General features: G+C 33.2%; 8 protein-coding genes and 1 long non-coding RNA gene across 17 annotated transcripts; 6 read left to right on the top strand and 3 right to left on the bottom strand.

Annotated features, from left to right (window-relative positions):
* Nucleotides 1-4105: 4105 nt before the first annotated feature.
* LOC148771484 (uncharacterized) lies at nt 4106-6005 on the bottom strand. Of its 9 annotated transcripts, none has more exons than XR_016030203.1 (7): nt 5896-5973; nt 5587-5639; nt 5424-5493; nt 5176-5345; nt 4799-4887; nt 4539-4650; nt 4106-4433 (listed from the first exon to the last, which is right to left on the bottom strand). It is a non-coding gene; the product is annotated as an uncharacterized LOC148771484 (long non-coding RNA). The 9 variants fall into 9 exon arrangements; XR_016030201.1 differs by having other exon boundaries at nt 5176-5311; nt 5896-5971; XR_016030202.1 differs by lacking the exon at nt 5587-5639 and having other exon boundaries at nt 5176-5311; nt 5896-5997.
* Nucleotides 6006-11749: 5744 nt separating this feature from the next.
* LOC105951004 (laccase-15) lies at nt 11750-15933 on the top strand. The gene is made up of 6 exons (XM_012974397.2): nt 11750-11927; nt 12059-12210; nt 12812-13056; nt 13583-13711; nt 14483-15433; nt 15545-15933. Exons 1-6 carry the CDS (start codon nt 11832-11834, stop codon nt 15673-15675), a joined length of 1704 nt encoding a protein of 567 aa, XP_012829851.2. The 5' UTR covers nt 11750-11831; the 3' UTR covers nt 15676-15933.
* A 7232-nt stretch (nt 15934-23165) lies between these two features.
* On the top strand, nt 23166-28632 carry LOC105972582 (laccase-15). Its single transcript, XM_012997546.2, has 6 exons — nt 23166-23414; nt 24108-24259; nt 24366-24613; nt 25476-25604; nt 27192-28133; nt 28217-28632. Exons 1-6 carry the CDS (start codon nt 23319-23321, stop codon nt 28345-28347), a joined length of 1698 nt encoding a protein of 565 aa, XP_012853000.2. The 5' UTR covers nt 23166-23318; the 3' UTR covers nt 28348-28632.
* A 491-nt stretch (nt 28633-29123) lies between these two features.
* Nucleotides 29124-30977, bottom strand: LOC105948945 (uncharacterized). The gene is made up of 3 exons (XM_088815377.1): nt 30227-30977; nt 29728-30127; nt 29124-29639 (listed from the first exon to the last, which is right to left on the bottom strand). Exons 1-3 carry the CDS (start codon nt 30841-30843, stop codon nt 29544-29546), a joined length of 1113 nt encoding a protein of 370 aa, XP_088671503.1. The 5' UTR covers nt 30844-30977; the 3' UTR covers nt 29124-29543.
* Nucleotides 30978-36683: 5706 nt separating this feature from the next.
* LOC105972482 (laccase-14) lies at nt 36684-40101 on the top strand. Its single transcript, XM_088815376.1, has 6 exons — nt 36684-36779; nt 36893-37044; nt 37904-38148; nt 38318-38446; nt 38889-39827; nt 39929-40101. The coding sequence occupies exons 1-6, from the start codon at nt 36690-36692 to the stop codon at nt 40057-40059; spliced, it is 1686 nt and encodes a 561-aa protein (XP_088671502.1). The 5' UTR covers nt 36684-36689; the 3' UTR covers nt 40060-40101.
* Nucleotides 40102-40539: 438 nt separating this feature from the next.
* Nucleotides 40540-43969, bottom strand: LOC105972602 (putative oxidoreductase At4g09670). Its single transcript, XM_012997567.2, has 2 exons — nt 43376-43969; nt 40540-41495 (listed from the first exon to the last, which is right to left on the bottom strand). Exons 1-2 carry the CDS (start codon nt 43805-43807, stop codon nt 40872-40874), a joined length of 1056 nt encoding a protein of 351 aa, XP_012853021.2. The 5' UTR covers nt 43808-43969; the 3' UTR covers nt 40540-40871.
* A 3989-nt stretch (nt 43970-47958) lies between these two features.
* LOC148771483 (uncharacterized) lies at nt 47959-48629 on the top strand. The gene is made up of 2 exons (XM_088816005.1): nt 47959-48324; nt 48429-48629. The coding sequence occupies exons 1-2, from the start codon at nt 47959-47961 to the stop codon at nt 48627-48629; spliced, it is 567 nt and encodes a 188-aa protein (XP_088672131.1).
* Nucleotides 48630-56066: 7437 nt separating this feature from the next.
* CPB (Subunits of heterodimeric actin filament capping protein Capz superfamily) lies at nt 56067-59089 on the top strand. The gene is made up of 8 exons (XM_012984808.2): nt 56067-56312; nt 57432-57502; nt 57780-57893; nt 58086-58168; nt 58265-58338; nt 58427-58546; nt 58642-58737; nt 58831-59089. Exons 1-8 carry the CDS (start codon nt 56184-56186, stop codon nt 58921-58923), a joined length of 780 nt encoding a protein of 259 aa, XP_012840262.1. The 5' UTR covers nt 56067-56183; the 3' UTR covers nt 58924-59089.
* Nucleotides 59090-60352: 1263 nt separating this feature from the next.
* Nucleotides 60353-65910, top strand: LOC105972592 (GPCR-type G protein COLD1). Its single transcript, XM_012997556.2, has 13 exons — nt 60353-60928; nt 61167-61267; nt 61481-61588; nt 61797-61917; nt 62423-62552; nt 63271-63349; nt 64180-64268; nt 64417-64509; nt 64641-64667; nt 64768-64854; nt 65063-65134; nt 65248-65378; nt 65612-65910. Exons 1-13 carry the CDS (start codon nt 60714-60716, stop codon nt 65763-65765), a joined length of 1407 nt encoding a protein of 468 aa, XP_012853010.1. The 5' UTR covers nt 60353-60713; the 3' UTR covers nt 65766-65910.
* The last annotated feature ends 5267 nt before the right edge of the window (nt 65911-71177 follow it).

Genomic DNA, 71177 nt, shown 5'->3' with positions numbered 1-71177 from the left:
TAATTGCACAAGGAAACTGTCTTCTTCCCCAAGTTTTTCACCCTATATAAGACCAAGCCAAGCACACAATTGGGGATCCATCTTTTACGCAATTTCAAGAGCAACAAAGCAATAACGAAGACGAAGAATTCGAAGACTCCAAGCAAAGATTTATCGTTTATGATTCATTTTATTTGCGTTTTTACTTTATTTACGAGTAGCTAATTTTCTTATTTCTAGGATTTTATTTGGAACCCTGTGGGATTTATGAACCATTTTCTATGATTTTATGCAAGTTTTAATTCCGCATTATTCCTTCTACTTGTTTTATTAAGTTCATGAAACTGGCCACTTTATGCGCTTTTATGTTATTGTTAATCGCATGAATCGGAAGATCGGATTAATAATTAAAACTGTGGTAGAAGAGCTTCTGTGGTATTAACATAGGAATATAGTTAATCTCTCAGGTAGCCATTATTGAGATTTGTGTTTAATGCTATGTTCTAGAATTAATTGCGTAGGAATACAATAATTGAATCTAGGATATTAGAATCGTAATACACGCGGAAACGGGTTATGATTAATTTAGCATCTCAGGTTAATAATACGGATTAATTACTTGCATAATTGAAGGAATTGGGGGAGTAATAATCACATAGGGGGGAAAATAAAATCCTAGGCTTGCTTACCTTGATTAAATCTTCGTTTTAAATTGCTTTCTTGTTTTTGCTTGCCTTTTAATTTAGTTAATTCTATCTAAAGTCGACTGTGTAGGGTGAGCTTGATAATAATTGCTAGAATTTAGCGTCTAGGATTAAGTAATTATATATTCCCTCTGGGTTTGATATCCGGACTTAACTGTCCACTATATTACTTGTACGATACGTGCACTTGTGTGTAGGTATTACAACCAACAAGTTTTTGGCGCCGTTGTCGGGGAATATTTTAATTATTTATTTTATTCTAGCTCTAAATTTAAACAATTTTCACGATTCACCCATTTAATTTTTGTTTTATTTTATTTTTCTTTTTAGGTACTGTGTATGCGCAGGAGACTCGATCTTGCTAGAGAACCGTTAGATCCCGAAATCGAACGTACTTTTCGAGCCGCTAGGAGACGTCAACGCGCAAACAATATATTGGAGGACGAAGAACGCAGACTCGCAGAGGATAATTTACTCGAGGCCAATGGAAACCAAGTCCAAGACCCACCCCCTCAACTTCCATTACAGCCAGCAGTTCGGCCACGGGCACTTCAAGACTACATAATCCCTACTCTCGACGGGTTCCGGCCGAGCATCCAATATCCACCTATTGAGGCGCACAATTTTGAGATCAAGCAAGGCCTCTTGACGATGCTCCAAAATAACGGGCTATTTAGTGGATTGGCTGGTGAAGATCCCCATCTTCACACTGTCAATTTTCTAGATACCTATAAACCCCACCGTCAAAACGGCGTTTCTCAAGAGGCGCTTTAATTAATTCTCTTCAAGCACTCATTACAAGGAAGAGCTCGCCAGTGGTTGATGTCCCAAGCCCCCTACTCTATCTCGTCGTGGCCTCAACTCCTCAACCTTTTCATGAAAGTTTACACCTCGCCCGAGAAGGACGAGAGAATCCGACGAGAAATTCATAATTTTGTCCAAGAGCAATGCGAGCAATTATACGAGGCATGGGAGAGATTTAAAACCCTTTTGAGGCAGTGTCCAACACATGGAGTAGAACAATGGCGGCAAATCCACATCTTCTACCAATGGATTAACGAAAATGCACGAACCGTCTTGGATGCATCAACCGGGGGTAATTTTATGAATCAATCAATACCGGATGCATTTATTATGTTGGATCAAATTGCACAAAATCGGTTTGCCAAGTCAAGCGAGAGGACGGTTAGTGGAGCCAAGAAAGTTCCCGGAGTGTTGGAGTTAGATGCAATTACAGCCCTTCAAGCTCAAGTGACCCAAATTGCACAAAGGACAATTGGTGTGATTCTGCAAATCCCGTCTTTGGTTATTTCCAAGGAATCGCAAATCAAAGTGGTCGCAGCCGTTTATTGTCCAAGAAATTCTTCCTTTCGGAGCTCGTGTTCTACTAAGCTAAGCATGGCTGCTTCAATGCGCTTGGCCCGAGCTCGCGTAATCGGTCCTCTTTACACATGCAGCTCGTCCAAGTCATCAACTCCTTCATCCAGCTCGGCACTACCTCGCGTAATTGGCTGGATCGTATCACCATCACTCGAAAGTGCACAAGAGTGTGGGCAAGTGTTTACTAAAGAACACAAGTGTTGGAAAATAGTAAGAATACTTTATTGAATGAATTCTTCAATGATTACAAATGAATGAAGCTGCCCGTATTTATACAACTCATGAACATTTTGAATGGATGGTGGTGATCATCTTGATCTGAAGGTTAATATTAACTCCTACAATCTGGTGCCAAATATATACGAAAGGAAGGTCCTCTAAAGCCCTTTACATTAATGGGAAGATTCTAGAAGATCTTTTACAATATTAAGATTAACTCCTACGATCTGTTGTTGGACCTAATTGGGCTCCTTTCGTCTTGGGCTCACTTGATGGGTCATCTGTAACCCCTTGGTTCGAAAGCAAAATGGGCGACCTGTGACTATGACACAGAGCTGTATCATGTCAAAAACGAAAAAGAAAAAAAAAACAGTACAAGAAAACTCAAACAACAACAACAAAAATAAAGCCAAAAAAATAAATAAAATAGATAGTGTACCATTATGAGTATGCGGTCTCCGTTACAATTTTGATAAGGCTATTTAATAGGAAGCACATTAGATCCTCTTCACTGAGATAATATCCATTAGCAACATTTCGAACAATCGGGACTACGGGAGGATTACCACTAACGAACCAAAACAAATTGTTGTCAAACGTGACCACAATAACATGCGCACAACTCATTCTTTGCACCGAAGTTTCTCTTATACGGTGAAAATGAGGAATCAATGCAACCATGCCTTCGGGTTCCCGATCATATCTAATCAGCGACCAATAGCTGAACAATCGCAAAGAAGCAAAATTCGTTTGAACATATCGGATTACACATCAATCCTTCGCCGAGAGGATCTTCTGGTTCAAAACATTGCGATATCCCGAAAAAAGTGATGAGTGAATATCGTGATTGAGATCGTGCTAATGCAGTTATGGAAAATTTCAAAAACATGAATTGTCATATATGTATTATATAAAAAAAATTTCTATTTTCAAAAGGTAAAAACGTGATTAATATTGATTTTGAGGATAATTTACCAGAAAAATCGGTTTTGTGTGATTATTTAAAATGGATTAAAAAATAAATAATAAATAAATAATCATAAATTTGTTTGATAATTGTTTTTTGATACTTGTGATTGGAGTTCACTAGTTGTATAGATTATCAAATTAATGCCACCAGGCCTTCGGGTCCCTGATCATATCTAATCAGCGACATAACGACACCATAGCGTAAAAATAATGATAAAAAGTAAACAATAGACAAAGGTATTTATAGCTCTTATGAAGAAAAAATGAGACATGGAAAGAATTATTACCAATGAAATAAATAACATAATATATCATGAGGTAATGAACAACTGATTGCCCTCTAAACTCCATCGTTCGGTAGTATATGTCGTCGATGCCACGAACGTAAACCTCGATGAAGTAGCATGCGGTACTTAGCCATGAATTAATGTCATTCGCGATTATTTCACTACAACAAAAAGTCCCTATCGAGACACAGGAAAGTGTCCCAATATGGTGTTTATTGGGACATTTAGAGTTTTTGGGGCAATTATTATAAGTGTCGCATGTATGTGTGTCGCATTAAGTTGGGGACACTTAAAATGTCCCTATATCATACCTTATTGGGTCACTTAAATACGTCTTATTGACCTGCTTACAAGATACAAATAAGTGTCCCAAAATCTAAATTACGTATATACTAATTAACTTCTTGGGGACACTTATTTGTGCCTTCAAACATATATGCGATATTTACATGCGTCTCAAAAATTTATATTAGGACACTTATAAATGTCAATCTAAAACTAATGATAAAATCAAGTGTCCTATAAAATATTATATTAGGACATTTATAAACAAAAATAAAATGACAATTATTGATCCAACAACCTTATAATCAAAGCACAAATCCACCAATATTACATATATAGTGATAGTAGAACATAATTCATGTTCTCAAATAAAATCATTAAAATTCCCAGTCAATTACATTTAGTCTGATGAGATGGCAACAAAATCACAACTAATATTCAGTTGCAACCTACAACATATACAAGAGTCATGTGGATAACTCGCTCACAACTAATACAAGAGTCGTCCGGATAACTACTCGCACATTGCCAAGTTGTTTTCTTCCTTTCAAGGTTTGCTCTTCCCTCGTGAGTCTAGCTTTTTCTCCATATTCTAATCTTTAAAATCAGTCTGTTACAATATCACACAGAGGACAATTAGAAAGTACAATACACTAAACTTGTTAAAAGACAAAAAGTTTCCGTAAGGTATACATTTAATATCACTTGTACTTACTTTCATATTTTGCCATCATTCCAAGAATCCTATATCCTTGTTGTAAGAAGATGCATTCAATTTCATCTTTCTTAACCATTTTCGTAATATGACGCCAACACCAAACACAAATCTGCAGAAGTTGGAAAAAAATCACACTTTGAATGATTAGAAAATTAAGTATGTAAAAGAAAGAAAAACAGTTAACATAGAAAAAAAATTAAACTAGAAGAGGCAAAATATTACTCTAGAAGAATTTTTGGAGAAAAATGAGCAATTACCAAAGTTTGTTTTCTTCCCACAGTGTGCTAAATCAACACCCTCTGTTTCGTCCCTTCATTCGACTCCTTCAAGTAAATTCGTTGGAAAGCTGGAAATAGATGTTATGATGTAACAACTAAATATGAAGAACTATAAATATAACAATATACATGAATACTAAATGCAAGTTTATTACTTCGTGCTAGATGCAAGTAGATCCGTTAGGTACTAAGAAGAAACAAAGTTAATATTAAATTAGGTAAAACGTAGAAAGTCCTTAAATTTCTCTATAAGATTATGTGATTTGCTAATAATTTTAGTTTGCCATGAATATTCTCAAATCTCACATAGTAATACTATTATCATAAGCAAAGGGATTAAAGGAAAAAAAAAATACCAGTAATGGAACTCTTGAAAATGACTTTCCAATTTGTTTTGTTTGCTTATTTTACTGGTGGTGGCTGGAATTGTACTTAGGCTTGACAAACAAAATGAAAAGAGAGATAAATCTGCCCCTATTTCCCATCATGGCCCTGTTTGAATGATGAAAGCCATAAAAGTCTCTGCCTATAACAATTTGTATTCATCATTGATTATCTTAAACTGTAATGTAATATATAATTCATCATTTAAAAATTAAGTTACCACTCCATAAGTAGATAACTCTCCCTCGAGCCTTCCCCTTTATGAACAGTCATAGGACTTCAATTTTCATCTGTTATAAAAGAAATGCAGAGAGCCCACATAAGATAACAGTTGAAACAAAGCTACCAACTAAACCCTTGACTACGCAAAATTGAAACATTACCATTGGAAACTACAAGAAATTGAAAGCAGACACAATTTCAAGCGGCACACACACTACAACAAAATTTTCGTAATGATTAGGAATAATTAAAATTGAAAAAAAATTGATATGCCTAAATTGATTAAATCGCAGACGCTTCGTTTCTGATTTAGAATTAGGATCCAAATAACTGAATTAAGAGTAAAAATTGAAATGGAAGAGGAGAGGGACGAGAGAGCGAGCGAGAGAGAGCGAGAGAGAGAGAGAGAGAGAGAGAGAGAGAGAGAGAGAGAGAGAGAGAGAGAGAGAGAGAGAGAGAGAGAGATTTACCTCAGATCACGGAATGCCGTCGAAGAGAAGTTGAGTTTGGCTGATAATTTGTGAAGTTAGAGAAGACCCAAACGGGTTTAGGGTAAGAACTCAAACTGTGTGAATATAAGTTTTTAATATTTATTATTTTTTTTTCTCAAAAAAAAATGTATTTTATTTTGAAGTGTCCCTTTAACTTTCATTTTCGGGATACATCATAGGGAATGTCCTAACATCTATTTTATGGGACATTTACTAAATAATATCCCAAAAAAAGTGTCCTAACATGTACTTTTTGTTGTAGTGTTTGATCTTCGCCCCTCGCGAGTATGCTAAGTCACCATCACTCGAAAGTGCACAAGAGTGTGGACAAGTGTTTACTAAAGAACACAAGTGTTGGAGAGAATACTAAGAATACTCTATTGAATGAATTCTTGAATGATTACAAATGAATGAACCTACCCTTATTTATACAACTCAACATTTTCAAAGAATGGTGGTGATCATCTTGATCTGAAGGTTAATATTAATTCCTACGATCTGCTATTAAATATATAAAAAGGAGGTCTTCTAAGCCCCTTTTACATTAATGGGAGCATTCTAGTATATATGTTAGAATGTTAAAATTAACTCCTATGATCTGCTATTGGGCTTAATTGGGCTCCCTTCGTCTTGGGCTCACTCGAATCAACTGTAATCCATTGATTCCAAATCAAAATAGGCGACCCGTGACACCGAGTTGTATCCTGTCAAAAACGAAAAAGAAAAAAAAACGGTACAAGGAAACTCAAACAAAAACAATAACAAAAAAAAAGCAAAACAAAAAATAAACAAAATCTATAGTGTACCACGGGGAATACGATGCTACACCTGGTGATTTTCACCGGGTGGCTCTTTTCTTGACATGTGTCCTTTTTTTATTTATTTTATAATTATATTCTAAAAACCCATTGGGCCATAACTGAACCCGTAGTAGGAATCTTATTAATTAGGGTGCCTGGTTATATTCACCAGGTGTAGCATAGAATTTCCCGTGTACCACTATGAGCTTGGGTATGCGTTGAAATTTTGATGAGGCTATTTAATAGGAACATTACCACTTAAGTGAGATAATATACATGAGCAATATTTCGAACAATCGAGACTACATGAGCATTACCACTAACGAACCAAAACAAATTGTGGTCAAACATGATCAGAATAACATGCACACAACTCATTCTTTGCATCGAAGTTTCTCTTATACGGTGAAAACGAGGAATTAATGCCACCATGCCTTCGGGTTCTCGATCATATCTAATCAGCGGCCAATAGCTGGACAATCAAAAAGAACCAAAATCCGTTTGAACATATCGGGTTACACATTAAACCTTCGCCGAGAGGACCTTCTGGTTCAAAACATTACGATATCCCGAAAAAAGTGTTGAATGAATATCGTGACTAATATCATGCTAATGCGGTTATGGAAATTTTCAAACGCGTGAATTGTCATATATGTCTTATAAAGGTATAATAGGAATATCAATACCATTAGAATTTAAGATAATTATAAAAGTCTAACAGGGGATGTTGCTAAAGGGCAAAAAAAATTGAATCCATACTCTAAGTAAATGTGTTTTGAGGGGTTTTCCCTGATTAACCAATAATAAAAAATGAGTAAACTGTAAAAAGTACCCCTGTGCAATTTCTAAATAGCGAAAACCCCCCTCTATGATAAATAAACTAGCAAAAACCCCCCTGTGAAATTATTTAAATAGCACACTCGACCCTTTTATCATTTGAAGGTTGATTTCATATAAAAAGACACAAATACCCCTGAAATTTTGCAATTAATAAATTCTTATATTTTTTAAATATTTTAATTATTTTATTTGTGTTATATCATAATTATAAAGGTATAATGGGTCTTTAATTTATTTTTATTTTTATTATCACATAATTTTTGCATATATTTTAAATTTTTGTTACATCAAAAGAAAACTTAAGTTCCGTTATTATGTATTTAAAAAAAATCTATACTTAATTTGATTAAATTTTTTTTAATAATTTTTAAATTTAATTATTTACTATTTTTTAACAATATTTTAATTTCTAAACAATCAAATTAAAAGGAAAATATATATACATATTATATATATACATATAAATACATTTTTAGGGTCAATTTTGTCATTTCACGTCCAAAACCAACTACCAGTTGCGCAACCCGCGAATGAGCCACACTTAAGTCAACCGGGGGGTTTTTGCCTTTGACTAAATTTCACAGGAGGTTTTTGCTAGTTTATTTATCACATGGGGTTTTTTGCTATTTAGAGATTACACATGGGTACTTTTTGCAGTTTACTCAATAAAAAAGTAAACAATCAAACATTAATACCCTTTGTAAAACAAATATAAATTCAAAATATCATAAATATTTATAGATGTAAATTAACTATATCTTTCTTAATTTCTTTTCATTGTCGCTAAAAGGCAATGAAATATGTAATAAATGCAATTTGACCCACAAAATAAATATGTACGTGTAACGTGTTAACATACCTGGAAACTAAGTCGGTTCAGCAAGAAAGACATGAAAATTGCACTTTGATTTTCTTTTGGAAGCTTTTACCAAATTAATTAATTAAATGCTTCTAGACAACAACCTCAAAGTGTACCAAATGTGAGACTTTGAACAAATAAGAGAAAATGTATCAATTGGAACACAAAAAAAAAAAAAAAAAATTGAATTCTCATCGTGCACGAAACACATTTCCCAGAAGTTACTATATTATTATATCCAAAGAAATTAATTTTATTTTAATTATCTATTGCTAATAAATCATTATTCGTAATGATTTAACAACACAACTAAAATACATTCTTCCACTTTCCACCCGTTTCTAGCCAATTTCACCCAATGTGTAAGCTCTAACGAGTCATGATGATCAATGACGAGTCCAAGAATTAATTATAGGGTAGGTTAAATGTTTCAGAAGTTCGGGGACAACCCTCGGTAAAAAAAAATTAAGATTCTTTTTTTTTAGATAAAGTAGAACAAAATTAGAAAATATAAGGGAACAAAAGAAAGAATAGAAAAAAATTAGGATTGTTTTTTGCATAGAGTATGACAAAACAAGAGAAAAGAAATAGAGAAAAAAGAAAAATAAAATTAATATTCTTTTTGCATTAATTTGATTTTTGGGTAAGTTAAATAATTAAAATTGGATTGGCTAAATAAAAATGTGTATATATAATATAAACGAAAATTTTGTATTTGAGGGTGTGCTTGAGTCCAACTTAGCATAGGGTGAACACGCCCCTGATTACAATACATGATATTTGGTGGCAAAATTGGACCAATCTTAACTAATAATTTATGTATGGTCTAAAATAAATTTTTTTTTATTTTTTTTATTAATATATTATTTTTCTTGGCATTACTAAACTAGTGCCTACTCTATATAAACCAGTTTATGTCTTTGAAGAAGAAGAAGAAATTTACAAGGAACAATTATCTTATTCAAACAAGATCTAATAAATTTTCCCATGAAAAATTATTTAAATGTAACTACAATTTCATGAAATAAAATATTACATAATTTATAATCTTTTACACTTTTATGCAGTTGATGCAAAAAACCAAATTATTACCACAATTACACCTTTATAAATTAATATAACTGCCCCCAAACCCGTACTGAAAAAATATAAATTAAATTAAATTATTAATTTATCGAGATTATGCTGTAATATAATGATAAAAAGTGGTTTGTCCTATGTTTTCATATCAAACAAAAAAAAAGTTTATTAATTGTTAATATCCTGGTTCTCCAACGCAATCAGAACTTTAATTATCAATACAATTTTTTTTGTGTGTCCGTGTCCAAGTACATCTGCTTTTATGTATTTATTATGGGTGCAAATTTAGACCGAAATGGCCTGTTTTAATAGGAAAATTGGATGCCACGAGATGATTGAAACGTGGATAGTTTAAATAAAAATATAATTAGGATTCTAATAATTGAAAAAAAAAAAGAAAAAAAGAAAAGGGAAAAAAACAACATAATCCGTAACCCCTCTAACCCTAATTATAGCGTGATTTATTAAGAGTTATGACTTAAGAGTGTCACATGTCAAAAAATTAGTGGAATCCAATTTATATTAAATATCGGCTGAACCGTTCAGAGTTTAATCTCATTTATTATTAGAACTCTGAGTCTGAAAATCTAAACACAAGAAAAAGATTTCTAGACATTTGTGGCTATGTTACATGGTGGCATGTAAAGAAATAAAATTGATGGTACGCATGTAATTTAAATTTGTAAATATATACTTCCTGGTTATTTAATTAATTTCACACAATCTTATATGTAAAAGAATGGTTATTTAATTAATTTCACACAACCTTGTATGTAAAAGAAAGGAACACCGGTAAATTAATCTTACGCAACCCTACTCCATGTTTTAAATGTTATCCAGACGTATTGAATAGAGTTAAATACTTGTTAATTATAAAGGCAAAATCTAAAGTGAACATTGATTTAAAAAAAAATCTCCATAACACAAAAATAAGTACAATCATTCACTAAACATAATGCCACATTTCCAATAAAATATGATATATATTTCTTCTATTCCACGATATCTCTTACTTTTAAGAAATTTTTTTTTCTTTCTATATTACAATTTACTTTGTATTTTTAATACTGCATTAGTTGCATAATTATCAATTTTACCCGTTATCAACTCTTGTCAACACTCTCTCACATTAATTAGTATAAAGAGTTAAATACACTTTGCACCCTTGAAGTATATCATATGTAATACTTACCCCTTAAAATATTATTTGTAACACTTACCTCCTCAACATCAATTATTTTATATTTTATAATTTAAAACATAATAAACATAACAATATTATAATTATTAGATTATATAAAATTGAAAAGTAACTAAAATTATTAGAAAATAATTAAAAAGTATAATATATATTGTATAATAATGAATGAATAATGAATTAAAATAAATTTAAATACTTAAGATTACTATTAGTTATGTATTGATTTATTAAAACTTATCAATTTGAATATAATCAATCAATTAGTCCAACAACAATTAGATGTTATTTATTAAATATATATTCAGTGCATGATAATATTTTTAAATTTTAAAATACCGCATTTTTCAATAGATATTTTTATTCGTATAATTTAATTATTATTCTAGTTATTTCTTTCAACAAAAAAGAAAATTCTAAGCTATTCAAATTTAAAATACAAATTAAATTGTGCTCGGGGGTAAGTGTTATAAATGATATTTTAAGGGGTAAGTGTTACATATGGTATACATTAAGGGTGTAAATTGTATTTAACCCTAGTATAAAAAACATACATTTTCCTAAAATTAAGCAACATTTATTGAGATTATTAATCCTCGTGTAAAGCTGAAAACAACAATTATAAAGGAAGGAGATATCATATACATATGAGTAATAGATATCATATACATATGATTATATAAGTTGGAAACGAAAGAAAAAAGCAAAAACGCCGAAAGTACAGTGCAATTAATAAATTTACCCCGGTGTAATTAATAATGTGAAACTATTATTAACTGAGCAATGCAAAAGTTATAAATTAATTCATTGAACTTCACCAAAAAAATTCTTCAAAAACACTTTTTTCTAATTAAAAAAAAAAAGAAAAAAGAAAAAAAAAAGAAAAGCATTATTATATATTACAGACTATCACCCGTGTCAACACTCAACATGCTGTAAAAAGGCCTCAGTATTTTTACCACACAAGATTAAATATATAGCCTTATATAATTCTCTGTAAATTTTAATTCTTCAGATCTCTATAAATTCCTGAATTATAGCATTTCAGAAAGAAGCATTACGAGAGAGAGAGAGAGAGAGAGAGAGAGAGAGAGAGAGAGAGAGAGAGAGAGAGAGAGAGAGAGAGAGAGAGAGAGAGATGTTGTTTCTTAAATACATGCACATTTTACTGGTCACATTATTTGCCAACTCCCTCTGCCTGGAGGCGAATAATTTTCGACGTTATCGCTTCGTCGTGAGTGATTATTACTTAATTACCCTTTGATCTTCTTTCTCTTCTTCTTGTGTGTATTATATGATTTTTTTTTAATTAAATGAAGGATTTTAATTTTTTGTCATAATGAAATTTGCAAATATTAATTGCAGGTGAAGGAAGCTTCATACAAGAGACTTTGCGAGACGAAGACCATCTTGACGGTCAACGGCAAATTTCCGGGGCCGACTCTAAAAGTTTACAATGACGAAACCATAATCGTCGACGTTTTCAACAAAGGAAAATACAACATTACCATCCACTGGTAATATATATTTTGATCGATATAAAATTTAATTCCAATTTTTTGTGTATATAAAATTATGCGGGTTTATATTGCATCCACCACCCCTGTGTTATATTGAATTGCTAAACGAGTCCCCGTGTTACTATTATTACCAAAACCCCCCTTATAGTGCAATTTTTTGGGTAAATTACGAAAACACCCTGAACTTAGGCTAAATAACGAAAAACACCCCCTCGTATCCGTAATAACTAAAATCCCCCTCTGATTAACTGTTGATCGAGATGTTAAACAGAAAATGTGTACAGTCAGTTATACCTTATGTTAAATAGGTGAAAAATAAAAGAAAATATCTGAAATTGTATAAATTATATTCCCTGGAATCAAAAATAAATCCGTGAAAAGTTGCATTGTAAGGGGTTGGTGTAAGACGGAGACAAACCTCAGGGTTTTTTTTGGTAATTACGAATAGGTGGAGGTGTTTTTTGTAATTTAATCAAAGTTCAGGGGGTTTCGTAATTTACCCAAAAAAATTAACAAATTTATAGGGGCCGGGGTAACTATATTTATATAGAGAATTAAAAAATAATATATCGAGATTAAATAATGAAATAAATAACAGGCATGGAGTGAAGCAGCCAAGGAATCCATGGACAGATGGACCAGAATATGTAACACAGTGTCCAATTAAACCAGGAAATAAATTCAGCCAAAAAGTAATATTTTCTAAAGAAGAAGGTACACTGTGGTGGCATGCACACAGTGATTGGTCCAGGGCTACGGTGCATGGAGCAATTATCGTCTACCCCAAACCCGGATCCGATTACCCGTTTCCTAAGCCCCATGCGGAAGTCCCCATTATTCTAGGTGATTTAATTTAAAGGTTTTTTTTTCTTTCTATTTTTTTTAAAACTACCCCTATGTAATTTCTAATTGATAAAAAAGCAACTGTGTTAAAAAAAAATTATATGTAATTTCTAATTGCTAAAAAAATCACTGTGTTAAAAAAAAATTAGCAAGAAATCCCCTTGTGAAAAAAATAACAGCTTATTGCGTAATGCACGCGCGGATTGTGAGAATAGAAGCGTGTATTTTTTTTACTTGAAAAGTCAAAAATACCCTCTGAAATTCCCTTTTGTTTCCTTTTATGTTCCTTTTTTACTATTTCTTTTGTGAGGGTAATTTGGTCATTTAACACGAGTCAACAATAAATTTCTAAATAATGACCGGTGTACTTTGAAAACACAAGATAGGGGAGTTCTTGCTAAATTTTTTTAACACAAAGAGGGTTTGTGCTATTAGCCCTTAATTTAGGGTTATATTAAATTTAATTAAAATTGGTTTTTGTGTATTAATTAATTAATTTTTAATTTTGTTATGGTAATTTAATTAGGAGAGTGGTGGAAAGAAGATATAATGACAGTGTTGGAGGACTTTGTTGCTTCTGGTGGGCAACCAATTGATTCTGATGCTTATACTATAAATGGTCAGCCTGGTGACCTTTATCCATGCTCAAATAATGGTAATTCCAACTTTTTTTTTATTTTTTTTTTTACCAACCAAAATGGTCCTAATTAAATTTTCTTAAATCGGAAAAAAATGAAAATATCATTCGATTTTTATTTTATATTTATTTATGAATAAACTATTGCAATTCTTAAAAGGGAAAAAAATATTGTTTAGTTTGTGACGTCGTCGATTGTGTTTGGTTTCATTTTTGGTCGGTCGGAAATTAAATATCATGATTATTCGTTACGTAATTAAAAAAAATATATGGTCCAACACGAAAAGTTTTGCTTTTATTAGCCCTTAATTGTGTTTATTGAGGAATAATAATATATTTGACTTATGTTTCATATACTTTAGGGATTTCGTCTGTTGGTACAAGTAACATCTATTAAATAATTTTGAATTTTTTTATATATTATGGGTTATTTTATGTTCATACTTCTCAAAAAATATTTAAGAGGCATTAATTCCATTCGAATCCCCATTTTTAGTCTATCTTTTTTCAATAAAGTATTTTCTATATATTTTTATTATATTTAAATTCAAACATTTTAGTAAATTTCTGGTTTCGTCACTATCAGCTGAATAAAGTTAAAAATATATTTGAAGTCACTTCTTCTTATAAATAACAATTATTTCCCTAGAAGAAAAATAAAATTCAGTTTGACTTAGCTTTCATACTTCAAATAACATCAACCAATTTAGGGCATAGCTTCTTTGCATAGAACTAAACCTAAATTTCACCATTTTCCCTAATTACATTAATGAATTTCCATCACCGCAGATACATTCAAGATGAAAGTGAAATACGGCAAAACGTATCTACTACGCCTCGTAAACGCCGACATGAACGAAATCCTCTTTTTCGGGATCGCCAAACACAACCTAACTGTCGTGGGAGTCGACGCAACCTACACGAAACAACTCACGAGGGACTATATCGTAATTAGCCCCGGCCAAACAATGGACTGCCTCCTCCACGCGGACCAAGACCAAAACCAATACTATTACATGGCGGCGAAACCCTACGTGAACGGAGTCGGAGTCGACTTCGACAACACCACCACCACCGCAATAGTCCAATACAACGGAACTCAACAAATCCCATCTTCGATCGAATTACCTATTTTACCCCCGTTCAATGACACCGCTTCCGCGACAAACTTTTCTTTTAGTATCCGAAGCCTCAACACGAAGCTCCACCCGTCGTCCGTACCTTTGAATATCACCAAACGGATCGTGTCGACTATCTCGGTCAACGTCTTCCCGTGCCCGCCCGGTCAAACGTGCGCGGGCCCCAACGGGACGCGCTTGGCCGCAAGCATGAACAACATAAGCTTCGTGAATCCTCCGATCGACATTCTGGAGGCCTACTTCTACCAAATCAACGGTGTGTTTGGGAAGAATTTCCCGATTTTCCCGCCGTTGGTTTTCAACTACACGGCGGATTTTATCCCGTTGGAGCTCGAGATTCCGAAACGCGGGACCCAAGTTAGGGTTATCAAGTACAACTCCGAGATAGAGGTCGTTTTCCAAGGTACGAACGTGGTTGCGGGGATCGATCACCCCATGCATCTGCATGGATTCAACTTCTACGTTGTTGGTTGGGGTTTCGGAAACTTCGACGAAGAAAACGACCCGTTGAACTATAATCTTATCGACCCGCAGATTCGTAACACAATTATCGTCCCGAAAAATGGGTGGGTTGCTATCCGGTTCAAAGCAGACAACCCTGGTAATTAATAAATTAAAACAAATTAAACTACTACTACACATATAAATATATATAATCATATATGATTAAAATTTATTTTACGTGGATATATAATTGCATGCATGCATGCAGGGGTGTGGTTTTTGCATTGCCATTTTGAACGTCACTTGACATGGGGAATGGAAACCGTGTTCATCGTTCGAAGCGGAAGAGGGCCGACCGAGCGTGTTCTTCCACCGCCTGCCGATATGCCACCGTGTTAATTAATTATATATATATTTTGTGTTATATATATAATATATATATATTGTTTGCATTGATTGATCAACATTGTTATACTTTGAATTTAAAATCTACCCTAATATTGTATTGGTTTGTAATTAATTATGTATGGAAGTGTTGTGAATTGCGATGTGTATAATTGGGCTTATTGATCGCTTCAACGGGCCGATTTCGGGCCTTTTCGGGTTGAAGTTCAATTGTACACATCGTTTTGGAATACTCGAATGTAACCGTTGAGTGAATATATTGTTTGCATTACGATATCATGAAATAAAACGAAAATGATGTTTTTTTAATTTGTTTAAAGTACTTAGTGTGCTTATTTTGGTGTTCGATATAAGAACACCACCGTCAATTTTTTGTTAAAAACTTAAAATACTTAATTTCAGAAGTTGATTGTTGATTTTAATAAGTTTACTATTAGATTTCTCTAGTTAGTTTATACTGTATTATTAAAACTGAAAATCTTAATTAATTATTAAATTATAGAAATACGAAAATAATATATATCATGAATGACAAAAAAAACATAGTTAAAGCCTAATTATTCCATCTGAACAATTCAGGGAACTGAAATTCGACTTTCCTACCGAAAGTTATTACAATTTCAAATATTACACGAAACATGTATATATTAAGAAAAAAACGTCTTTGGATGCCTAAAAATAATATCGTATAACAAAACAACATACAAGTTATTATCCATGTTCGATAAATACATACGGACTTGGTAATTTAAAACGAAAATACATACATATTCAAAGCATTAATTAGAACTATACCACGTGAAACTCGGTTTTATTGTGTTAGCTGGAAAAGAAAAATTTGTTCACCTAAGGTTGATCGAAGAGGAAGCATTTGGTAGCCAATCTTCACATTCATTCCTTGTGGGACCATGCTTCCCTTAGTTCTGTATACGATGCCAACACGTTATGTAAAAAATATATAGAACGTCTAGTTATTTTTGAACAACACTTACGCCGGTGGAGATTTTTCCATATGCGAAATATATTGATGAACTAGGTAGAAAACCTAATCTTAAACCGAACTTGAACTCGCGCGAGCTTATAATAATAAATTTTACGAGAGCTTGAGTTTGATCCATTTACATAAATTGATTTTGACTTGAGTGTAAATAAATCGAGCTCAAGTCAAATTCAGTTTATGTACATCCCTAGGTTCTTTTTAATTTTTTTTTTACTTATTTCTATTTTATTTAATTTGTATACATTAAATCAAATAATTTGTGGTATTATTATTGTGTAAATTAAATTGTGCATTTCTTTAGTTTAATGAGTCAAAAAACAAAATTAATCTAGTCGCACTTATTAAAATAAACAATGCGTAACATATTTATATATATAAAATATTTTGAAAAAAAAAAATGGAATTATGGGGATATTTCCGAATATCAAAATTGGATATGAAATCAGAATTTCCGAAACTATGTATACAATTCCAATATTCTCAATCTAAAGAATCTCGAAAAAAATCAAAATTTCAAATATCGGAATGAACATATATGTTCCAAAGTCGAAAATAATTTCGAATCAGAATCAGCGGAATTCGAAAATTCAGTTTCAAATTGCACCACTAACCCGGGGGGCTGTAGGTGAGATTGTGTTTGGCAAAAAAATTGTCGTTTCTCTTCATTTTGTTTGTATTATGTATTATTTGATTTGATATTTTCCGGAAAAGGGGTCTTAAATTAGAGGGGCATTTTAGTCAATTCACACGACGGCTATAGTTCAATCATTTTCATTTCAAAGTATTTGTCTGGAAAAGTACATTATTCATAGGGGGAATATTTATCAATGGACATGGTGGCGGCTATGCTTCAATCATTTTCACTTGCACTAATTTGCTACAATAACCTTCTTTCATTTTTCGGAGTTTCTGTAAGGGATGATGTAGTGGTTGGAGCAAGAGAGTCGTGTCAATTGACCCAAGTTTGAATCCGCTTACTGACTGTCAATTGGGTGGAGTTTGTCATACATGGTTAGCCTAGTATAGTTTACGTCTTTCGTATCGTTTGCAAACTAATATACAAGAGTGTAGATTTACTCAATACACCTATTTATGGTCTTTTGCAGTTTTGCCATAATGTTCTTTCGCTTTGGATTGTGGTAGAAAAATCACATTAACTTAATTTTACCATCTCATTTTAGGATTTTTAACATTTTGCATCCTCAAATTACATGTTTTTGACACTTTATACCCTTAAATTACGAAATTGGCATATTGTACCTTTCAAACATAAATTTCTTGGCGCGTTGCACCCTAAATTACTTTTGACTTAAAAAACTTACCGGCAACTTGTTAGGAAGCATGAAAGGTGGTTTACCATAATGTTCTTTCGATTTGGATTGTGGTCAAAAAATTGCATTAATTTAATTTTACCTGTCTCATTTTAATTCTAATTTGAGGTGATTCAAGTTGAGTTAGTAAAAATTAAAAAAATAGAGATACAACATGAATGTTTGTTAGTTCGTTAGATTCAAATAAAATTACGGTTATAATCACAATAAATTAAAATAAAATGTTTTGATCATATCCTCATGTAAAAAGTTGTATGAAGTAATTAGACAAATTAAACATTTTTCATTTTTCATTTTTCATTTCGTCTCCAATTATACTGAATTAAGTTGTATATCGCAAAATTTGCAAATAGATCTACGACATACATGTTTTGTAAAAAAAAAAATTCCGGCCACTGGCGGCCGGCATTGACTATGGTCTCCGGTAATGACTTTCTTCTTGAAAAAAAATACCAATTTTTTTTTTCCGTTGACTATTAATTTTTTTTCCTGCAACCGGTGTTGACCAATGGTCTCCATCTTTAACTTTTTTGTTTTTGAATTTTTTTGAATTATTGTATTTGATCAACGTCAATCATGAACATCAACATAATCTAAAAGTGGACCTAATCCATTGAACAACTTTGTTAAATCTCTAGAAAAATGTAGGTTGGTCTTCCAAAGATTACGAAATTCGTTTTGGTCTCTCTCCGATCGATGGATTACCGAAGCAGAAGCGATGATGCGTTCAATTGGGAACCACAATTGTAATTCACCTCAACGAATCACAATTAAACTCTAATTATCTCTACGTACATTAGGCTAAAATTGATCCAATACAAATTAATCAACATTTTTGCATTCGAATTTTACTAGTTGTTATCAACTTTCTATTTTTTCTTAAAAGTATTCACAAACATTCCACAAATATTACAGAACCCAACTTCTATTGACATTATAAACTACTAATATAAAAAAAGTTATGCTATTTTTAAAATTTGTAGAGTCATCAAAAATATTGAGAGAAATTTTTTACCTCTATTATATTTTATTATTTGAATAAAGATAATAAAATAGTTTTTTTTTGGAAAACTCATTATTTATTCTATATTTTAAGATAAGTATATCATGAAAGTGAGTGAGTGATGATGAAGAGCGTACAAAGCAGTGGCGAAGCCAAAATTTTATCATTCAAAGAGCCAAATACATATTAAAAATAATGTAAAAAAACTAATGACCAATGATTGTTTCAAGAATGGCAAAACTTAAGACATCGTTGCAGGATCGGTTTAAAATTTTGAGAGTTCGGGGGTAGCCCCCGAAAAAAATATTGGACTTTTTTTTTTCTCTCTGGCAAAAGGCAGAAGATAGGAAAAGTGAAAATTAGGACTTATTTTGCATTAATTTGGATTTGGGTAAGGCTAAATAACAAAAAAAATTGGGTGGATATAATGTATATATGTGTAATTTACTGGAATTTTTTTTCGTTTGAGGTTCGACTTGAGACCATTCTTGCTCAAAGGTGCACTCGCCTCTGGTTCCAAGTCAAATTCCGTAATTTCGTTATATTAGACTCATTACGATTTTCTTTAATTTTTTTCAATTAAAAATACTTCACTTTTTCTTTTTTATATAAAACTAAATTATTAAACATTATAGAAGCACAATACAAAGACAATAAATTATACACATATATAATAATAAATATAATTAGAAATTTGAGAGGAGCCGTAGTCACCTCTTATCCTATGCTAACTCCCATTAATACAAAGAGATGTCATTATATATAGACAAGACATTTTTTACATGCTCTTCTTTTTTTCTCTTTTGTCATTTTTCACTTTTCTCTTATGGTATTTAAACAATACGGTTGACATACCAAAAGTTTATATATGAAAAGTGTTCGTATTTAATTATTTATTTATATACAATTGACCATATTGAACTAGCCGCATGTATATATTGGAAAAATACGGCTCTCGTATAAGAATACGTATATCACATGTCAATTTAGTGTACTGGACAAGCCATATGCGACGAGCCCAAATTATAAATTAAAATTCCATTTTATGCCATTTTTGGGAATTTTATTAGGTTGAAAAAGAATTATGTGCTTGCCTACGACCGAAAATGATTTGGTTTAAATTTTTTAAATTGTTTTCATTCGAGATATATGACCCTTTTTCGAGTTAATAATTTTCATAATAGAAGGGTTTTATTTGGGGGGAATAAATGAGTTACATTGCACTTTCTCTGTTTTTTATTAACTGTTATTTTTTAGCTTTGCACAAATATTAAGAATGTCAATAAATTTGTTTTGATTTTAGAAAAAAAAAATATATGAAGATTAAAATAACCTTGGATCATTTAATGATGTGATAAGAGAGATTAATCCTTAGAGTTGGACTAATTAATAAGGTTAAAATAAAAAGAAAAAAGAATGCATATAATACAACATTGAAAATGTAAAGTAACAGACAATATGAAAGGATAAAATGCAATTCACCCCCTAAATATTTTTTATTTTTGCACTTTCCGTCCTATAAATCAAAAAAGGAGACGACGACCCCCCCCCCCCCCCCCCCCCGTAAAATTTTGTTCATGCTACACTTTTCCCCAATTACAATTTTCAGCGCATTTTTTGTCGAAATTGCCGTGAATCTGTCCAATTGAAAGGCACATATCACCGTAATAACTGCCAACTCAAGAAAACATTGAAAATTCTATCAATTTTGATACCACAATAGACGCACTTCGTTTTGGGAGGAAAAAATCATACCTTTTCCCCCAAAAATTTGTGAAATGAGTTTTGTTTTTCGTCTATTAGAAAAGATAAAGATATTAGGATTTGAATGAGAATAAAGAAATGAATCAATTGCCCTTGAAGTTGACGGATAAAAAGCAATTTCGATGAAAAATGCTTCGAAAAATTGTGATTTGGGTCAAAGTGCAATTGTGCAAAATTTTGAAGGGGAGAGTCTATTTTTTTAATTCGTAGGGGAAAAGTGCGAAAATGGAATTTTTTTATGGAGCAAATTGCATTTTGTCCAATATGGAATACAAATATTTTTTAAAGATACAATTACTAAGGAGGCAATTAATTAATACACAAAAATAACCAATTAATTCTATACCAAGAAAGATGGCACCGATTTCCTTACCAATTTTAATTCCACGTGATGGAATAATAAATACAAATAGTCAAAAAATATTAGAGTACAAGCAACCGAAGATCAATTTTGACAATTAATTTTATAGATATAAAATGTTTTAATTTGGTGGCATAATGACTACCAAGTATTAATTGTTTATCACAAATAATTAGGGCTACGAGTTGGGTAAAATCCAAATCTTCAATATTTAGACTCAGCATTTAAAGAAAGCCAAACATTTAGGGATAAGAGCTGGCATGTAGTGTTTAGCAATCGGTCTGAGACGTTACACCTGATGATTTATATTGGGCGATTTTTCTTTTGAGAAAGTGAATATTATTAGGCTAATTAGCCAGAAATATAGGGAAGGGTTATTATGTAATCACCCACAAAATGTTATTATGTAATCACACATTAACCACACATACATATGAGTGTGTGTGTTTTATTATGCCTAGAATAATAGTTTTATATCAACCGATGTATTCCTCTGAGTGTAACATTATAATTTACAAAACCTTTAGCAATCTATAGTGGTGGAATTAGGATATATCAAATGTTTGGGGGTTAAGTTCGAATATGTGATTAAAAACGAGCCCGGTCGAAATTTAAACCAAAATTTCAATTATATTGAGCCCAACATTAACCTCTATTATTACAAAAAAAAAATTAAAAAAAAAATAACCTCTATTTTTAGAATGATATTATCATATTACTCTTTATAAATAATATGTAATCATAAATCTCAAAGGTAAGATAATCAAGTATTATATTATCACAGATAATGTAATTATCATATGCAATTCAACTAATATTATCGCCTGGGTGAATTGCGTTTTGCACCCTGAAAATAACATGAATTGGTGCTTTGCATCCTTGAATCTTAAAATCGGCAAATTGCACCATCAAATTGTATATCTCATAGGAAAATGCAGCCTACAACTATCTCGTGACATTTTAACCAAAATATCAATATATCTAAATGTTTTAGCATTTAAATAGTCTTTTTTGGTGGTGTTTTTTTTTTACTTTTTATTTTCAAATTATTGTTTAATTATATGATAAATGAAACACAAATGAAGAAATGTTAATTTACGAGCTCCAAAAATGCTATTTTTTTTAAATAATTCAAAAGGTTGTAATTTACGGTCTAAGTAAAATGTATATTACTAACATTAGTATGTATGTTACATTTTATGTTGTTTCAATATTGCTTACACAAAGAAGCTTTTGTTTGTCCTAAATTAAAGCCTCTTTAATTTTTTTTTTCTGAAAATACTGAAAATTTTAAATAAATGTCGCGATATATCTATCTTTCGGTTAAAATCTCGCAAGAAACAGTTGCAGGGTGCATTTTGCCATGGAATATGCAATTTAAGGGTGCAAAACGCTAACCCCTACAATTTTTGGGGTGAAAAATGTAACATTCTCAAACCAGGCCCGCCCGGGGAAATTGCTTCTCAATCTATTGTAGTTTGAGAAGTGTTTATAACTTTATACAATCATATATATATTTTTATACATAACTTTAAACTTCATTATTATTATTTTTGATTTAAATCTATAAATACTTTGCTTAGCTTGTTTAATATAATTTGGGTTATTTAAACAAAAAAAAAAAAAAAAAAAAAAAATTGGGGGCGCTGCCTTTAATCTCCGTGATACTTTAGTCAACAATAAAATAAAATCATAGTTTCGCCACTGCATGCACGTAACGACCTCAGTGATATTTTAATCAACAGTACAATAAAACCAAATCTTAGCTTAGCCAGTGCATGTACGTAACGAATGTTCAAATCGATTTGTTAGTTCACTAACGAATTTGTGTCGTTTTCGTGCCACTCCAATTCAATCACAAATAAAGGAAGCAAACCTAACCAATAATTAATCCTCCCCCTATATTATGATTGGTCAAATTTTCCAAGCTTTTGAAAAATTGAAAATTCAATCAAGCAACATAGTAATCAAAATTGACTTGTGCAAACCAAACATTATAGAAGAGACGTGATACAATAATCCTACGTCGTTTTCCTACAATGACCAATACACACAAAATAATTATCACCCCATATGTTTTCCTATATATATATATATATACATGCATATATATTATATATATATATCCAACATTTGTAGACATTTATTCATAAAAATATACACACATATTTGTTAATTATGAAGACAGGAATAATTATGTTGCCCTTTTTACTAATTATTCTCCTATGTGTGATGATCCCCTCCCATGCTATGACACATCATCATAACTTTGTGGTAAGTTTTTAAATTTATTTTATTTTTGCTTTGATTTTTGTTAAATTATGACGATTATTCGTACTAATTAATCGTACGAATGTTTTCGACATATTAATTGCATCATCAAAGAGTTAATAATTAGTACACAACTAATTAATTAGTGAATATACATGGTAATTGGCTTCTTCTTCTTCGTTTTTTTTTTTGGCTTTAATTTGATTTGGTTAAATTATGATGATTATTGGTATAATTAATCGCACCAATGTTTTCGGCATAATTGCACCATCTTAGAAGAGTTGATATTTATTGTCTAGTTATCACTAGTAGAAAAATTATGACGATTATTGCATTGTTGGTAATTAATCGCATGAATGTTTTCGACATAATCGCATCATCTAAGAGTTATTACTTATTAATCTAACAATAATTGTTACAAAACTAATTAATTAAAGAATATATATATGGTAGTTGGCTTTTTTTTTTAATTTGATTTGCTTAAATTATGATGATTATTTGGTAATTAATTAATCGTACGAAGGTTTTCGGCATAATTGCATCATCTTACAAGAGTTAATTAATTAGTGTCTAGTTATACTAAGCCCTAATTGTGGATTTGTGGTTATTACATGATATATCAATTAATGTAATAATAATTAGCATAAAAACAAATTAAATTAATGGGAATAAAAAAATAAATAAATAATATTGCAGGTATCTGATACTCCATACAATAGGATGTGCAGCAACAAGAGCATTTTAACTGTAAATGGGCAGTTTCCAGGGCCAACTATATATGTCACTGAAGGGGATACAATTGCCATTGTTGTCACTAACAATGCAACCGAAAACATAACCATTCATTGGTAATATAATTTAATATTATTAATTAAACCTCTCTCTCTCTAGATTCTCTCTCTAGACTCTTTCTCTCTCTTGCTGATTTTGTTGATTTTGGTTGGGTATATATAGGCATGGAGTGAAACAGCCGAGATATCCGTGGTCGGACGGGCCGGAGTACATAACCCAGTGCCCGATACGGCCCGGGAGTACGTTTAGGCAGAAGATAGTGTTGTCGGACGAGGTTGGGACTTTGTGGTGGCACGCGCATAGTGATTGGTCTCGGGCCACCGTACACGGTGCACTTATTGTCTATCCCAGGAACAAAACATCTGGCTATCCTTTCCCACTTCCTCATGCTCAAATTCCAATTATATTAGGTACGCCGCGATGTCTCCTTTCGTTTCGTTTTTAATTAACCGTCGTTCTTCTTAGAAGATTTTGTTTTTTTGTTTCATATTATCTATTGTTTTAGAGTCTAAATTATGCATTTATGATTTTTTTTTCTTAATTTTGACCCTCGTGCTACTAATTAATTGAGAGAAAATTTATTACAAGATAGATAATAAGTATTTTGATCTATTAATTGCATTTTCCTGAAAATTCGTCCATATTTGTTACTTTTTTTAAAATACTTGTGCCGGAATTTAAATAACGGGCCAGATAATTTTGGAACGGAGAGAGAGTATTAATCTACTAAGTAGAACATCGATAAATTAATACTCGATAAATCAATAACCTCGTTTAAATAATAATTTATTTCGGTCCCGACTTGGTAAAAATGTATTAAATTATTAGTTCGATAATTTAATATTTCGCTGAATTAATAGATTTTGCTAGTCCCGACTCTATTAATATATAGAGGTTTAACTGTATCTAGACGTTCAAATTCTTTTGTGTTCCATTTGGATTGCTACGTTCGAGTGAAATTTGCAAGATGTCGAAAATTGTAGAATAAATCGAGTCAAATAAGTTCAACAAAATTATTATTATTTGTTGAAGATATATAAATATTAACTGATTTATCACTAACAACTTAAATTTTAATTAGATGACTGATTATTCAACATGGTATTAGAGACAACTTAAACGAAGTCGAAAAGTGATGATGCGTGAATATATAGCGCACACAAAATATAAAGATAAATTTGCTAAGCATATTATTCTAGAGATAAATAAATATTTATATAGTATTATTTTTTGAATTAAAAAAATGAAATAATGAATTAATAAAAAATGTAGGGGAGTGGTGGAAAAGTGATGTACAGGCTGTTCTTAATGAATTTGTGCAAAGTGGAGGGGACCCTAATATTTCTGATGCATTTCTCATCAATGGCCAACCCGGTGATTTGTACCCATGCTCAACTCAAGGTTAGCTTTTACCATTTTTTTATTATTTATTATTATTATTATTTATTTAAATTAAGTTATTATTATATATATGCTTATTTAATGCTTATGTTTCAAAAATAAAATACTCATATTCTGGCATTTGAGAGACCAATAAATAATTGTGGCAATGTTAGAAATCATTTTCGGAGTTACTTTCATTTCATTTTGGGGAAATATGTTTTGAGAAAATAATTTTAGAACGAATATTTTTTCGACGAGACAATACAAATTGTAGCTGTTAAATCATGTTTAAAGGTGTCAGAAAAAATTATTTTAGAATAAGAATTAGTAAAATTAAAGTGATATGTGTTTTTTTTAGTGAATACATTTTTTTCATTGTTGCAGCCAATTTGTTTTTACTTTAACAATCAATTAATATTGGAAGGTCAGAGAAACTTTTAAAATAATTATGAGAATCTTTTTAAAAATCTTAACAAACACAAATTTATTTTGAAAATTAATTAAATTTAGAGGAAAAGGGAAACCAAACATTGCGTGTGACTTTGAAAATAATTTTCTATATAATATAAAAAAATATCTTAAAGTCAATAACAATTTAGTGCTCAATATAATTTCCCCTACAAATAAAAGGTCAACATTTTTCCAGAAGTTTATTAAAGTAATAGCTTTTGTCAACCACTAAAAGTATACATTATTTGTGGGACATGTAAATATTCTCTTGTACATAAATCCAAATAAAATAAATAAAAAAGGTTACAATACTGCCACGATTGATTGTGAAATTATTTTTATATTAAAGAAAATGACTAATTAATATGCATTAAATTTTGTTGATCATGAAGCAACCACGTATATAGTGTGTGTATATATGAAATTTACTAATCATTTAATCAAATATCTTCAAAAAGACAGATTGAAGAAATATATCTTTCAACCTCGTTCACATTTTATTATAGGCTAAATTACTGCCAATCAGTTTGAGGTTTGTTTGGGTAATTACAATTATCTTTTTAATTATATTTTTTCTTAAAAAACCTAATCATTTAGTAGGTAATTTGACAATGTAAGGGTGGACTGTTAGACAATCACGTGGTTTCTTCGATTTATAGCACGAAAATGAAAATTTACCTGAATCATCTATATAGTTGACTGCGTGTTCGTTCATTATAATAGAAAACAAAATAAAGGGTGAAATAATGTTTGAAGTTGGAACATAATTTTCGAATTCGTTGATTCTGAAAATTTTCTTATTGCGAAACATATTTTTCATTTCGAATTCCGAAAGTTTTGATTTTCAATTTTGATGGAATTGGAATACATATAGGATTTTTATTATCAAATCCGATTTCAATTTACAAAACTAATTCCAAGAATTCTTATTATTTCTCTTCGAAAAAATACATTTATGACTCACCATTTTTATGTGGTTTATTATATACGACAACAAAAACAAACTAAAATTTAATTAAGCTTATGTTTGGTAAGCTTTTGGGCCTGCATTTTTATTTTATTTTTGGGAAATATGTTTTGAGTGAAGAATTAAAAAATAAACAATATTTCTTTTTGTTTTTCCATCTTCAATTAATCAACTACTAATACATGCAGACACATTCAAGCTAACCGTTGACTACGGCAAGACATACCTTCTCCGAATGGTCAACGCCGTGATGAACAACATCATGTTCGTCAGAATTGACAACCACAACGTCACCATTGTCGGAACGGACGGTGCATACACCAAGCCCTTCACGACAAATTACATCGCCATATCTCCCGGTCAAACCATTGACTTCTTGTTGGAAGCCAACCAAAACCCTAATCGCAACTATTACATGGCCGCTAGGGTTTACGCCGCCGCCGGATCCTTCGACAACACCACCACAACCGCCATAATCGATTACAGCGGAAACATCAACCGCACCGCCCCGTTGACTATTCCATCATTCCCCGATTTCAATGACACACGAGCGTCCGCGAATTTCACCGGCCGGCTCAGAAGCCTAGCGGACAAAAACCATCCGATCGACGTTCCCTTAAACGCAACAACCGTACTTTTCCTCACTCTCTCAATCAACGTGAGCCCGTGCCCTAACAACACGTGTTCCGGTCCGTTCGGAGACCGACTTTTAGCTAGTATCAACAATATAACCTTCGAACAACCTAGGATTGCGATTCTCGAGGCTTATTACAATATGATAAGCGGCGTCTACGGAGACGATTTTCCTAGTAGACCCCCGTTGACTTTCAACTACACGGCGGATATCATCCCGCGCGATCTTTGGGTACCGGAAAACGGGACGGAGGTTAGGGTTCTCGAGTATAATTCGACGGTGGAGATTGTTTTTCAGGGGACTAATACAGTCTCGGGAATCGATCATCCCATGCATTTGCATGGACAGAGCTTCTACGTTGTCGGTTGGGGATTTGGAAACTTCGATAAAGATGTAGATCCTCAGAACTATAATCTAGTCGATCCCCCGTTGCAAAACACGATTGCTGTTCCGAGAAACGGCTGGTCGGCAATTAGATTTAAAGCCAATAATCCCGGTATAATTAATTTAATTTATTTCTTTAAACACTATTATAATTTTGATTAGTTAATTAATTATGTGTGTTTAATTTAAATGCAGGGGTTTGGTTGATGCATTGCCATTTAGAGAGACATATAAGTTGGGGAATGGAGATGGTTTTCATTACTAAAAATGGAAAGACCCAGGATTCTAAAATGTTACCTCCACCTTCAGATTTCCCAAAATGCTGATTTATATATATATGAGAAAAATATCTCCATTGAAGATTTTTATTTTTTATAAATTTATTGGGAAAATGTATACACACACTACACACACTATATATATACATATATATAGGTTTAAATTTATGGATTTGATTGTGGCTTTATAAGGTTTAGTTAGAAAAATATAGGCTCGAATTAATGAAGTCTTATTGTAGAATTATTATTTGTAAGCACATGTAATGTTTTGTAGTTACATTATATTACATAATGAACACATTATATATTTAAACAATAATGTATTTGTCTCAAGTTAATGGAATTTATTTATGTAGGCACATGAATCATAATTTTGAAGACAAATCAGGTACAATACCAGAATTTGACTATTTTAATACAAGATCTAAGATAAGAAGCCAACCTTCTTATAAATTTAATAATTAATTAGTCAGTATGATTAATCAAATGTCATATAATCCAATTAATTAGAAGAGTAACTATATTCGGATGAATATACTAGGGTGTTTGGAACATGTACAATTTCAAATAATAATGTTGAACATGTATCGGATACATCTAATATGTTAGCGGCCCAACGATTACTGTATGATCGTTTAAAGCGTTCAAGAGCCACATCATCTATTATTTAAGCCAAGGTAGTTAAAACCGGGATTTACTTGAAATCGGAGAGGGGCAGTAAAATCGGATCGTAAAATCGTAAGATTTTACACGGCTTGTAAAATTAATTGCAACCCGTTATATATATATAAACTGTTAGTACTTACTACTTAAAAATCATCTCATCACAAATAAAATAAGTCCAAACAAATATAAAACATCCAAACATTAACAAAACATGTCTTAACATAAATTAAATATAGTCTAACATAAATTGAACATAATTAAAATCTAAATTACTAGCTTAAATCTTCAAGGTTGACATTAGGATCAAGTCCATCGTCACTCTCACTCTCATTATCATCACTTTCATCTTCCTCAACCATCTCCATACTTCTTTCCCTTTCTTCATCTTCATCTTCATCCACATCTTGCTCACTAACATCACTTTCATCAAGAGGATTACCATCATCAAAAAAGCCATGAGGGTCATCTTCCCCTCCCACATCTCCATCCATCTCAACAACATCATCTTCAACACCTCCACCTCTTTCCGTAATCCATTCATCATCCGAATTTACTTCTTCGACATCGATCTCAATATTTCAGAACTTTTTATCTTTCAACTTTGAATTGTACATGATGTACACTAAATCATTCATTTTCTTTTGACTCAATTTGTTTCTTTTCTTCGTATGGACCTATAAATAAATCATAAAATAAATATAAAAATTAAGAAAGTTTAATAAAAATATTATAAATTATAATAAAATAAAATAAAAAAATTACCATCTCGAATGCACTCCAATTACGCTCACATCCCGAAGAACTACAAGTCAGACTAAGTATCTTTATAGCGAACTTTTGAAGTTTGGGAACATCATCTCCATAAGTATTCCACCAATCAACTGGATGTTTTTTCCCCAACAATGCTCTTGCATCTTCCCTAGAAAACATGCCTTGTGCGTGGTGGAATGCATCAAGTTGTGTAATGATGGTGTGCCTTTCAAACCGATCCTTTACCAACTTATCAATTGAATCAAAAAGTCCATTTTTAACCTCCCTATCATTAGCATTGAAAGTTGGACGATAATGAATCCTAGGGTTTAAATAGTGGGCTGCTGCATGCAATGGCCTATGGAGTTGATTATTCCACCTCTCGTCAATGATCTTCCATATAGGCTCATATCTATAAAATTGCATAAAAAAACATAAATAAGAAAACTCAAGTCTTCACGAATAAATTAATCGACAAATTAATTAAAATTGTATGAAATTATTAATTTACCTTGATTTCACATTGTTGAAGTTATTTTGGATCTTTTCTTTTGCACAATCCATCTCCTCGTACAAGAATGGCATAGCAGGTTGCTCATCTGAATCCACCAGCCGTAGTACCTTGATTAGTGGTAAGGCAGCCCTAAGACATGTCACAACATTACTCCAAAATTTATTATCCAACACAATCTTTTGAACTTTCTTGCCTTTCTCCGAACGAGCATGTGTGCTTCCCTTCCAGCTTGATGAAGAAAACATTGTAATTAAAGAACCCTTATGTTCACTAAGGCAACCCAAAGTCAAATATGCAGTTGCAAACCGAGTAACAGCTGGCCGAATCAAATCTCTTCCTTTGGTGTAGTTTTTCATCGAAGAGATGAGATTTGGTCTATTGTAAATAAATGTAGTGATCTTTCTACCTTTCCTTATTGTTACTCGGTGAGTTTGCAGCTTCTTCTCGAAATCCTCCAACATCAAGTCTATGCAATGGGCTGCACATGGTGTCCAAAATAAATTCTTCCTTTTCTCCATCAACAACGATCCAGCTGCTTTGTATGAGGCAGCATTATCAGTGATCACTTGCACCACATTCTCTTCCCCAACCTTGTCCACAATTTTATCCAACATCTCAAACACCTTTTCAGCTGTTTTGGCAAAGGAAGATGTATCGATTGACTCCAAAAAAACAGTTCATTTAGGACTATTAACCAAGAAATTACAGATCGATCTTCTCTTTCTGTCAGTCCAACCATCCGACATGATTGTGCATCCAATCTTACTCCATTCGTCCTTGTTGACATCAAGGAAATTGTCTATTTCCTTGACTTCTTCAGTCAAAAAAGTCTCTCTAATCTCGTGGTAAGAGGGACCCTTAAAACCTGGACCATGTCGAGCTATCTCCTCACATGCTCTCTCGAACTCGGGATTTCTCACTGTGTTGAAAGGGATCCCACTCGTATAAAACCATTTTGCTATTCGCTTGCATGCGCTTTTTCGCAAATCCTTCTTGAGTAGTTGATTCATAGTTGTTTGGTACGAACTTGCTTTTTCTTTCCCCTTTGAAGCATGATCCATGAATCCCGGGTGTGCTTCATTCATCGAACCCGAGGTGTCGTACAATTTCCTTTTTTTCTTCTCTTTAATTTCGGCAAGAGTTGCTAGATTCTCAATCATACGGGTCTTCACATCATCTAGCACACTTAAACATGCAATAACATTTTCATTTGTACCAGCAAGATGATTCTTCAAACGATAGACACCTCCGGAAAAAAATTTAGAACAATATTTGCATTGAGATCTCTTCGCATTATTGTCAATGTCAATGCCATGTTCCCACCCAATATCGGGTCTACTTCCACTAGACTTCTTCGAATTACTCTTCTTTTTCTTAGACACAACTGAAGAACTAGAAGCAACCCCCGACATTTTAGTAAGAATCTGAAAAACAAATAATAATGTGTAAGTAATTATTTGATTCCAAAGACGAGAAATTATCGATATTTAATTTCAAAAATAGCCAGCTTCTGCTTCTGCCTTGCAAACACATAGACTGAAGAAAGAAAAAAAGAAACAAGAAAAAAATACTCACCACCATAAACAGAGAACATGAGAAAGAAAAACGAAAAAAAAAAAGAAAAAGAAAGAAAGAAGAAAAAAAAACGAAAAAAGAACACTCAGCCCACAAACAGATGCAGAAGAAAGAAAAAAGAAAAAAAAGGAAAAAAAAAAATGAACACTCAACAGTAAGCAGCGCCGCCTCCTTCGCCGCTACGCCACCGTACCACCGCCTCCTTTGCTGCCGCCTTCCTCACGGTCAGCCGCTTTCGTTGGTTACTCATAGTCACAGACTCTGGTTTTCTCTCAAGAGATTTTCTTCCCGTTGAAATGTTTTAGGGCAAAATAAAATTGGGCCTATAATATTATTAATTTACTTGCTATTGGGCTGGATTTTTTTAATTAAATATAAAGTTTTTTGGGCCCAAACTGAGACAAAAAATAAAATCGCCGAAATCGCATTAAAATCGCGTTTTTAACGATTTTAACGATTTGAAACGCGATTTTACACGATTTTGAGGTACTTGCGATTTTAGTCCGATCTTACTCCTTCTTAGTGTCTAAAATCTTAAAATCGCACGATTTTAAGATCTAGATCTCGATTTTAACTACCTTGATTTAACCACTTGTTTTGATTCCACAAGTAAACACTACATTTTATGATATATTAGCATGGTGTAAGTCAAATGGTTCATCATTTCCAATTGTATCTCTTATCATGGATATTCTCGATTGTCCTGTCTCCACTATTGCGATCGATTCCATCTTTAATATAACCGGCAATCTATTGGATTCAACAAGAAGCAATCTCGATCGGTACTGACAATTTTGAAAATCAGATCCTTTTGGGAGATTGGACGTGAACCGATTACCAAAACAAAGATGACCACATCACCAACGAAGACGACGATGATGATGCTGGTAAGTACGTTTAATTTACAGAAAGCCGGAATACAACTTCAACCGCCGACATCAACAATTAAAAAGGTAAGTGAAGGTAAGAAAACTACGTGAACTTTGATTCCATAGCGGATGAATTTACATTGGGAAAATTGTAATGTTGGTCCTATATGTTGGTCGCTTTAGAGATTTAGTCCTATAAGTTCTCGTATTTCAATTTTACATGCAATAAATATGCAAAATTAGTAATTTTTTTAGTCCTATTTCACTCAAATTTTGAATTTTAACTGTCATTTAATGATGTACATAAAAAAACTCGCAGGAATTTATTTATATAGACACTTAAAAATTATAAACGCTCCTCTAATTTGGTTTATAAATGTATAATTGCACATACTTAAAAGTTCTACCAATAGTAAGTTTGATGTTGAATTTACAAATTTTCAAGCGCTCATATAAGTAGAATGCGTCGAGGTTTATTTGGTCGCATCATAAAATAAAAAATCATGTAGAATAGAACTAAAAATACTATATTTGCAAAGTTAATGCATGTAAAACTAAAACATGACAAGTTAGAGGACTAAATTGCTAAGTATGCCAACGTAGAGGACCAAAACTACAATTTTCCAATTTACATTCAATTCAGTTTTTATTTTGGGGCTATATGACAAACACCCATCATTCAATTTGTACTTAATGATAAATCCATTTTTATTAATTGATATTTGACATAAACCCAATTGACATGAATTATCCAAAATGCCCCCATTTATTATTAAGGAAAAATAATTTTTTTTTTAAATATGCTAATCCCCTTAATATCTCCCATATTACGCCATTTCAAATTATATTTTTCCTTTTCTTTTCTTTTTAATGGTTTTCTTTTATTTTGTAATTTTTTTTATTTTTCGGTTTTTTAGATTTAAATTATTTTTTTCTTATTTACATTTCATGTTTTTTATTTTGATTTTTTTAAAAATAGTTTTATTTTTATTTTCATTTTTAATAGTTTTTTTTTCTTAATTTCGGTTTTTTTTAAATGATTTTTTATTTTATTTTTTCCCACTTTTCTTGAATAAAAAATATTTTGTTTAATTATTATTAAATTTTTTTTAATTCGATTAATTTTTATTATTTTAATATTTAAAAAAACATCCAGCCGATTTATCGAAGTGTAATCCACTATAAACTTCGAAAACCGCTATAACTTTGAAAACCACTCTATGAAAACATCTATATGAGTATGAAAACCACTCTGCATAAAATAGCTATATAAACATGAAAACCGCTGTATATATACAATTATATAAACATCGAAAACCACTATGAATTCTAACAAGGAAACATCAAAATTCTGCGAAAAATAAGCTATAAACCCACTATAAAAGACACCATCTTCTCTCCAATGAACCCTAAAGCATAGTCCATGTAATCATCTTCTTCTCGTTATTTGAAACGTAAACCACTACTATGTCCAAGAAAAAAAAATGCAAAACCAATTATATTACGAAAAATTAACGTAATCCACTTTAATAATAACATAATCAACAACAAAGTTATCGAAATTCACTAAAAACATACGTAAATCCACTACTAACACAACTAAAAAAAAAACATAAATTCACTATTCAAGGTCTACATCTTCCGAGAGGACACCGTCATAAACCTAATCTCCTCCTCGATCCGGTCCGCTTTGGAGAACCCGCTGAACTACGCTCGGAATTACCTGGGTGACATTATCGACCCGTGCGTGAAACGGGTCATCTATCTGGACTCGGATCTGGTTCTGGTCGAGTGCTGGGGCGGTGCCGGGCGGGGCTGGGGCGGCTAGGCGGCGGTTGGGGCAACGTCCGATGGGGGTTGGGGCAGCATCGGTGGGAGAGAAGAAGAGATGAACGGAAGGAGATCTGCAACGGTGAATAGAAAAGAAGAAAAAAGAAAATAAAATCTAAAGAGAAAAAAAAATTGATGAACGTTATATTCAAGGGCGAGATTTGTGGAGCGAGATTTGTGGGTGAGATTGAGAACGTAATATTAATGGAACAGATATTAAGTATATTTATATTCAACCGTAACATACGTTATAATAAGGTAATGGTATAATTGTGATAATTAATTAATTCTTATTAATAAAAGATATTTTGGATTTATCTTAAAAATAAGAAATAAATTTGGGCTTATTGTAATTGGACTTTTGTGATGAGGGAGTTTTGTGAAATAATCCCTTTTATTTTATTTTAAACTTAAAGCTAAGTTGGAGTGTTTTCAATTTACATTTTCTTTCTTTATTTTTTCTTAAATAAAAAAATATTGTTCAACCCATAACCGACAGGGCCTGGCAGGTCTGGACCCGCCCTCGGGATCGCCTATTAACCTAATCGGTTTTGGTTCCCCATTTTGTAGACCCGGACCCGTGGTCGTGTCTATTCCTTGGTACGAGGTATATTAAATAATAATAAAAATTAGAAATTGAGCTCAAACTAGACCCATTAAAAAATCTATAATAATCGAGTTAAAATTTCTTAATCTCTAACTTTGAGTTTTCATTGAGTTTTGAGAGCCGACTCAACTCGTTTACACCTCTTTTTAGAATTTTCAAGACAATGACTAATAATGACAAATTAAAAATGTTATTACCGAGCTTATAAATCACTTCTTGCATGGTTCCTTCTCTTTTTTCAACCTCTAAAGCATTACTCATTCAGAATATGCATGTGTTTATTTATTTGTCAAAATCCAACACCTGAACGACTTTAACTTTTTATAAATTAATTAAAGAAAATTAAAATAAACAATTAAAATATTATTCATGCAAGTTTAATATATTGTCCACCTTTGACTTGATCGAAGTGAGATAAAATTATTAATCACTCAGAAAGAAATATTTTGTTTCTTTATTTGGTCACTAGTTTCTTGATCTATGTCTAACCATGGTCAAATTCAGGGTATTAGAAAAATAAAACCAGAATAAAGGACCACAATTAAATATTCAATTATCCTAACAGGACAAACCCTTTTATTCATCCACCCATGCACGCACGATATTAACGTGTCAAAAAATACTTCCTCTCTATTCTTAATTAATTATTATTTTTCATTCTTTAAGATATGATTAAATTACGAAAAAAATCCTTATTTTTTGATAATTACAACTACACCTCAACTATGAATATTTTTACACTGTCTTATGCTCTCAATTTAATGAAATATTATTCTATATTATGTGAAATATTCTCCAATTTGTACCTTTTTACCCCGTTCGAGCACCACATGCATTTTGAAACAAGATGATCATAATATGTGTCTCTTGGTTGTAAATATCAGATTGTAGTGCATCATAAACTGCATTTTTGCATAAAACGAGTACAAACCAGAGAACATTCCACATAATCTAGAAGATTCTGTTGAATTTGACACCATAAAAGTGAACGTGTAAGAAGATTCATAATTAAGAGGTGGTTGTAATTACTCAAACATGAGGAATTTTTTTTTGTAATTTGACCTTACCTCAGGAATGGCCATATATATTTACAATTTTTCAGCTTTACAAATATTAAGAATATCAATAAATGTGTGCTGGTTTTAGAAAAAAAAAATGTATTAAAAAAATTAAAATAACCTTGATCGTTTAATGATACGACAAGAAAGAATTAAGTTAAAAAACAAAAAAACACAAAAAAAAAACTACAGTATTAAAATCTAAAGTGACAGATAATGGAATAAAATTAGTTAAAAAAAAACAGTTATTATGAAAAAGAAGTAATAAACAATATGCGCACATTTTAACTGATCAATTAGCCGCCGTCGGCTTTCTTTATGACTAGTACGTATTCAAACCACAACAATAATAATATAAATATATATACTACTTTTTTCCAGGCCCTAAATCTATAAATACTACACCATTTGCTTCAATCTGAGGAACAACAAAAAATCACAGCAATACTGAAATAGAAATTATTAAAGAGGGTTTTTTCGATCGATTTCGTACCGAATATAATTAGTACATTACGCTCAAAATGAAGTTTTTCACGTTGCATTTTATAGGTTTGATTCTTCTTTGCAGCATGTTACCGGGACAAGCTGCAGTTCGTCGCCATAAATTCGTGGTAAGCTTATAAATATAATGCTGATTTTTAAAAAAAAAAAATTCTTTTTTTTTTTAGTTTATAATATCAGTATTTTGAAGCTATTACTTAATATAATTTTCGAATATTTGCAGCTGCAAGAGTCTTCGCATACGAGGCTTTGTACCAACAAGACAATGTTGACGATAAACGGACAATTTCCGGGGCCAACTATCTATGCAAGAAAAGGAGATTTAGTTGTCGTCGATGTCTACAACCAAGCTGATCATAATATAACCATTCACTGGTATATATTATATATAAATATCTCCGATTTATATAGGCTTAATTCCACTTTGCACCCTTGAAATATATCATTTTAGCACTTTGCATCCTCGAAATAAATTAACAGCACTTTACACCCTTGAAACACAATATATCATGCATAATGCACCCCAGGCCACATGAGTTTTTAAAGCAAATAAATGTGATTTAATAATTTTTAGTAGTATTTAAAAATTATATTTTTATCACAAAAAAGAATTTACGATAAAAATATTCTTCAGCTATTTCGATGTCAAGTTCTCTGAAAATCATATTTTCTTCCAAATATTTCTACTTAATATTTCAATCAATTACAATAAAAGATCTATCAATCGAATAATTTAGTGATAAAAGTTTATTTGATTTTATTATGTAAAAAAATATAATTTCTTTTTCAATTATCTGTGTGATTTTTATTTTTTCGCACTTTGTCCGCTCGAAATTAAGTTGGAGGTTGAAGAACATAACAATTTAATTTGTTATTTTGCACCCCGAAAAAAAAACCAATAGAAAATGAATTATCCTTTTTTATTTAATTAACGGTGCATTGTGAATGATTTATTGTATTTTGAGGGTGCAAAGTGCTATTATTATTTTTCAAGAGTGCAAAGTGCCAAAAGGCTCCATTTCAGGGATGCAAAGTGGGATTAAGCCATATATATATATATATATATATATATATATATATATATATATATATATATATATATATATATATATATATATATATATATATATATATATATATATATATATATATATATATATGTCAAATTTTATGCATGATGCATGAGAAAACTATTGAATTTTTTGTTTACGTGTTAATTAAAAAAAAAAATCAGGCATGGAGTGAAAATGCCGAGGTATCCATGGTCGGACGGTCCGGAATATGTGACGCAGTGCCCGATTAGGCCGGGTACAAAGTTTAGCCAAAGAATAGTGCTTTCGGACGAGGAAGGAACTTTGTGGTGGCACGCTCACAGCGAGTGGTCGAGAGCTTCCGTTTATGGAGCACTCATTATTTTACCCGTGAAGAGAAATCCGTATCCTTTCCCTAAGCCTCATGCCGAAGTCCCCATCCTACTAGGTATTGTATATACATACATTTTGCATGTCGATCTTTTTTAAATCGGCAAAAGAAAAAAAAAATAGTCAGACGAGACGAATTACAAGATTTTATTAGTGAACCAAAATTTGGATATGTAAAAATGAGAAAAAAATGCTAAAAAAATCGAAACAAAATTACGAAATTGCAGGAGAGTGGTGGAATAGTGATGTGCAGGAGGTTATGGAAGAATTTCTTGCAAGTGGAGGGGATCCGAATGTTTCCGATGCTTTCCTCATAAACGGCCAGCCTGGCGATCTATACTCGTGTTCAAAACAAGGTTTGTGCTCGATCTTCGATTTACACGTTGCGTTATCGATCTTCTAAGTTAATTAATAATACTCGTGCATGGCTTTCAACTCGTTAATTATATGTATTGATGAATTCAAGTACATATAAAAGATCATGCAATGTATTCTCTATGTTTTCAAATGAATTGTCGCTTATGAGAACTTTTCAAACCGTGTCGTCATATTAATTATGTGTCGCTTTAGATTCCAGTGATGCATTAATTACAATTTTCGCAATTTTGTCATATTCTATTTTTTTTTCACTTTTACTAAAATCTATGCATATTTATTAGTTTTCTAATTAGTACCTGATCACCAATCCAAAACGATACTTATTTAGTAAAACGGAGGGAATAATATAATCCAAATTTGTTTCAATTTCTTCTAACACCTTTTTGTTTCCTCTTTTTTGGTCGTAATATAATAATGAAGATACATTCAAGGTGACGGTGGAATTCGGGAAAACCTACTTGCTCCGAATGGTCAACGCAGTGATGAACAACATCATGTTCTTCAAAATCGCGAACCACAACGTCACAATCGTCGGATCGGACGGCGCATACACAAAGCCATTGAAGAGCGACTACATAACAATATCCCCCGGACAAACAATCGACTTCCTTCTAGAAGCAAACCAACCACCAAGCCACTACTACATGGCCTCTAGGGTTTACGCCAGTGCCGGAAACTTCCAGAACACAACCACAACCGCCATCATCGAATACAAGGGCAACTACACACCACCATCATCGCCATTTCTCCCTACATTTCCGGATTTCAACGACACAATCGCTTCCCACAACTTCACGAATAAACTCAGAAGCTTATCGAATAAAAAATACCCTATCGAAGTACCCCTAAACATAACAAATACCTTATTCTTCACCCTTTCGATTAATCTACGCCCGTGTGGTAATAACTCGTGCGGCGGGCCGTTTCAGGAGAGACTATTAGCAAGTGTGAACAACGTAACAATGCAGCTACCGAAAACGGATATTCTTCAAGCTTATTACAAGGGAATTAGTGGGGTTTACGAGACCGATTTTCCTATCAATCCACCTTTGAGCTTTAACTATACTCAAAATTTTGTACCTCGAGAACTTTGGAGGCCGGAAAATGGAACCGACGCGATAGTTCTCGAGTACAATTCGACAGTCGAACTCGTCTTCCAAGGGACAAACACCGTGTCGGGTATCGATCATCCCATGCACATACATGGATACAGTTTTTACGTTGTGGGGTCCGGTTTTGGGAACTTCGACAAAAACGAGGATCCGAAGAGGTATAATCTTGTGGACCCTCCTCTAATGGAGACGATCGCGGTGCCGAGAAATGGATGGACTGCGATAAGATTCCGAGCTAACAATCCAGGTTTTGTGCATTGCAAATTAAATTACTACCCATGAGAAAATTAGGTACTAATTAAATTAAATATTTTGTGGGAAATTAAATTAAATTAATTAATTTTGCAGGAGTGTGGTTCATGCATTGTCATTTTGAACGTCACGTGAGCTGGGGAATGGGAATGGTGTTCATCGTTAAAAACGGGAAAGGACCGAACGAGCAGATGTTGCCGCCTCCGCCGGATATGCCTAAGTGTTGATATAACTTCCAAATGTTGAAGATTGTTCGAGTTTTTCTTATTCTTTTTTAATTTAAACTAAAGTTTATAGAAGATTTCATTTATTTAATTTGTTTATTTGTAATATATGTAGTTCTAAATTCTTTTGTTGCATATGTTGAATATATATAATTTGTTTTCTTCAAATATAAAGATATAAATAACATTTAAATTTCATAGGTATTGTTGTGTCTCTTTACTAAATTATTAGCTTCTCTTTTACCAGTTGTTTATAAATTGAAACGAGACAAAATAAATTATAGCAGTCAAATCATGTTTAAAGAATTTGAAAAAATAAATTGACATTTGTTTATTTTTTAATGAAGACAATTTTTACTGTAGCAGAACATATCATTTCTGAATAAGAAAGAAGCTTTAGAAGTTGTTTTGAATTTTTTTTTTTAAATAACCTTAACAAACACGAATTTGTTTTCGGAAAATAATTAGAGTGAGACGAAAATGTAACCAAACATTACTGATATTTCTCATATAACCACACTTCACATCTTATAACAAATATTCATCTTCAATATATAATCAATATTATCCATCCCATGTCGAGAAGTAAACGACGTTCCTATATATAGCGGTTCAATATATATGTAATTACGATAAATTAAGTAGTGGGACTCCGATTATTTCTATGCTATACCCAGTGAAGATCACACTGAGTTATTTTTTACCGTTGATCTACACACACTAATATGGGTGTGTGTGTGTTTGTCTGTATATGAATGGTAAAAATCTACTCAGTGTATTTCATCCGGTGTAGCATAGAATAGACCGTGTGACTACTAATAAACAACCTCAACAGGCTGAAAGCCCTTCTCCATCGACACCTTAACAGCATCGACAACAAGTTGAGTTTTTCGACTGATAATAGCCCAAAACTTCTCAATTTCTTCGGAGCCGTTTTCTTTTACCTTTCTCACTAAAGACGAAAACTCCTCCACCATTAGAGCTTCTTGCGGAACATCAGTCCTCACAAGGTGCTCGATCGGAGCAGGCTCGATCCCAATCGACAGCTCAGCAAATTTCGTGTTCGCGTTCGCATAAAACGCGCCCACATTTTCTTGAAACGGTATCACAAAATCGTGGACGCGCAAATACCCGTTTTCTCCGAGGAGACTAATCTCCATAGTCAAATTGCTGAGGAAAGAGCAGTAGAAAGTCGCGATTTGACCGTCGTGGAAAATTAGAGAAGCGCCACACGATAGGTTTACGCCCGCTTCGTTGAACTCGGCACTGCTTAAAGCAGTTACGGTTTTGGGGAGGGTATAATCGGCTGCCCATAAAATAGCTCGGATACAGTACCAGCCCGTGTCGCCTAAGGCGCCTAGTGCATCGAGATCCGGCTTTATGCGCACGTCGTTTTTGAGAAAATCGGGGCCGCTGTTATACGAGAAAATGCTGTGTACCTGTCGATAAATTATGAGAAATGGATGTGTTCAAATTGCTCAATCAAGCATGAGAAATTAATTAGTGACACAATTTAATTAATTGGCTTATTATATGTAGCATAAGGAAGGACTGTATATAAGATCAAAATCAAAAGCTCAGGTCAATTATATATATATGAAATAGTTATGTCTATATATTCAAAGATATATTCCTTTTCCAGCTTAGTACTTTTTTGGGGAAAATATAGTTTTCGCCCCTCGAATTTGAATTGATTTCACATTTGGGTCCCTCATGTTTATAGAAAACACATTTGGTCAATCGTGTTTCAAAAATTCAACAATGTTAGTCATTTCCGTCAATTTTCCATTAGCACTAACGGAATCAAACATGTGTCTATCACTGCCTTAACTGACGGACTAATGGTAAATTGACGAAATGACCTCCTAAAGTGTTAAATAATTGAAATATGAGAGATCAAATGTATTTTTTGTGGGGATCTAATGTGTAATTGAAGCAAACTTGAGGGATAAAAACTATAATATTCCCTACCTTTTTTTTCTCTTTCTTTTTTTTTTCCAAGAAAACCAAGCCAACCATATAGGTGCAATTGAAGGAAAATTATAATTTGTGTCCATCAAGTTTGCATCAATTTTACATTTGATCCCCATATTAAAAAAGAACATATTTGGTCCTGATGTTTCCAAAATTTAACATTTTTAGTCATTTCCGCCAATTTTCTGTTAGTACTAACGGAATCATGTGTGTGCACATCACTGCTTTCAATGATGGGCTAACGCTAAATTGACGGAAAAGACCAAAAGTGTTAAAGTATTCAAATATGCGGGACCAAATGTGTTTTTTGTGAAATTGAGAGACCAAATGTAAAATCAATGCAAACTTGAGAGATGAAAACTATATTTTCCCTTTGTAATTGATAAATACCAAATGGATTCGATCTTGTGTCAATTGACACCACACCCTCTTACTAGAGCATTATTGCATATTTATAAAATCAATTATATAGTTGGATCCAATTCCTAAATACATAATTCTTGAATAAGTTAAGATAATCTATATGATTAAAAGCACTTTTTTTTTTGTCGTTCAAAAAAGTTTTTTGGACTAATTAAACAAACACCAATAAATACCTAATTATTTTCACACTCTTAACTTAGGTCTATTTATATTTGTATTAGGGAAAATTACAATTTTTACCCCTCAATTTATAACTTATTACACATTTGGTCCCCTATGTTCCCAAAAAACACATTTGGTCCCTCACATTTCACTAATTTAATGCTTTTGGTCATTTCGTCAATTAAACGTCAGTATGTCAGTTAAGTCTTTGATGGACACACGGCTGATTATGTTAGTTTTAACGGAAAATTGACATAAGTAACTAAGAGCAACTCCAATGGGGTTATCAAATAGAGTATTCAAACATTTAACTCTCATTTACATACTTAAAAATAGAAATCTTTAACTCCAATGGAGTTATCAAATGAGGTTTCCATTTTGATAATTCACCTTTTGGGTTATAAAAATACTTGCTGGAAATTGAGTTATAAAAAATTGTAACCTTCTAAACATCCAATCAGAAGTTGACACGTGGCAATTACAAATAAAACCACCCATAAACTTCCAGTTGATAATTAATTTGATAACCATGGTTGGAGTAGATGAGTTTTAAATTAATATTAAAATAATTCTTAAATATCAAATGAGTATTTGATAACTCAATTTTAATATCTAGCATTGGAGTTGCTCTAAAAATGTTGAATTTTTTAAACACGGACCAAATGTGTTTTTTGCGAACATAAGGGACTAAATATGAAATTGGTGCAAACTTGAGGGACAAAAACTGTATTTTTCCCATTTGTATTAAATCGTAGCATACCGCTTTCAGTTGGCCAAAACGCTGCGAATCGGAGAGAAAAGCCTTCATCTCAGCCGTACGTGGGTGGTGCATCCACATGGTAGCATCCAGCTCGCCAACGTTCAGCGCCACCGGCTTCTCCAGCAGCAAGTGCTTCTTCTTCCGCGCCGCCGAAACCGCCCACCGGAGGTGGAGGCTCGTCGGCAGCGGCACGTAAACGGCGTCCACCTCCGGATCCTCCAGAACGGCGTCGTACGATCCGTACGCCCTGGCCGATTCCGGGAAGCCGTTGTCCCTGGCGAAGGCGGCGGCTTTCTCGCGGGATCGGCTTCCGACGGCGACTATGGTGGAATTGGGGGAGAGGAGAATCGCCCGCGACACCTTCCGCGCTATGTTCGCGCAGCCGATTATTCCGAAGCGCACGGGTGGCGACGGCGGAGATTCGGCGGCCATTGGTTTTTGTGAGGAGAGAGAGAGAATTGGATGAATTTGATGGAAGATAATATACAAAGTGTGTGTGGTTAAGTGATTTGTAGTATTGCTCCGTCCAGAAAACGACAAAAGCTGTAGCTAACTAGGCCAATCATTTGATGCCACCGTGGCACTGCCGTCTCGAAACATGTGTTATTATTCAAATTGCAGGTTAGCCTATTTTCTGGATATCCTTTACTTATTTTTTTATCGTTAATATAGTATTTTTGTCGATACAATGATTGGGTCGACTAGGGGTGCAAGTTGGAACAACTTTTTTCATTCAAACTTCCGAAATTCCGATTTCGAATTTTTCCGATTTTTTTTGGATTGGAATTGGAATTATATAAAATAAATATGGAATTTCCGATTTTCGATCCAATTTAATTCCAACATTAATTCCGAAAAATTCCAAAAAAAATTTCGAAAAATACACCTATAAATAATATATATTATATAATTCTTATTTTCTAAAAAATACACCTATAAGGTTTATTTTAGGATTTTTACATAATGAATTTTTGTTAGAAGTTTTATTGGATATTATGTTGTGTTTATTTATATTTATTTTTTTGAACTGAAATTTAGTAGTTATTAGTTTTACTTCTATCGAAATGTATGTTCTTATTTTTGAAAAATTATGAACATTTTAGAAATTTTCGGCTAAGTTTTGAAATTTTAAAGCTTATGTGATTTCCGATTTTTTTCCGAAATTACGAAATTTCCAGGGCTTTTGGAATTGGAATGAATTTTTAGATTCCAAAATCTTTGGAATTGGAATTGGAATTGATTTTGTACTTCCGATTTTTTTTGGAAATTTTCCGAAAAGGTTAATTCCGATCCGATCCATCCGACTTTCAGCCCTAGGGTCGACTATCAAAAATTAGTTCAATGGACTGTAAAATAAACTAGGGTGCAATTTGATCCATTAAATATGTTTTGAGGGTGCAAAGTATCGTAAATTATTTTTAGAGGTGTAAAGTGGCAAAATAGTACATTTTAAGGGTGCACAGTGAAATCAAACCAATATAATTGTGTTTCTTTTTTCCTTTTTATTTTTTCTTTCCATAACGTGATACTCAAACCTATTTGTACATATTAATACCTATTATTATATTTTAACATATTTTTTCCATTTCTTTTTAAAATTAAGACCAGAAAGTACAAAAATAAACTAGGGTGCAATTTGATCCATTAAATATGTTTTGAGGGTGTAAAGTATCGTAAATTATTTTTAGAGCTGTAAAGTGGCAAAATAGTACATTTTAAGGGTGCAACGTGAAATCAAACCTATATAATTGTGTTTCTTTTTTCCTTTTTATTTTTTCTTTCCATAATGTGATACTCAAACCTATTTGTACATATTAATACCTATTATTATATTTTAACATATTTTTCCCATTTCTTTTTAAAATTAAGACCACAAAGTACAATAATACATTTAGGGCCTCTTTGGTTAGGGGTATTAGAAGGGATGGGATGTGTTGTACCATTGTGTACAATGTTTGGTTCACTTGATGAAACCATTCTCGATTGATGGGCCCACCCATTTAATCCCCATTTGAATTATTGTTAGTCAAGCCAAAATTGACTTGACTAATTATGAGGTATTGAATCCTATTTAATTGCCCGTGTGAAATATCGAAAATATCCTTAGAAAATACATCAATTACAAAATTAATAGGTATAAATAGTACAATCTTCATCTTCTTCTCTCTTCCACCGTGCCCTAGTTTTATCCCGGTAAAACCTTATGCCTTTCGATTTTATTACAATCTTCATTTTTTGTCTTCCTTTTGGTGCTAAACCCTTGTATTTTCACAAATTCAAGATTATCGCCGGCCTTGGAACTACAGTGAAAGGTTGACCAGTCGAGTTCTGCAAATTGTTACTGGTAGAAGGTACATATCTAATTTTCTTACGTTTTTCGCTCTCCATACGGTTGAATCAATCTGTATAAATCTGATTGACCGATTGGTGTAGGGTTTCGGTATTGGGTTCACAGGAGGCACCAGATTTGCAGAATGCTAAAAAAACAAGGTAAATATGAGCACTTCACACTCTTCTCCTTGTACTGTTTTTTTTTTTTTAAACTGATTCCTTCAGTTTCATTCATAATAGAAGGAACTATTTGGTTGACAAACACCATCGCATTTGGTTTTAGGTAATTGCTTTTAAGCTGTTCGCGACCACTTTTACACTCTTAAAATCTGCAGGTAAGCCACTTTTGACCCAAATTGTTTTCGTGCGTTTTATAGATTTTTTGGTGTATATGCTTATGCGAGCATTATAAATTTGGGTGAAAACTGTTCTGCCAGTGGTATGCTGGGAAAACCTAAATGAACATGTTGCTTGGTTTCCTTTTATATTTCACTTAATTATGATTTCATTTACAAGGATGAAGTGATGAACTTTTCTGTTATTTTCAAATAATATGAGCAAAGTATTCATTTAAAGTTTTGTTTACAGTTGGATTATGGGTTTCACTTATAGTCCGAAATCAAATGTCGAGTGTCTTTTTTACGGTTTTCAGGATTATAGTTGGATTATGGGTTTCATTTTGCTTAACAAATTGATTTTGTAGTATAATATGCCAGTGAACATAGTTTATAATTGAATATTACGGCATTCTAAAATTGGTTGCTTGCACAATTTAATAGACACCCAGGCTCTACACCATATACAATTTGATTGATGGCTAATGTACACCGAAAATTGAAATGTGAGTATTGATGTTAATGTAGGAGATAGGTTGGTCTGCGATGGATCTTTCAAAACAAGAAGAAGATGTAGTTGTTCTACACCAACTCATGTTTAATCTGAGGCTGTTTTTTTTTGTGTCTATACATATATTTGGTCAAAAAAATCGTCGTTGTTTGTCTCGCTGTAACAATAACAGCAGGACTTATAGTTTGATATCCCGCACCCCTTCACACCTCGACTATTTGCGTTCAATAGTTGGTTTAAACGATGTAACATGTCGTGACAACCTTAGAATGAACATACAAACCTTTTACCGACTGTGTTACATTTTAGAAAATGTCGCAAATAGAAATGTCTCTATACCCGAACAAGTTGCAATGTTTCTTCAAATTTTAGCCCACCACACGAAAAATGTTGTTGTTCGAAGTCATTTTAACAGATCCGGGTATACTGTAAGCAAGCACTTTAACCGTGTCCTTGTAGCTTTGCTTAAGTTACACGAAATGTTATTAATCACACCGAAACCTGTCGACGAAGGCTGTGAAAATGAGCGTTTTTCACACTTCAAGGTAACCTAATACCAACCAAAGAATCTGAGTATTATGATACGCAACCGTAAAAAGTTTAAATAATGACCTTATTATGGTATCTTATTTGCTAGGGCTGTTTTGGTGCACTAGATGGGACATACATAGGGTGTCGCGTTCCTTATCTTGATAAGCCGAGGTATAGGAATCGCAAGGGTAATGTGTCGATCAATGTGCTAGCTGTTTGTGATGATAACATGAACTTTATATACTTACTTACTGGGTGGGGAGGGTCTGCAGCCGATAGTAGAATACTTCGAGATGCGGTTACTCGAGATAATAGTCTACGAGTCCCCACGGGTAAGTATTAGTTTGTAGAGTACCAAATTACGTCATTTACAGTTAACTTCGTTATTACCTAGGACGTGTGAAAGTCAATTACAACTGTAGTAAATCCTTCACCTTTACATGTAATTACTACTTGGTTGATAATGGTTATACGAACGGAGAAGGTTTTTTGGCACCGTACAGAGGTTGTAGATACTACCTCGATGCTTATGCGCACGGTCCAACCGCACCTAGAAATTTTAGAGAATATTTTAATATGAAACACGCCAAGGCAAGAAACATAATCGAGCGGGCGTTTGGTCTTTTGAAGTCACGATGGGCCATATTACGCAGCCCGGCATATTACCCTATCAAGGTACAGAACCGGATCGTAATGGCCTGTTGTCTGCTGCATAATTTTATACGAACCACCAACGACTTCGATCCGGAGGAAGAAACTTTAGACGATTTTTTCCGGAAAAACCCAAACATTATTAGTGGAGAAGATTACATTAATATGAATTAATGTTTTTATCAGTACAATCGGTTGCTTAATTTGCATATAATTCAGGTAATATGGATAGTAATGCTGCCCCGAAAAAATGTACTACTAGCAAAAACCACGTGTCCAACAGCAGGCGTTGTTGGACAGTTCTTGAAGAGCAAACCTTAATTTTGGGGCTCAAAGATATTGTGTCGAGAGGTTGGAAGTGTGAAAATGGGTTTAAGACCGGTTTTTTGGGAACCCTTGAACAATTTATGGTTCAGAAATTTCCGGGGACCGATCTTAAGGCATCACCTCACATACATTCCAAGATACACGTGTTGAAAAAACACTACGGAGCACTAAGCACCATGTTGTCAAGATCGGGATTTGGTTGGAATGACTCTAACAACACAATAGACGTCGTTGACGACCAGGTGTGGCAGGATTACATCAAGGTAACCCTTCTCCTCATTAGTTGAAAAATCTTATCACTATTATCTCATAATAACAATTGTATACAATTCATAATGGTCAATTTGTATTACGTGTATGAACATAGACGGATGCGAGCACCCGTTCAATGCGTTACAAATCGTGGCCGTTTTATAAGGATTGGGCGCAAATATTTGGCAAAGATCGTGCAACCGGTGAACATGCCGAAGCATTTACTGAAGCAATTAACGATCTGGTGTCCAACTCCAACAAAGGAAAAGAACACGTGCCAAACGATGACGAGGAAGTTCCGCTGACAGATCCTTGAAATGCTGACAATTACTCTCAATATATGTCTTTCAGTCGAATCGACGAGGCGACTTATGCGAAGAGTAAATCAAAGTCTAAAAAACGGTCACGTAGTGATCCCATCGAAACTGGCTACGCCGAGATGGCCTAAAAATTCTTTGAGAAAATGGAGGTCCAAATGGCTGAATTGGTGAGCCGTATGGGGTTCGAGAAAGATGTCTCAGCAGCAAAGAAACGAGTATTGGATGCCCTAGAAAACGTGTCGAATCTTACTTTCGAGGAGAGGCTCAAAGCAACTTCCCGAATATGCGATAATGCCAAAGATTTAGATATATTCTTCTGCCTTAGTGATGAGCACAAATCCAACATGGTGCAGTTGATTCTAGATGGACGGTACTAATAAACGTGCCCAAATTTTAATATATATGTTAAATCATCCCGCTCCTTTATGACTGAGATTGTTGAATTATCTTTATTTGGTTTTTGTTTTGTAATCTAATATTGATAGATCGAAAACTAATTTGACAACGATGTTTATTAAATTTTATATAATATAATTGTGTTGTCTAACCACAGTTGCAACAATAGTATCAATTGTATACTACTCGTTCCTTGGAATTTGCCTTTTCTTAAACGTAATAAAACCACAGTTTCAATCTTAAAATATCCAAATGTAGCAACAAAAACAATACAGGGGTCTGTCATTAACAAAAGCCAAATTTTCCAGTTACAAACTGAGTAAACAAAAAAAAAACAACAACAAATACGTAATTTGTAGCCTTCCACAAGGACTACTCCAAACCCCGAACCATATTACTTGAAGACAGTCCCTAAGTTACGTACAACAAAACACAATTAAACATAAAACTAAAACACATACAAATACACAAGACATACTGGAGTTTGTTTGTGCGCAATATATATATATATAATTTTTTTTTTACCGGCCAAACCTGTAATCACCTTATTTGTTTGCTGGGGTTAAGAACTTTATCGGAGACGGCTTGTTAGAGGCTGTTGAGCTCTTTGGAATTCCGAACGGGTTGAATTTCCTTATGTTCCCTGATTTTGATCGTAATATAGAGGTTCCATGAATCTCGCGTGAGTTTGCGGTGCTCAACTCAGTGTCTCTTGAGCCATCTGAGTCAGAAACGTAGTTGAGGTAACCGAGCATATCAAAGTCAACGTTATCCGAAGAGTCAGACGAAATGTTTATGACAGAATGCTGTTCGTTAGGGTGCATGTTAGCAAACTCTAGCTCGGCGACTGCCTCGAAAGCATGTGCGTTAATTCCTAACTGGTCAACTTCATCGTCACGACCCGGAAAACTGGAGCATTCGCCACCTTTAGTGTCGGCTAAGTTGTCATCAGATAGCAATACAACCACTTCTTCTGCCACGTTGGGGTCTTGTACGGGGTCGGGCCCGAATATACACTTCAATTCATTATACTTAAGCTCTTCGGAATCGCGGTAAAAATATGCGAAGTTACTCGTCTGAATATTTTGAAATCAAGAACCATGTAGATGTTAGAAACGGGTTAAAGCACAAACTTCGGACTCTAAATTATTTTGTAATTAAATATTCATAAAATTGAAAATTAAATGTTTATAACGGTCATGTTAACCTTCAAAATACGATCCCACGCTTCTTTAGTTGTTGAAATGATATTAGTCGTTGGATTGTAACGAACACCGTCTTGAGCCAGGATCCAATGGAAGGTATAAAACTTTTTTTCGAAGCATAATCACTTTCTTAGTTAGATGCTTGTAAGAGAAGAATTTGTTGAACTTACTTTGAAGAGCCTCTTGGCAGCCAAACAAGGCTAGCGTATTTTTTCCTTCACGTTCAAAGCACCCCCGATATGATTCCACAGCTAGAAGATCGATGAAATAATCCTCGACCTTCTCACTCCATTCCAGCTCGTACATGAAATCTTCGCGCCTAAAGATTGATTTCTTCTTTGGTGCCATGAAATGCGGGTGTATTTTGCAACTACTGGGATTTTTTTTTTTAATTCACCACAATTGATTGGTTGCTATTTAACTTACATTTTCAGAAACCCTAACCGATGAAAGTATTGAAACCGTAATTAATGAAAGTTGGTGTTGGTTATACTTCACGTACAAGTAATTGCTGAAAAGAATGTTGAAGTTGACAACGGGTACATTCAATCTGACAACTCAAAAAGAATATCAACTTCATTTAATTAAATTTCTAAAAATCTGAATAAAGCAATATCGGCTACAATGTTTGAATGATATTTGTTCATACAGGCAATCGAAATATATCTAGTTGTTGAGGATTCATTTAATGGAAAAATCCACACCTCAATCAATCAACATTAATACAAGTGAGGGTATAAGATGACCAATGCTTCAATTGGTATGGGTAGAAAATAAGACTTTTCAGTACAAATTTAATAGCTTGAGTGCAATAGCCGTTCAAGACATTAAATGTGACTTAATTTGGTTTGGTGGAGTTAATGATGCTGATACTTTTCATATTCCAGCCCTAATGAATGCCTCCAGCCATTAATTCGATGGTAGTGGTTGTAAATTAAATATTTATGACCTATTTGCTTCATAATTTCGAAACAAATGAAAAAGAAATAAAAAAAAACTAAAAACCAGCGTCTCCAAAGAATTCAGAAGAAACGAAAAGGTTGTAGTTGGTGTAATTTGTAAAGTAAGTCAGATCTGAATATGTAAGCATTTGTATAATACGTTGAATTTAATTTTATTCGTTTCGATCTTTGTCTTTTCTGTTGATAGCATGCCGAGGCCCCGTACGAGGAATCAACGAAGCTTGTACGAAATCGACCCTCAATTGTGGCCGTTAGAGTACGACGAATGTCTCATGGATGTCGCGGCTTCGTATGCACAAGACATTGAAACTTTGAATGATTTCGAGGTGTATGACGAATGCCTCTTCGTATGCTACATCGTCCTGACCTTTCAGTTCTCGAACAACTTCGACGACGTTCAAACTAACCGTAGGATGGATTGGCTTAGGAATGGTTACTTTCGATTTAAGGAGTACATTGCAAAGCCAGGTGTGACGTTTAATGTGCAAACAAGAAAGGTGACAGTTGACAGGAGTTTTTGGCCAGTCACTCAAAAGGTAATATGTACTGTTTTTGTTGACATTTGAATTACATTAATTATTTGTGGGGGTTATTTTATGTGATAATATTCTGCATGAATGATTTCATAACCGTGGGATGAAACACTATATTCACATTAATCTCAGCTATACTATCGTCCTTATTAAAAATGTCAGTTGTTAATTCTTAGTCATATCGGTGCAGAGTTCATTTTGTTGTGATAGTTTTCGTTTTGTATTAGGATTTATAAACCTTCGGCATTACAAGACTGATTGTGCTCATAATGTTTATTTTTTTATTATTACGATATTTTAAATGGAAGTAATTATATGTCTATTAATTAGATGTTATTTATTTAAGTTTTTTTTGTAATTGTGGGATGTGTAGGAGACGGTGGAGGAAAGGACATTTAGGATCAACGGGTTTCCGTTGTTTGAAGACTGTCATTTCGTGTTTGATGTGAAACACGCGCCCGCCGTCGACTTTCGAGGAGTTGAGGGCTATGATCCGGACTACCCGGTTGTCATCCACAATGACGAGGATGACGAACAGGCCGCTGTTGCCGTTCAAGCTAATCGACCTCCAAATGTGCCCATAGTTGTCGATCCACACTATGCAATGTACTTGGATGACCTCTATAATCACATTCGAAATGAACGTGGTAACAACGCTGCAAACAACAACAATGGAAACGAGCACGGTGGGAACGAAGCCGCTGAACCAGCCGTTAGTTTCAGTGACAATATGGAAACATCCGACAACTCCGAAAGTCTTTGAACACTTCTGCTATTAATGACCTTAAATGCAGCTTTGGTGATGTATTTTTTGTGCTGTTGTGTTTCACTATGGGATGTTTTGTTATGTATTAAGACTTCGTATTATTTGCTATGTTTTTTTGGATTTCGAATTATGTACTATGTTTTTTATTACTTCGTGCTAATTTGTTTCTAATTACAGTTGTTGTTCAGTTGTAAGAGACTTAGGTTCCAAATTTTCAAAAAAACTTGCACATGGTTATTTGTTAGTAAGGGAATAAATTTCCAAATCCCTTTTAAGCTGATTATTGTTCTATATATGCTTATGTATGTATAAATTAGGGTCAAATATGAAATATGATAAGCATTATGTATACCAAAGTAAAAAAAATATAGGATCTGTCTCATACATATTACTATGAAATTCAAGTAATATAAAATCAATCTTAATGACTAGTTGTAACAGGCTTATATTCACCATCTCTTGTTTTGCCACATTTTAAGTCTCCATTCATATTAACCTCTCAATTTTATGCATCAGTAGCAAGCAAAGACTAGTATATAAGATTCAAAAGTTACAACAACAAAATATCATTTACAAAACTTGAACAATGGCCAACATCATTACAATAGAAACAGTTCTAATAACTGATGTACATTACAAATTACACAAATCACAACCGTGTATATAATACAATGGCAACAGCAGTAAAAGAGACTACAACGAATCCAAAACGTGCGATAGAAAAATGGAATCGCTTTGTCTTACCATTACTTAGCTCCAATTGAGTTTCCAAATATGCTATTCTCTCTTGCAGTACAGGAATTTGCAATGGTATCTGGGCTTTTAGTGCATTTATTTTGTTGATCAAACCCGGAATGATACGTTTGGATCGTTCACACATTGCCGGATCATACCAGTAAAAGACTTGACAACCATTCACCTAAATCATTAAAGATGTATATTAAAAACCAAAAAAAATGTAAAACAACCTTTCAAAAACTATGCAACTGTGAATGCCCAAATAGTACTACGAGCAATTAAAAACGGGGTCAAAATAATTTTACGAGTACTTTGAGCAGCTCGACATATGTAAACGAGGCCTTACTAGGGCAATTAAACATTACAAAACACCTCGAACACCAGTTTGTAACTAGTAACCACTGGCTCAAACATTTTACAACTTATCCAATCCATAAATTCTATTACCACAGGGAAAAATGAAAGGAGCGCAATGTCGAAACAATGCGACAATAACTCAGCAAATCAATGGATAGCCTGGTTAGTGTCTTGGTTAATTTAAAATCAAGACCCAAATCGAAAAAAAATATGAACAAAAACTAATAACGAAAAAAATAAAAATAAAAAAATAAAAGGGGTTCTGGATGCACACCCGCTCTACGCAAGAAAGGAAACGACGATCTGGATTGGCAGAAGTCCAAGAAGTTTGTAAGCGGAGCTCATTTCCGCAATCACAAACATCGTGTTGCACATCGTATGAACGAAAATCCTCACCGCCTTTGTTACGCGAATTCTTTCGAGAATTGACGCTGTTGTAGCTCATTACGATATATGAACATACACCAGCTTACAATAATTGTGATCCTGCGGAAAAAAAAAAAATAGAAATAAAAGGAGCAAATTTCAGCAGAACTTAGGGTTTCTTCCGTAGAAGATTGTACCCAAATGAACAAAGAAGAGGGAGAATGATTGGATGGAGAGAGAATGTATTATAATTAATAAATGTATGAAAAGGGGCAAACCAGTAATTTACTTAACAAATTCATAGAAATGTGATATCACCCAAACAAAACATTATATTATTATTGCAGGTATTATTAGTTTCTCCCCTATAACTCCAACCAAATAATGGATTACTCACTGTGAAACAACAATTTAGTCCCAGTGTACCATATTCCATCCATAGCTATCTATCCAAACCTCCCAACCAAAGAGGCCCTTACTGCACTATAACTATTAACTTATACAAAAAAATCATAAATTTATTTTCAATATTTTCATCAGTTGAAAATGCAAGAGTTGATATGTTGTTACGTCTTATCTTTTTGAAGTGAATTCACCCACTACAAAACACACCTTTCTTTTCCTCTATTTTAAATCAAAATAGAAGAGTTGAGTAAATCAAAAACCCAGAGGAGGTTCGGGGCCAAGAGAAAAGATTCACGAGCAATGGTGATATGAATAGTCAACTGAAATAGTTAACTATCAATGGTAACGAATACGGCCGGTACGAATTTTGAATAATATGCATCCCTACCGGCCTCGTATCATAACCGCTTACAATTTTTTATATAATGTTATTAGTTTATAAACTTTATATATTATAAAAATACTATTTTTAAGAGATTTTTTAAATAATGAAATTATAAATATATAAAATAAAAACTAAAAAAAATTACGGGTATCTGGCAAGGTGAGTACCAATAGATTTTAAGCGAGATAGGGACGGGTATAGAAAAATTACGCTGGAAACGGCTATGGGTCCAAATCCCGGCCCGTACTGCCCATGGCCATCCATATTGATGAGATTGTGTTTTAATATTTGCACCAAAAGGTGAAATCCCTCGCCTCCAGGGCTCCCATCCCTTGCCTCGACAAATATTTGATGAGATTGTGTTTCAATATTTCTTAAGACATCAGTATGCTTAGCTAATACTTTTTCCATTCCGCAATATTCGTAATTTTTTTAGAATTATCTTTGTTCCATATTATCTGTCACTTTAAAATTTCAATACAACATTGATTGCATAATGATCAATTTTACTCTTGTTACATCTCACCAACACTCACTCTTATTAATTTGTGGCAATGACATCTTAGTCCAACATACATTTCCCTAAAATCAAATCAAATGTAATAAAATCTTTAATTCTTGTGCAAATCTAAAAAAAACTACAATTAAAAGGGAACGAAAGGAGTATAGTTTACATCTTTCGTTTGATTTACGAGTGACTCTAGAAGGCGATATCGAATGGCTCCGCTTCCCCATGTCAATAAAAAAAAGTACAAAGTGGAGGAACAATATTTAATTTAAGGGTAAATTATGAAAATTTCCTTGAACTTGGGCTAAATAATAATAAAAAAAAAACACCCTATTTATTCTTAATAACCAAAATCCCTATCTGTTGATCGAGGTATTAACAGAAAATGTGTATAGTCTATTATACCTTATGTTAAATATGTGAGAAATCTCGCAAGGGATGACCTAGCGGTTGGAGCAAGTGGTTATGTGTCAATTGACCCATCCATATTCAAGTCCCCTTGCCAACGGTAGCTAGGTTGAGCTTGTCACACATGGTTAGCCTAGTGTGGTATACGTCTCTCGTATGGTTTGCAAGCTATTATACGAGAGTGTAGATTTACCCAATGCACATATATGGTTGGCTGCAGGTTCTTTCATTACAAAAAAATTGGTGTAAGACGGAAACGCACCTCTGGAGGTTTTGGTAATTACGAATAGGTGGGGGCGTTTTTCGTTATTTAGCCTTAGTTCAGGGGGTTTTCATAATTTACCCTTACTTTAATTCGGCCTCTCCGATTAAAATAAAATAAAATAATCGGCCCTTAATAAATTGAGAAAAAATACAAATAAAAGGAGGTTCCTCCAATGTTGAAAGAATTAAAAACAAACAGAAAAAAAAATCTGGGGGAACGGAGGAATAGAGAAGATCCTCCGCCGTAGAGAGAAAAAATGGAGGCGGCGATGGGGTTGATGCGGAGGATTCCGCCGAAGCATTCGGAAGCTGCTTTATCTGCACTCTTGAGCCTTTTACCCCACCATTCCTCCGATCTTCTCTCTCAAGTCGACCAGCCTCTTCAGGTCAATTTCATTATATATATATACACATCTGTATGTATATATACATCACATTTTCGTAACTTAGAATTATATATAGGTTAGAAGATAAATTGAACTAGGCTGGATTCTGGAATTGTGTGGTTTGCGGCAATTTTGTTGCTATTAAATGTTTTGAAGAATGAGGATTGTGTTGGGAGACTAGGGTTTTTTCGTTTTGATTGATGTAATAGTGTCTGGGTATTTGCTGTTTTGTTGAGTTGTTGAGTTTTTGACTCGTTTAATTAGTCGATTTTTAGGTTAGGTTTGTAATTGGGGCTCAATTATGAATAGCTCAAGAAGAATTGACTTTGAGATTATAGCCGGTTTTATATGCTGCGTTTAACTTGAAGCCGAAATGGGGGTTGTTGAGTTGTAAATTTTGGATTTCATTAATTTCTGTTTGAATTTGAAGGGCTGAGAGTTCACTTCGTTGGAAAAGGAAATCGAGTGCATTTTCCGTGTGGGTTTGTAACTGGTCATTCTTTGTCGGCATTTTGGACTCTAATCTTTCGCCTTTCTTGAATTTCTAGGAGAGATCTTGTTTTATTTTGAATTTTCCGTTCTAATGAATTTTCTTAGTTTTAGGGATGAAAAAGTTCGTCTTATTTGTTTCTTTTTGTTATTTCCCTAAATCTTAAAGCATTGTAATTAATATTACTGTGATAGGCCGACTTCTTCATATTATGATCGAATTATTGAATCTAATGTAATGTAATTGTCATGGGAAATTGTTTGTGTTGATCAATCAAAGACTGTCAGATTCTTGATGGTCCGTAACATGACATTGTCTGAAATAACTTCTTTCTCTAATCAACATGAATTCATAGAATTGTTTCTGGTCTAAAAGTATATCTACCATCATCTTCTCTTTTCACTCGCCAAAGAAGGTAATTTTCGGGGGAGTGGAGGCGAAGTATTCCCGTTTCGATCTATCGCATCAAATAAGCTTAGAACTTTTCCCCATTACGTCATTTTGTGTTGACTTCCCTTTGTTTCCATCTGAACACTAATTGCCGCATATTTAGCTAAACAGTTATGTTAGTTACTGAATATATCTGTCGGTAAGATATATTATTATCTAAATGTAATGTAGTTCCTCAGGTTTTATGTGATGTGGATAGCGGAAAGGAGTTCATATTATGCGAGTATAACAGAGATGCAGACTCTTATAGGTACATGTTATACGGTACTTCATAAATTCTTGTTATCCGATGATAATTAATGTAAACATTTTCCAAAAATATCCAAATCTTAAATCAAAATACTGTTGAAATAAAAAAAAAAAAAAAAAAAAAATCACTCGATCACGTGTTAGCAATATTGAGCTATTGGCCGAATTCCCTTCATGGTTTATATGGGCACTTGCTTTATTGTTGCTAATATTTTTCTTTTTCTTTTTTCGTTTTATTGGCATAAGAAAAGACATTCTTATGTATGGTTATCTTGAAGGTCACCCTGGTCAAACAAATACCATCCCGCATTAGACGACGGGCCCCATCCATCTGCAGAGTTGAGGAAACTTGAAATCGAAGCAAACGATGTCTTCACTATCTATCGTGACCAGTGAGGTCCTTTACTTACCTCGTAGTTTCTCTTTCTTCACTTTATCTATCTACAAATACGCTGCTTCTCTCGTATTTGCTCAAATTTTTAAAATGAGACAAAATACAGGGCTATTTTATATTTTTTCTCTAGTTGTATTTTGTTTCTCTAAGAGCTTTTTCTAGCAGATTGAATTGACCAATCAATGGATAGGTATTATGAAGGTGGCATTTCATCGGTGTACATGTGGGAGGATGAAAATGAAGGGTTTATAGCTTGCTTCTTAATCAAGAAAGGTAATGATTTTTTTTTCCCTCCGAGTTTTGCAGTAAACTGTGCAATTCTTTTTCCTGTGCAAAAGTTTTGCAACGGTCTGTTTTTTCTTGTTGAAGATGGCTCGAAGACTGCCCACGGCAGAAGAGGTTATCTACAAGAAGGATCATGGGATGCAATACACGTGATTGAGGTACATTAACTACCTCATCAGACTGACTGGAAAAAAGGCTTAGAAATATAAATAAAAATAAAAATAATTTTTTTATATGTATTTGTAGGTGGGACCCGAAGAGGAAGTAAATGCTCGTTACTGTTTGACTAGTTCTGTAATGCTTTCATTGACCACAAACGATGAGTCTGAAGGCACGTTTAATTTGTCGGGGTCAATTAGAAGACAGGTATTTTGTTTTCGAAGAGGAACTATAAATATGCCAGTCCTGCCAATATTTTTTATTACATCACATTTTTTTCTTCTCCTATTTGTATTGTATAGATGAATATGGAGCTCTCAGTTGCAGAGGGGCATTTATGTAATATGGGACGGATGATCGAAGAAATGGAGAGCAAGTTGAGAAACTCATTGGATCAGGTATTTGAATTTATTTATTGCGTTCTCATGTTACTCTATTGTTTCGTCGGATTTTGCCAGAAATTGAGTAAAACGTTGTACTTATTTTTGCAGGTCTATTTTGGGAAGACGAAAGAGATGGTTTGTACACTGCGACCACCTGCTGAAATAGTTCAGACGAAATTTCCGGATAGCCGAATACCATGATAAGCGAGCGTCACATATGATATATTCTGAAATATTAATGATTGTTGTGAAAAATTAAGGTTTCATTTTCGAACACCGGGGATTGTTTTTATTGTGAACTTATGAAATGCTGTTACATCTGTGATTGATTTAAAAACCAGTAAAAACTGGAGTCTGTTGTTCAAAATTATGTCTTCACATTCATCTTGATTATGTTCATGTTACTATTAGATTATTTAATTTTATCTTGGTAACCAAACGAGACCCAAGTACAATTGCCAAATTGATAACGGTTGAGACACAACTTGCTTTTGTTGCTTCAAATAATTGAATCGTACCCGTTTTCATATGTAAACAATACGTTTGTTAATGTGTACGTGGCTCCAACGTTTACGATATTACACTTATAAATCCGTACCGGTAAACTCAGTAATTTGACCATAACTCAGGGTGTGGCAGTAATTTGCTCAATTTTTTGAGACCTATTGATGTTCCTATTATATCTGCATTAATATTGTGGGTTGAATTTGGAATGAAATTTGTGAATCCCGTCAATTTTGATTCGAAAATTTTCGATTTTAGAACATTATTTTTCATTAACAATTCCGATGCAATTATAATTGTGAGAGTATTTCTCCAAATTTTTTTTTTTTCATAATCCCTCAAATATCGATGTTACTATGTAATTCATACATAAATAGAAATTCCAAATATTGTCGATTATGATTAGAAAATTTACGATTTTGGGACAAGCTTCTTCATTCCAATCTCCTACACTTGAATTTATAATTTTCCAAAATTTATGGAAACTAATTGAAATTAATTTTTCATTGTCGAATCAAAATTGCATTTTTTTTTTCTTCTCAACGTACTAGTTTCGATTCAATCCGTCTGATTGTCCACCTCAAGTACAAAATCACTAGATTTATGAAGGGATTATATTATTTGTACATACAAATTTCAATGTGATTTCTCATATCTTAAAGTTATCATATCTTTTATTTTATCAAAATATCAATGTTTGGAAGCGTTTTGGATCTTATTTTGATTTCATTTTGAGGAAATATGTTTTGGGGGAATAATTTGAGAATGAAAGTAATGTTTGTTTGTATTTTGGAAGGAGACAAAATACACTGTAGCAAGTCAAATCATGTTTAAAGGTGTTAGAAAAAGGTATGTTTGAAGAAAAAAATTTAAAGGTGAAGTGATGTTTATTTGTTTTTAGTGAAGACATTTTTTACTGTAGCAGTCCAATCATTTTACTGTAGCAGTCACATCATGTCTGAAGGAGAGAGAAACTTTTGAAATTATTTTGAGAAAATGATTTGAAAAGTGTAATAAATCCCATTTTGTTTTGGGGAAACAATGAAAACAAAATAAAAACGGTTCCAAACATACCCTCAAAATTGTTCTCTCGAAAACAATTTTAATTTTTCTTTAAAATAAAATTAGTTTAAGAACATTTCTTTTAACAATTACTTACAAGTTACAACGAACGCATAGAAAAATGGTAGGAAATAAAACACTTGACACTTCACAGTTAGCAATTTCAAATGGAAGTTGGAATCATAATCTGCAAACATCACCCTACTAAGAGGTTGTGAAATTCAATTGATTCGATCCACAAACACAGAACTCTTCAATTTTCCCCCCTTTCCCTAATTAGGGTTTCTGCCAATCAATTTGCGAAATTCGATTGCTTGATTCAAGAGATTCTCATCAACAATTGATGACAACCGCAGATCCCAAGCGGTGGAGCGGGAATCCGAGGTGAAATCTGAGAGCCGGAGTGGCGGAGAAAGCATATCTGGATGGGTTGGGGAAGGGCGGCGTACGAGGGAGTGGTGGCGGTGGGATCGCTGATACTGCTAGGTTGGGGCGGACTTTGGTTTCTGAACCGGCGGCTCTACAAGGAGTACGAGGAGAAGCGGGTGTTGGTACAGATCATATTCAGTGTTGTATTTGCCTTCTCTTGCAATCTGTTTCAGCTTGTCCTTTTCGAGATCATTCCGATTCTTTCCAAAGAGTAAGCATTTTTTTCATCATTGAACTGTTTACTATGTGTGAGGAACTCTTAATTTATGTAGTATCTGAGAATTCGTGTTTGGATTGCGTTCGTTTAGTTAGTGGCTTGTACTTAGATCCAACAGTAATTTACCGAACGCATTGAAGTTAATTTATGCATACTGTGTAAGAAGCTTAGTGCGCCGTTTTACAGCTTGTGTTTGATTTTTCGATTGTCTCGGTTGCTATTGTTTTTGTAGGGCGAGATGGATGAATTGGAAGGTGGATTTGTTTTGTCTGATTATGTTGCTCGTTTTCATGTTGCCGTACTATCATTGCTATCTAATGCTTTCTAACAGCGGTAAGTTTGACATCTCCAGCTTTATATTTAAGAACTTTTATTTTTACGTTGATGCTTTTTCTTACATTTAACAAATGTATGGTTTTTCTTTTACTTTCAGCATTAAAATTTTAGCATATGAGTTTCACCTTATTGTTAACTAGTTGATGCTTTAAATGGTGAAGACCAGAATTCTACCAACTGCATCATTATGTTTAAAAATTCACGTTTCAGGTATTAGAAAGGAACGTGCTTCACTTGGTGCTATTTTGTTCTTGTTAGCATTTCTGTATGGTTTTTGGCGAATGGGTATTCATTTTCCAATGCCCTCTCCAGATAAAGGTTAGCGTTTAGTTGTTCATGTTTCTAATCACCTTTTCGAATATATTACCGCATGCATTGTTCTCTTTTTAGATTCTCACATGATCTAAAAGCATGAAATGGCTTTATCGAAACTTTTTTTTATTCTTAAGTTTTATGTGGTTTCTTCTGAAAGTATCAACTATTTTTCATATTTTTCTTCCTTTATACTCATCATTTTGTTTCTCAGGATTTTTCACCATCCCTCAGTTGGTGAGCAGAATCGGGGTCATTGGTGTGACTGTTATGGCTGTTCTGTCTGGTTTTGGAGCAGTGAATTTGCCATACAGCTATCTATCTCTCTTTATTCGGTAAGAATTATGTTGGCTTTACGGCTTTGAATTACTGTGAATGACTAGAAAACTAAGTATCCTTTTGCATCATGTTCTTTTTTTCCAAATCAACTTTTTTGTTCTTGAAACTAGTACATTTTTATTTAATTATAACCAAGTGCTAAAGGTTTTAATTTTAGCAGCCACACACCCTATGCATTATGATGGTTTTAGCCGCTCTTGCTGTTCTGATTTATTCATAGATTGTGATATATGGAGCTTTATGCGCATCCTCAAATTCCAGGGAAGTTGGATAAAATGCTTACATTCAATTGACTGAAAAGGAAATTCACTCTCCTAATTTATTACTATTTATAGGGTTTCTGATTTGCTGATAGTGTAGTTGAAGTTTTATGTACTAGGCTGTTGATGCCTAGTTCTTTATTACACACTTACTTTAGAAGTGAAAATCATCATGATCATTCTTTGACTTTCAACTCAGCAATTTCCTGATATAAATTAATTTTCTTTTTTCCAATTGAAGGGAAATTGATGAAATAGAAATCAAGGGACTCGAGAGGCAGCTTATGCAGTCAATTGAGACTTGCATTTCAAAGAAAAAGAGGATAATTCTCGGTCAAATGCAGATAGAGCGAAAACAAGGGTCGGAAGAGGTTTGCTCACTTTGCTGTGTATTGAATATATTGTTATTTCATTTATTAAATTCCTTGACTTATTATCCCAAGCAATTTAACCTCATAAAATATTAAAATTTGATGTGTAATGTGTGATGGAAACATGTCATATACCAAAACTTAACTTATATACAATTAACGAAATCCTAAAACTTGAATTGCTGAATGATCGGCTGCTCGGTCAACTCTGCCTTTTTGAACATCTGCATACATTACATAATTCTGATGTATTTAGCTTGATACTTGAAAGTTTCACTTAACTAAATCTGCACATAGGAAATAATTTTCATGTATTTAAACAAGTCCAAAGATTTATGAAAAAGTAAAAGAGAAACGTGGCTAAAGTTGTGCACTATATAACCTTAAGCTGGTTTCTATGGAAAAATATTATTGCTAATGAGGAAATTAATTGAGAAACTGAAGGCATTCACTGTGATGGGTCATAGAATGGAGTAGGCAACCATTTCTGTTATTTTGAGCAGATTCTTCGGTATTTGTATTAGTGGTTGATGCTAATTAGAGAATGTGTTATATAAGTCCTCTCACGGTTCTGTGATTAATTTGGTAATCGATAAGTTGCTGGTCAGACGTGGTTAAGTGGCAAAAACTGAGAACAGCAAAATGCTATTGTGCTATATTATTTGAGATCTATTTGACGGCCGTGGAGTTTAATTGCTGCTACATTTTAATGTGACAGAAACTAAACAATAGGTCCTTCCTAAAGCGCATAGTGGGTACCGTTGTTCGATCTGTTCAGGATGACCAAAGTGAGCAAGGTTAGTCTTGATAGAATATGTATTTTGGAAACTGCATTGGTCTACTCTTCTTTTAGTAGGGTCGTATTTTATCTCCTTCTTGGTTGCTATTTGAACAATTTTCACTTTTTCAGATATACTTCAATTGCTTTTCATGATAGTTGGAATAGCCTGGCCTTTTCAACTCTATATTCACCAGTGCTGTTTTGTTATTTCATGTAGTAATTCTCGTTCAGGGCGTGGATCCTTCCTCATCCACATCCTCTCTTCTATATATCATTTTCAGCCTCTTCTTGTACCTAATAGCAACTTTGTTGACTATCATCTTCCTCAATCATAATAATTGGACAACATATTTTCTGTTGTTCGGTAAAGAAATATCAACGTTAATAATTCAGGGGTAAAAGAAAGAGAAATGTTATTGATCAATATGTCAAACTTCAAATGGAGGGTCCCAGTTTTCTTCACTGATAAAATTTTGAGCAATTAGAAAACTATTGACTTCTTACCTTCCACTTCTCTCTCTCTGTTTTTTTTTTTGACTCGAATATCATTTATTAAGTCGTTCCAATTCTGTGTTCACATCTCGAAAAGAAATTACTATACTATCAACCTTTTCACTTAGTAGCAGTTATATATATTTCAAATTTTCATGGTCTGCCAATGAGTCTTTATCCAATGGTCCATTCAGTATTAAATCAGATTTTAGTAATTAATGCAAATTCTGGGATTCTGAAGCAAATTGCCTAAGCTTGTTCTTTGAGGTTGGAGGTGGAACAGGGTTTCAGTATGCTTATTGTTTAGGTTTTTGTACTGCTTCTCTATTGTTGTTGACTCAATGCTTTGTAAAGATATCAAAACCATGGAAGCAGAGGTACACTCTTTGGAGGAGCTCTCGAAGCAACTCTTTTTGGAAATATACGAGCTTCGCCAAGCTAAGGTATACCTATTTTTGTGGTCTTATCGTATATTTTGCAAGTTCAGTATTCAATACAAATAAGATTACAGTTTTCACTTGTGCAATTACTTGCTTGTGGAATCATATTCTTTTTCTTCTTGCCAATGTTATTTTATTGCAATAATTTCAGGAAGCTGCTGCTTATTCTCGAACCTGGAAGGGTCACTTGCAGAATCTTTTGGGCTATGCATGTTCGATATATTGTGTTTATAAAATGATCAAGGTAATCTTCACTCATCTAATATGATTGACATCCCTTGTTACAATTTTGGTTGTCTGTAAGTTCTTGATGTTCGAGATCTATTAAGACATTTCTATTCTGGATTTACTGATTGTTGAAGTTTATTTGTGCAGTCTTTGCAAAGTGTCGTATTTAAAGAGGTAATGTTAAATTAAGTTCCTCGTTTATCTCCATATCTCCATCTTAATTAGTGCTTTTGCAAAGTTTAGAGTATTTTATTGGATCATTTTTTTGTCTCAGGCTGGTTCTGCTGATCCGGTAACAAGGACAATCAGCATATTTCTGCAATTTTTCGACATAGGCATCAATGTTACTTTATTATCACAGGTTAGTGCTGCATTTTAGGATCGAAGGTCCCTCAAATAGATTACATAATTAGATATCCTTAATTCTTACAGAAGAGAATGCTATGCGCTTAATAGAGATAATCGGTACCTGAATGACAAATTAAAATATGCTATACTAGTTGATTTAAAATATCTAACTACATTGACACTCTTCATGAGTAACATGTTTTTCGTGTTATGTTATGCAGTACATTTCCCTTCTATTCATCGGGATGCTGATAGTCATATCCGTACGGGGATTCTTGTCAAATTTGATGAAGGTAATGTTGCATTTGTTTTATTTATTTATTGCTGAATGACACTATTCTATCCTATATAGCATTGAACATTTGAGATTTCAGCTTGGGTAGCTAACATTTTGGCTATTGTACAGTTCTTTTTTGCTGTTTCCAGAGTTGGGAGCGGATCTTCAAGCAACGTTGTTCTTTTCCTCTCTGAAATTATGGGAATGTATTTTGTTTCTTCCATATTATTAATTAGAAAAAGCTTGGCCACAGATTACAGGTACGGTTCAACTTTTGGGTTATATGTGTACGCATATTTTGGTGTCAATTTTTTTATTTGACAAAATTTGATAATTCTGTAATCTGATCAATAAATTGTATTTTATTTTTGTTTTTTGCGTGTGTTCTATATAATTGTCAGGGCTGTTGTTATATGAATCGCAATTTTGTTTTCGTGTTGCTTTTTTTTAGCATGTGGTATTAATGGTGATTTTTGTTTCTGTTATTGTGCAGGATAATCATAACAGATGTATTGGGTGGTGATATTCAATTCGATTTTTATCACCGATGGTTCGATGCCATCTTTGTCGCGAGTGCATTCCTTTCTCTGCTTTTGCTATCGGCACATTACACGGCTCGACAGGCCGATAAACATCCCATCGACTGATTTTTGTTTGTATTCAGTTTTTATTTTTTATTATTTTTAAATGGTATTAGTATATTCCTTTCTGTTTGATTCCTCCATACACGAGCACTGTAAAGATGAAAAAAAATGGTAATTCTACGGCTTTTCCTCTTTGCCTATTATAAAATATACGCCGTGGCTGTATGCAATACTAATTTTCCTTGTGCAAGACTAGATTAAAAAAATTCAATACATAAATACTATAATACCCTTGCTTGTTAAAAAAATAGAAAATCCAAATGTGCAATACCAAAAACTCAAAACCACAAAAAACTCTATCACAAAACTACAAGATCAACCTTCATCTTCTCCATCTTTCAAAACCTGTAAAACATTTCTCTTTCCTTCTCCGTAAACCAACAAAACCTAACATTCAAAATCATCAAAACGCAACAAATCTTACAAAGATGGCAAATATGGAGTCAAAAGACATCAAAATAGAAGAGTTCACGATGGAAGAACCCGAAAAGGTATGCATTTATGTATTTTTCAGTTAGAATATCGTTTTTCCAAAAAAAAATCCCGCACAGACGCGGTCGACATGTACATGTCGAATTTGATAGGTAAAAATCGACCCAGAGATGTCGATTTTGTAATTGCAAATTCGACATTTCACAATGTCGATTTTTCTGCTATAAACTCGACATCTCAGAGTCGATTTTTACCTATCAAATTCGACATATTGTTGATATCGAATTTTTTGATCTTTTTTTCGACGCATAAGTGTCGATTTCTAGCATAGTTTTTCAACACCTTGGTGTCGATTTTTACAAGTTTCAAATTTAATTTTTTTCTCCGTTTTTCTTAAGGTTGAACAAAATAAGGAATTTACATTTTTAAAGCGTTGTTGGGCGGGTTTAGGTCGCTCATGATTGCGAGCGATAGGACTAGGGATGGCCATGGGGCGGGTTTGGGGCGGGTTTTGCATTCCTCGCACCCGCCCCGTTAACAAACCCGTTCAACCCGCACCCGCCCCGCCCCGCAATGGGTTTAAATTTTCTCAACCCGCACCCGCCCCGTGGAAAACCCGCGAGTACCCGCCCTGCCAAAAGACCCGTAAAGCTGAAGAAAAAATAAAAAATAATAATAAAAAAAAAATTGAATAACCCTAATGAAAACAATAATTTTAAATCAAGATATTAAATATATTATAATGATATTATAAAATATATATATATTAGAACCCGTACCCGCCCCATTTATTTGTGGGGCGGGTATTACCCAGAAATTTCGGGGCGGAGCGGGGCGGGTACCCGCAGGTCGGGTAAAAATTGCCATCCCTAGATAGGACTGGCGGCGGCCGGCGAGGAGCTTGGGCAGCGCTGCTGTACAACGGGAAGGGTTTCACGTGGGGGGGGGGGGGGGGGGGGGGTTATACGTTTTTCTTTGCTGGCATTATTTATTATTTGGTCTTGTATGAGCAAATTAATTTAGGGGCAATTTGCTATAGGTCCCTCTATAGGATAATTTATGTGTATAAATCCAAGTCAAAATTTAATGTTTTAATAAATTAAAAATATTTATTATGGCAAAAATACCCTTAATTAAATCAAATTAAATCCCAAAAAATCTCTCTATCAAAACAAATTTCCAAACATATCTCTTCCAAATATTAACTAAAACAAATAAATTAATTCATAATAAAAATATACAATTTATTTTACAAACTCATACTCTAAAAACGCCACCGGATCTCCACCACCGCCTATGATCCTGGAACTGCGACGCCTATGACTCCGCGAACTGCAAATAGCAAACTGAAAATTAGATTTTATATTATTGAATTGCAAACAATAAAATACCTATGATTTCGCCAAATGCAAACAGCAAACTAAAAAAACAAAATCCATAATTTGTATAACTGAATTACAAACAAAAAATTACCTATGGCTTCGTCAAATGCAAACAGCAAACTGAAAATTAGATTTTATATTATTGAATTGCAAACAATAAAGTACCTATGATTTCGCCAAATGCAAACAGCAAACTGAAAAAACAAAATCCATAATTTGTATAACTGAATTACAAACAAAAAATTACCTATGGCTTCGCCAAATGCAAACAGCAAACTGAAGAAAAACATTAAATCAAAACTCGCATTATTGAATTGCAAGCAAGAAACTACCTATGATTGGCCAAATGCAAACAACAAACTGAAAAAAATAAAAAAAATCAGCATCACTAAAAACATCAACCAAAAAATTGTTTATGGAACAATTTGCAAACAACAATAACATTAAACAAAATATTTGTACAATGTAACTTAAACCATACCTTGCAAATTGTAAACCCGAGTAATCGAATCTCAACATCAAACACAATTCTTCAAACAACAAACAAAGTTAAACCAACCTGGAAACGGAAATTGCTAACAACAAAAACGATGGGAAGGTTCTACGTACGGGAGACACAATGTGAATTTTGACTATGATTTTGGATTTCTGAATTTTTTTTTTGAGGGGATGTTTGTTGTCCTCTTTAATTATTTCACCAAGAAATCATCTCATAATCTAAAAAGATCCTTGTTTTTTCCTTCTCTAGAATATTTCTTCATTAAAAAAAGAAAAAGAAAAAAAAAAAAGCACGAGACACAGAGAGAGAGAGGCGTGAGAATGGAGATGCAGAAGAAGAGATAGATGAGGAATTAAATATAGGGGAGATTAACGTGAAATTGGAGAGAGAGGGGATATATAAGATTTTTTTTCTTATTAATTGAGAGTATTTATGTATATATACTAATTATTTTAATTTATTTATATTAATTTATTGGGTCAAAGGACATATGCCTATATTCATCTAACAACTAGGATCTCTACCTATATAAGTACAAAATAAAGGGTGTCTAGCAAATTTCCCCATTAATTTATAGGTATATTGATATTTCATCTTAATAAAATAATGGGCGAATGGCAAAAAGGGTCATCACATGGGAATTAAATGCATTTTGGTCCACAAAAAAAATAGTCTCTCAATTAAACCCATCCCCAAGTCTTTAGTCTAAAATACCCTCCATAACATAATTCTTATCAATTCCATCCATTATGCTCTAACTTCCTTAATATTACACATTGACCCCGAATTTAAACAAATATATCACATTAACCCCCCAAAATTTTTTTTTTCAGAAAATAATTTTTTTTTTCTGAATTTTTTTTTTCCGACCAGATTTCGGCGTTGACTTTTTTTTTTTGAATTTTTTTTAGAAGCCAAGACAGTAATTTAGAAGCCAAGACAGTAATTTAGCAGCCAAGACAGTAATATTAATTAAAATATTTTTTTTAAGAAAAAACAAAAGGTGGCGGATATATGCAAGCCCATTTTTTTATTAGGTCAAATCCTCCAATATAAAAATACTAATTTACCCTTAATGAAATTCAAAACCAAATAAAAAACATAAATCATAAAAAATAAAAAAAATAAAAAAAATAAAAAATAGGCGTTACAACTAGGGGTGAGTTCGGGACGGGATTTCGGGAATTCGGGATTTTCGGGATCGGGATTTCGGGATTCGGGATAGAAATTTTAAATCCCAATCCCGTCCCATAATATTAAATCCCGGTAATATCGGTATCCCTAAATATTTCGGGAATTCGGGATTGGGATCGGGAATCCCATATTTTGACTAAAAACTAAGAAATATTGTTTTTTTTTTCATTAGTATTATTTTATAGATTAAACCAACTTGAATATATTATATACATACTATTATTATTGCACTATTTATTTTTACCACAAAACTTGGAACAAATGAAATTTGAAAAATTTAAAAATAAGTTGAAACGATATATTATATTGTATTTCTCATCTCCTTGACAAATATATATATATATATATATATATATATATATATATATATATATATATATATATATATATATATATATATATATATATATATATATATATATATATATATGTGTGTGTGTGTGTGTGTGTGTGCTTATTAGTTTTTTTTTTCTTTTTTCCTAATTCGGGATTAAAATATCCCGATCGGGATTGAACCAATTCCCGAATCCCGATCCCGTATTTGTTCCTAATACCAATCCCGTAATCCCGAAATTTTAATCCCAAATAGTAAAATTCTAATCGGGACGGGACGGGATCCCGAATCCCGATCCCAAAGTCCCAGCCCTAGTTACAACGCCGATTTTAACTTGTAAAGTCGGCATTGTTTCGCCGATTTGGTTAACAAAAATCGGCATTGTGACGCCGATTTTCGTGTACAAAATCGGTCTGGATAAACCGATTTGGGAAACCAACGAAAACACAAAAAAAAAAAAATTCAGTCTCAATTTTTTTTCCAAAATTGGCTAAAGCACTCCAACCCTACAAGAAGTAAGCATATATTAATTATCATCCACGCATATTAATCAAGAATTGATGCTCGATTAATGTTTTTGAATTGACCAACAAAAGTTTTGTAAAAAGGACTTGTTGGTGGTGGTGATGGTGCGGTGGGTGGGTCGCTGGTCGTCGCCGGCGTGGTGGAAGTCTCGCTGGCCGGTGTCTCGACGGTCTGGTGGCGGCTGGTGGCGGTAGTTGTGAGTTTTTCTTTTTTTTTTTTGTTTTTTTTTTACTTTTTACTTTTTTTTTTGGTCTTGAACAAATTAAAAATAGAGTTTGTTTGTATTTGGTTATTATTTATTGATAAGGGTATATTCGTCCTGTTTGGTCTTGATGTAATAAAATTAAATTAATTTACGGGCTTCAACTAATAAACTCCTTCATGTTGGTTTGAACTAATAAAAAAATGGGCTTGCATATATATCCGCCGCCAAAAAAAAATTATATAAAAAAAAAAAGTCAATGCCGGACACCTGGCAGTCAACGGCAGTTGACCGGCCGGAAATTTTTTTTGAGGGGTAAAAAAGTTTTTCACAAAAAAAAAAAAAAGAAAGTCAACGGCGGCGACCGGCGGTCTCCGGTGGTGGCGGGTCAAAACTGGGGTCAAAATTGAAATTAGGGTTAAAATTGGTTAATTGATGAAATTGAGCTAAATTATGGTGTAAATCATGAAATTAAAGTTGAATTGGGTTTCAATGAATTGAGGGTAATTTTGGTATATATAAAAGGATTTTCCTTATTTGCAAATAAGTTTGAATAAGCTGGATTTATTTGAAAGACAAAAAAGTTGGATGTCCCTCTTTTAATTAAGTACCCTTGTCATTAGCCTTTTTGTGATTAACCCTAAAATAAAATCTTTTAAAATCTTTCTTTAATTTGATCTTGCATATAGCCGTTTTTTAAGCTTCTGTCTTGATATCAATCACCGCAAGGAGTAATTTTGGGTGGTTAAAAGAAAAGGCTATGTTTAATTGATTTACTAAAAAAATAAATCATCCAATAAAAAAAAGGGATAATTAGTGAAACCCCCCTAAAATATTTTATTATATT

Source organism: Erythranthe guttata, chromosome 3 (genome assembly GCF_056151865.1).
Source record: "Erythranthe guttata isolate IM_541 chromosome 3, IM_541, whole genome shotgun sequence".
In the NCBI taxonomy this organism is placed as follows: domain Eukaryota; kingdom Viridiplantae; phylum Streptophyta; class Magnoliopsida; order Lamiales; family Phrymaceae; genus Erythranthe; species Erythranthe guttata.
This window is presented reverse-complemented; position numbering and strand designations above follow the sequence as displayed.

Bases quoted from the DNA above. Each gene is read 5' to 3' on its own strand.
- LOC105951004 (XM_012974397.2), top strand. From the start codon at position 11,832: ATGTTGTTTCTTAAATACATGCACATTTTACTGGTCACATTATTTGCC. The intron at 12,211-12,811 runs GTAATATATATT...AATAAATAACAG, and splicing joins TACAACATTACCATCCACTG to GCATGGAGTGAAGCAGCCAA. The intron at 15,434-15,544 runs GTAATTAATAAA...GCATGCATGCAG, and splicing joins GTTCAAAGCAGACAACCCTG to GGGTGTGGTTTTTGCATTGC.
- LOC105972582 (XM_012997546.2), top strand. From the start codon at position 23,319: ATGAAGACAGGAATAATTATGTTGCCCTTTTTACTAATTATTCTCCTA. The intron at 23,415-24,107 runs GTAAGTTTTTAA...ATAATATTGCAG, and splicing joins CACATCATCATAACTTTGTG to GTATCTGATACTCCATACAA. The intron at 24,614-25,475 runs GTACGCCGCGAT...TAAAAAATGTAG, and splicing joins TCAAATTCCAATTATATTAG to GGGAGTGGTGGAAAAGTGAT.
- LOC105948945 (XM_088815377.1), bottom strand. From the start codon at position 30,843: ATGTTGGATAAAATTGTGGACAAGGTTGGGGAAGAGAATGTGGTGCAA. The intron at 30,128-30,226 runs GTAAATTAATAA...GCAATTTTATAG, and splicing joins TTCAACAATGTGAAATCAAG to ATATGAGCCTATATGGAAGA. The intron at 29,640-29,727 runs GTAATTTTTTTA...ATTTATTTATAG, and splicing joins ATTGGAGTGCATTCGAGATG to GTCCATACGAAGAAAAGAAA.
- LOC105972482 (XM_088815376.1), top strand. From the start codon at position 36,690: ATGAAGTTTTTCACGTTGCATTTTATAGGTTTGATTCTTCTTTGCAGC. The intron at 37,045-37,903 runs GTATATATTATA...AAAAAAAATCAG, and splicing joins CATAATATAACCATTCACTG to GCATGGAGTGAAAATGCCGA. The intron at 38,149-38,317 runs GTATTGTATATA...ACGAAATTGCAG, and splicing joins CGAAGTCCCCATCCTACTAG to GAGAGTGGTGGAATAGTGAT.
- LOC105972602 (XM_012997567.2), bottom strand. From the start codon at position 43,807: ATGGCCGCCGAATCTCCGCCGTCGCCACCCGTGCGCTTCGGAATAATC. The intron at 41,496-43,375 runs GTATGCTACGAT...ATTTATCGACAG, and splicing joins GTTTTGGCCAACTGAAAGCG to GTACACAGCATTTTCTCGTA.
- LOC148771483 (XM_088816005.1), top strand. From the start codon at position 47,959: ATGGATAGTAATGCTGCCCCGAAAAAATGTACTACTAGCAAAAACCAC. The intron at 48,325-48,428 runs GTAACCCTTCTC...GTATGAACATAG, and splicing joins TGTGGCAGGATTACATCAAG to ACGGATGCGAGCACCCGTTC.
- CPB (XM_012984808.2), top strand. From the start codon at position 56,184: ATGGAGGCGGCGATGGGGTTGATGCGGAGGATTCCGCCGAAGCATTCG. The intron at 56,313-57,431 runs GTCAATTTCATT...GTAGTTCCTCAG, and splicing joins AAGTCGACCAGCCTCTTCAG to GTTTTATGTGATGTGGATAG. The intron at 58,169-58,264 runs GTAATGATTTTT...TTCTTGTTGAAG, and splicing joins TTGCTTCTTAATCAAGAAAG to ATGGCTCGAAGACTGCCCAC.
- LOC105972592 (XM_012997556.2), top strand. From the start codon at position 60,714: ATGGGTTGGGGAAGGGCGGCGTACGAGGGAGTGGTGGCGGTGGGATCG. The intron at 61,589-61,796 runs GTTAGCGTTTAG...TTTGTTTCTCAG, and splicing joins AATGCCCTCTCCAGATAAAG to GATTTTTCACCATCCCTCAG. The intron at 64,510-64,640 runs GTAATCTTCACT...TTATTTGTGCAG, and splicing joins GTGTTTATAAAATGATCAAG to TCTTTGCAAAGTGTCGTATT.